This window comes from Lygodium microphyllum, chromosome 18 (genome assembly GCF_053477565.2).
Source record: "Lygodium microphyllum isolate KBCC chromosome 18, Lygodium_microphyllum_v1.1.10, whole genome shotgun sequence".
Classification (NCBI taxonomy): Eukaryota; Viridiplantae; Streptophyta; class Polypodiopsida; order Schizaeales; family Lygodiaceae; genus Lygodium; species Lygodium microphyllum.
The window spans coordinates 15,102,934-15,175,022 of record NC_141152.1 but is presented as its reverse complement, the minus strand read 5'-3'; the positions used below and the strand labels follow the sequence as shown (position 1 = coordinate 15,175,022).

Genomic DNA, 72,089 nt, shown 5'->3' with positions numbered 1-72,089 from the left:
TGGATTTACCCAAAATGTATGCAACTGATTCTGACTTCTCAACCATATGGAATCAACTTAGCTTAGGTCAGTCGATTACACCTTACTCAATTCAAGATGGTTATTTGTATCATCATCAACCAATTTGTGTAGCATTACCATTGCAACACAAGGTAATGGATGAAGCACATCATCTCCATATGCTACACACAAGGTAATGGATGAAGCACATCATCTCCATATGCTAGACACAAGGTAATGGATGAAGCACATCATCTCCATATGCTAGACATAGGGGTATTCTACCCACTACTCAAGCATTGGAAATATATTTCTTTTGGCCCACTCTTAGAGTTGACATTGAAAGATATGTCCGCGAGTGCAAGATATGCTAAGACAGGCATAAACTACCTGGTCTACTGAAGCCCTTACCTATTCCCAATGAGCCTTGGGAAAGTATAGCCATGGACTTTATCATGGAGCTTCCTCATGCACAAGTAGGCAATGATGCAATCTGGACTATCATTGATAGATTCAGTAAGCAAGCTCACTTTATACCTGTGTGAAAGACAATCAAAGCCGATCATATGGTTAAGCTATTCATTGCTCATATTTTCAAGCATCATGGTATGCCTAAGTCCATTATAAGTGATCGAGATCCCCACATGACTAGCCTCTTTTGGCAAGCTCTCTTCGAGAACCTTGGGACAAAGTTAAAGTTTTCATCCTCTTATCATCCTCAAACGGATGGGCTGAGTAAAAGTGCTAATTCTACTGTTTTGGACCTTTTGAAATCCTATGTCTCTAATAATCAAAGAGAATGGGAAAAGTATTTGCCTTTAGTAGAGTTTTCATACAATAATCGGTGCACTCTAGTACTGGTAAGGCACCCTTTGAGATCATCTATGGTAAGCCTCATTTACCACCCATTCCTCTTACGAATGATAAGATCTTTGCACAGCAGATGAGTTTGTTAGAGACATTGATACAACTTTTACTCAAGTAAAAGTTGCTATCCAAAGGACACAAGAGAAGCATAAACGAGAAGCAAATAAGCATCGTTGTAAGTTAGATCTCAAGCTAGGACAGTATGTTCTTCTTAAGTTTGAGAAAGCTTGCTTGAAGAAGCAGAAAGGTAAAAAGGGTAAAGTGGTTAAGCTTTCTAATCACTATTATGGCCCTTTCAAGATCACAGATAAGATAAACGATGTGACTTTTGTTTGGATCTACCAGGTCATTGGAACATTCATAATGCTTTCCATATAAGTTTGCTACGTCCCTATATTGGAGAACCTCCAATGGAACCAATCAAGGAAGATTTACCTGACATAGAAGAAACAAAAGAGTTTCTTGTGCCTGAAATAATTTTACACGATCAGGACAATACTCTAAGGTCAGGTAAGGTATTATGGAAGTATCTAGTTAAGTTTAAGAATTATCCCCCATTGGACGCTCAATTTATGACTAAGAGAGAACTACAAGAATTTCCAGATCTTCTTAAGGACTATGTATCCCCTCTACAGTTGAGGTCAACTGTTTAGAAGCCAGAGGGATGTCACTAAATTGATTGCTTATTACACATTCTCTATTTAATAAATTCATGTCAATAAATTAATGGCTCGCTTTTCTTTAAGTGTTGATGATGATCTAGCATGGCTATGAGACCATTTAGAGACCAGTATTCCTAGTGCATCACTTAATGGGGTGATCGGAGCACTGTGACGGGGATATCTAGTACACGCAATACAAGTTATGAAGGGGAAAAGAAGTATTTGCCAAGTGTAAGAGTGTACACAAGAACCAAGGAGTTACACATAAATGAAGATGGATTGAGTTCTAAGAAGAGGAAGTGCATTAGCATTGTGTATATGTATTTATGTGTTAATCTAGGGACGCCTAGGAATGTTTACTTGTGTGTAATGAGCATTGCATTCATTTGGGGTCATCCTCTCCCCTACAAGTCAAAGTTTAAGGTCTTTTCTTTCATTAAGAAAGGTGAGAGAGGGAATTCTCTCACTAAGAAAGACGAGAGATGTGATCCTCTGGAAGTGAGGAGAGAAATGATTTTCTCTTTCTAAGGTCTAAATTGACACAAGCTTTTGTGTTGAATTCAATCTTAAGGTTGAGGCCCAAGGCAATCTAATGAACTCTCCTTATCTATGACTCAAGGTGGTTGCATAAACCACAAGTTAAGAGTACAGTTTAAAAAGCTGTTTTTTGGAAAATCCATTTTTAAAATATCTCGCAATAGAAAAACGATCTCTAAAAATGGGCCGCTTGGGTTATCAGAAACAGCGAGATCTACAACTTTTGTGTTGGATGTTTTTTCATCCAAACAACTCACAAAGAGATATCTCGAAATTAGTGCTACAGAGTGGAACAACCACATCTTGCATGAAGATCAACTCAACTCTCTCTCCAAGAAGAGAAGCTCTTGAAAGCCTATAAAAGAGGAGGCTCTCCTTGGGTGTAAGGGGGAGGTAAAGGAAGCATCACTTTGCATGTATCCAAGAGGAGAAGAGAAGGTGCAAGTGCTGCAGAAGCTCTACTGAAATCAAGTTCCAAGAGGAGAAGAGAAGGTGCAAGTACTGCGGAAGCTCTACTGAAATCAAGTGCCAAGAGGAGAGCCCTACACATATTGTGTAGGAGAGAAGGAGACTCAAGAAGGATCAAAAGATGCCAACTTCCAAGTTGTGAAAGTGTTAGTCGGTTGTATACCGTGCAAGGAACTGTGATCTTGCTTCCAAGATCTGCAAGTAAGAACTGGATTATGTGTAACGGAGGAGCTTGCTCCTTGCCAATAATATAACTCCACAAGGGGGGGGACTGGCCCATCTTTTAGTCCCTAGTGTGTTGCCAATTTCTCTACCTCTCTCTCTACATCTTTCTTTTCTCTCATCTATTCTCCCTCTGTACCAACATAATATTCGCCATATATATTTTAAGTACATAAGAAAGTCAAGCGTGTATCTCGGATTCTATAACATTCTCTCTCTCCCCCCATCTTGGGTATCCTTCAAAGGGAAATTTGTTACAGCTCTTTAGGATTTGAGTCACCCAGTCTTTTTATTCATGCTAGAAGGTTTGGACAACCTATTTGGCTATCGTTTTTTCTAATAGTTTGAGTAGGTTGGGTAATCTTAGGCCACCCTTTTGTTTGTTCTATGTAGTCCTCCAAAGCTACCTTGGCAAGTTTTAATGTTTCATTGTTCCATGACTAGAGAAAATTTGTAGCCAGCTGTTATAGTTTTTTAAGTTCTGTAAACAAACTCCTTCACTAAGTTTAGTGTATGATCTTTGAAAGGGTAATCAACATGATACATCAATGAAAGCATGTGTGTATGTGTGTGTGTGTGTGCCCGACGCCCGCCCACCCGTCTGCGTCTTAACCCTGCCCGCACCCCATCCACGACTGCATTAGTCTTCTCCCCGCCCACGTCCATTTCGTCTTCTTCTTCTTCTTCTTCTTCTTCTCCTTCTTCTTCTTCTTCTCTCTCTCTCCCTCTCCCTCTCCCTCTCCCTCTCCCTCTCCCTCTCCCTCTCCCTCTCCCTCTCCCTCTCCCTCTCCCTCTCCCTCTCTCTCTCTCTCTCTCTCTCTCTCTCTCTCTCTCTCTCTCTCTCTCTCTCTCTCTCTCTCTCTCTCTCTCTCTCTCATGTATATATACACATAACAAAAACTAAAAAGCACTTTTCCCTCTCCTAAATTAAGTAATTAATTAATTCACTAATTAATTAATTGACTAATTAATTAATTAACTTAATAATTAATCTAACTAATTAATAGTGCAATCTTAATTAGTTAGTTAGTTACATTGATTAATTAATTACTAATTAATAATGACTATATAATTAATAGTTAATTAGTAATTAGTAATTAACTAATACTAATTAAAATTAGCTAATTAACAAATAGTAATTACTATTCATTAATAATTAACTAATAGTATTTACTAAATAGTTAATTACTAATTTTAATTAATTAACTAGTTAATTATTAATTAATAGTGATTAGTTACTTAATTAGTTAATTAATTAATTACTAATTTATCTACATAGTTAACTTAATTAGTAAATTAACTTACTAACTAATTAAATTATCAATTAATAAATTAATTATACTAAAAAACTAATTACTTTAATAACTATTGAGTCAAATAATAAGCAAATAAAATTAACTATTAACTAACTAATTAATTATCAATAAATTAATTATTAATTATTAATTAATTATTAACAAAATTCACTTACTAATCAATCTATTGATTAATAAAGTAAGTAATAAAATTATGTAATAACTTTTTTAATTAACTACACAATTAATAACTTTTTAATTTTACTTAGTAATTGACTATTTAATTAACTAATTCACCAATAAATTAATAAATAGTTGATAATTGATTATCTAAATAAAACCAAGTAACGAATTAAGTAATCACTTAACCAATTAAGTAATTAACTATTAATTAAAAAATGAAATTATATATTATTTAATTAGTTAAAATTAATAACAAAGTGCTAAAAATTAGTTAATCTTTAGTTACATAATTAATTACTTAAAATTAATCATTAATAAATAAATAATTGGTTTAATAACTATTAAGTCAATTACTTAACCAACAAAATTATATATTGATCGATTAGTTAAAATTAATAACTAATTACTTAGAATTAATAACTAATAAATCAAAACCAATTAGGAATAACCAATAACTAGTGACTTGAAATTAATAAGAAATTAGTTAAAATTAATAGCTAATAACTAGTAATTGATTATTTATTAATTAGTTATAAATTACTTAAATATCTTTAATTAGTTATGAATGAGTTACTAACAACTAATGAATACCTTTAATTTAAGTAGTAATTATTATTTGTAATTTTATGTCCTTATTTTATTAAAAATATTAAATAATTTTATTACATAGTTATTTAGTAATTAAAACTATTTATTACTCAATTTATTAATATTAATGTATTAATTAAAATATTAATGATTTAATATAAAATAAATAATATTAACCAAGATAATATCAACTAGTTCATTGATTAGTTAATTAAAGTATCGATCAAATTATATCAATTAAATTATTAATTAATTTCTTAATTGATGATAGTTAAGTTATTTTTTAGTTCATGTATATCAACTAGTTTATTAATTAATTAGTTATTATAGTAATCAATTAGTGAACCATTGGTATATTAATATTACTTAAATTTTTTATTAATTTATATATTAGTATTAATTATTTCATATAAATCAATCTATTAGTATATTAATACTAATTAATTTGTTAATATGATTGTACATTAATAGGTTAGTTGTACAAGATTTGTTTGGAAGGAATGAAGAGAGAGTGCAAGTGCATGTGGATTAGAATCTTTCTGCTCTGCTGAGAAAGGGGTCGTCAGTGCTCGCATCTATCTTAGTTATTTGGGTTTAAGGTCCATGATACAAGAGTGTGTGTGTGTGTCTATGTGTGTGTGTGGGCCAAGATGGCGATGAGAGAGAGTGCATGTGGAATGGGATCATTTTGTCACCAAAGAAGGGGTCGTCGTCGGTGGCCCAATATTTAGTGTAGAAAAATATAATTAGCACCCCTCCTCCCCTCTCGCATCTCTCTCTTCGTATACAACACATCTCTCTCTCTCTCTCTCTCTCTCTCTCTCTCTCTCTCTCTCTCTCTCTCTCTCTCTCTCTCTCTCTCTCTCTCTCTCTCTCTCTCTCTCTCTCTCTCTCTCTCTCTCTCTCTCTCTCTCTCTCTCTCTCTCTCTCTCTCTCTCTCTCTCTCTCTCTCATGCACTTAATGCCCCACTATCTCAAAGTGGTTATATAAGACCACACACCCCCTATGACACAATGCCTCCCTCCCCCTCAAGTTGTGGAATACTTTCTTAATCTCACATGTATGTACCTCTCTCTCTCTCTCTCTCTCTCTCTCTCTCTCTCTCTCTCTCCTCTTCACTCTATCCATCACCCCCAGTCTCTTTCCATGGCTCCCTCTTGGTGCTCTCCAAACCCCTCTCTCTCTCTCTCTCTCTCTCTCTCTCTCTCTCTCTCTCTCTCTCTCTCTCTCTCTCTCTCTCTCTCTCTCTCTCTCTCTCTCTCTCTCTCTCTCTCTCTCATGTTATACACATAACAAAAACTAAAAAGCATTTTTCCTTCTCCTCCTCCTCACTCTATCCATCACCCCCCGGTCTCTTTCCATGGCTCCCTCTTGGTGCTCTCCAACCCCCCCCCCTCTCTCTCTCTCTCTCTCTCTCTCTCTCTCTCTCTCTCTCTCTCTCTCTCTCATGTTATACACATAATAAAAACTAAAAAGCATTTTTCCTTCTCCTCCTCCTCACTCTATCCATCACCCCCTGGTCTCTTTCCATGGCTTCCTCTTGGTGCTCTCCAACCCTCTCTCTCTCTCTCTCTCTCTCTCTCTCTCTCTCTCTCTCTCTCTCTCTCTCTCTCTCTCTCTCTCTCTCTCTCTCTCTCTCTCTCTCTCTCTCTCTCTCTCTCTCTCGTGTATATATACACATAACAAAAACTAAAAAGCACTTTTTTCTCCTAAATTAAGTAATTAATTAATTCACTAATTAATTAATTGACTAATTAATTAGTTAACTTAAAAATTAATCTAACTAATTAATAGTACAATCTTAATTAGTTAATTAGTTACATTGACTAATTAATTACTAATTAATAATGACTATATAATTAATGGTTAATTAGTAATCAGTAATTAACTAATAGTAATTAAAATTAGCTAATTAACAAATAGTAATTACTATTCATTAATAATTAACTAACAGTAATTACTAAATAGTTAATTACTAATTTTAACTAATTAATTACTAATTAATAGTGATTAGATAACTAATTAGTTAATTAATTAATTATTAATTAACTTACTAATTTATCTATCTAATTAACTTAATTAGTAAACTAACTTACTAATTAATTAACTTATCGATTAATGAATTAATTATACTAAAAAACTAATTACTTTAATAACTAATGAGTTAGATAATAAGAAAACAAAATTAACTATTAACCAATTAATTAATTATCAATAAATAAATTATTAAGTATTTAATTAATTATTAATAAAATTTACTTATTAATCAATCTATTGATTAATAAAGTAACTAATAAAATTAAGTAATAAATTTTTAAATTAACTATACAATTAATAAAATTTTCACTTTAATTATTTAATAAGTAATCAACTATTTAATTAACTAATTAACCAATAAATTAATAACTATTCGATAATTGATTATCTAAATAAAACCAAGTAATGAATTAAGTAATCACTTAACCAATTAAGTAATTAACTATTAATTAATAAATAAAATTATATATTAGTTAATTAGTTAAAATTAATAACAAAGTGCTAAAAATTAATTAATATTTAGTTATATAATTAATTACTTAAATTAATAATTAATAAATAACTAATTGGTTTAATAATTATTAAGTCAATTACTTAACCAACAAAATTGTATATTGATCGATTAGTTGAAATTAATAACTAATAAATCAAAACCAATTAGTAATAACCAATAGCTAGTGACTTGAAATTAATAAAAAATTAGTTAAAATTGATAACTAATAACTAGTAATTGATTATATATTAATTAGCTATAAATTACTTAAATATCTTTAATTAGTTATGAACGAGTTACTAACAACCAATAAATACCTTTAATTCAAGTAGTAATTATTATTTGTTCAATAGAATTACACAGAAGATGTATCATTGTTCTAAGGGACCACTAGTTGGTTATCAATGAGTCCAATCTTTTTTTTGCCCCCCATCAACATCAAATTGTATGCTTAGGGAAAACAGAGAAATATTATTTCAAAGATTTTTGTACTGAAAACAAAACAATGTATGTAGAACACGAAATTTCATATATATAGATGAAACGTTTTTACATGATGAGTTCTAGTACTTGTGACCTCAAGCATGGTCATGGTCTCGCAAGCACTAGCTGAAAGTAATACATATCAAAAATGAAAATTACAAGCCAAGGGGAGGCATGCATGCATGGGGCTCCTCTACATCTCCTCAGAAGAGGCATCATCATCGCTACCACCACCACTGCCTGTGCCACTGCCGTTGCTGCCACCGCTACTGCTAATCCCCCCTTCGCTATCCTCAACTGCATCAGGGTTTGCCTACACAAAGGATTAAGGTATATAAATACCATTACAAACAATAAATTAGAGTTATCTATACTTTTCATATAAAAAATAAAACATACCTCTTCCGGTGGTGGAATCCTCATGGCATGATTATATTGCTCCTCCGTGATGAGTCCCTCCTCGTAGAAATGCTGCCACAAGTGGACGCCCGACTATGACCTCGATGGTAGCCTACCTCTCTAGGAGTAGGCATCCTACCAACGATATAATACTACAAAACAATTTGAACATACAATGTATTAGAATACACTACATAATGAAGCGAAACAAATTACAAAATTTAATTTTTAAAAAAATCAAATAATACTTACAAACTCAGCCTCCCATGACTCCCTGCCACCCGATCCATAATGCGATGATCCCATGGTTGCCATCTGGATACGTCGCGCCTCTACATGCTGGCGACTTGTCATTTTCTCTGTTGCTCTCTTCTTGGCCTCTTTCCACTCCCTGTGGTGGCAATTGGGTGGTTGGCCATATCCAAGGCGCCCCTGCTCTTGTCTCCGCAGTGACTCCTTGGCGCACGTCATAAGGTGAGACCTCTTATTATGAAGCGCATCTCTCACCTTTGACCATCCCCAATCATCTGAGAATCGTGAATTCTCGGGATTAGGGTACCTTCTATGTACTGCCCGCAGCACCTCTTGCCACAAACCATTTTTTTTGTGCTTGAAGGGAATCATGCAATCTTTGTATGTGGCATGCACGACACTCCTCAAGTAGGCTATCACTTCCCTCCCCTCAGAGTCATGCAAGATACCACCAACATTAGTGACAGAGTAGTACATTTGTGGAGGCTCACCTCTCTCATTTTCCGGTGAGGGTGATCGAGAGCCACCTCCTAGGCAACCCCCACAAAGCCCTCGACCTCCTCATCCTCCTGCACGACTCTCCCTCCTCCCTCGACGGGCACTACCCTCTACCTCACTCAATGCACATGCTTCTGCAGATGCACATGCTTCGGCCGATCCATGTACCTCAGCTGATCCCTGTGCATCAACTGATCTATGTGTATGCATAGTGTATGGAGTACCTGTTAGTAGAGGTGTGCCAAGGTTTGGTGTTTGTGCAGCACTGCTAAGCAAAGATGTGATAGGTGTCCCAGACATCACACTGAAAACCTCCTCTGCAGTGGGAGGGTGACCAAGATAATTGATCATCTCCCCCATGAATTGCTCCTTGTTTGGAAAACCTCCAAAAAAGCTACTAACACCTCTAGAAAACTCTACTAAGGTGTTGTTCATGCGTTCCAACTCAGGATCAGTGCTGGAGGATCCAGGATTCCACATCTACACAAGAAAAATCATATTACCCTGTGCAGATAAAACATATTACATGCTGCATCTATATCTACGTCTCTGTGTGCGTCTGTCAGCGCGTCTATTTCCGCGTCTATACCTACGTCTACACTGTCATCTAGACGCGCTGTGACAGATGCGCACAGTCGAACCATTTCTTTTCAAACTTGGTTTAAAAATGTACAAAAAAACCTCCATAGATAACAGATTATAGCATGTAAAGAGAGAGAAGAGAGAGACAAACAGACAGAGAAAGCAAACAAGATTGAGAGAGAAGAAGAACTCACCTTCTTTGCTTGTTCCGACGGGTGGCGGCTAGGTTGCAAGCTCCTTGTCCTCCTTCTCCCTTCCCTTGGTAAGTTGCTTGAATCTTCTTCTCTTCCTTGCTGTTTGGCTCTTGTTCTTTACTCTTTGGCTCTTCTTTCCTCCTGTCCTCTCTTTACTCTTATTTCCTTGCCTCATTATCTTCACGAAGTGATAGATAGACATGAGTCGTAATGTCGAGCTCGAACTGTAGAAAACACGCAGAAAACTCAGGAAAGCACAGGTTTGAAAAGAAAGCCACAACTTTTTTATAAAAAAATTTATATTTGCATAGCGCGTCTGTAAGCACATGTAATTGCGCGTGTATATGTGTAGATAATACCTATTACATGCGCTGACAGACGCGCAGGAACAGTTAAACTAATTAGATGCTAGCTTTTGGTTGTTTTTGAATCAACATGACATGACTTTCCTAGTCTTTCAATATCAAAATGTTGCCTCCATGTTGTAAGTATCAATTCATGCATTTAGGGAATATGACATATATAGATTGTATGTGCATAGTGGTCCAACAAATCAAGCCTCTTTCTTATTTGCAGGCATTATATATTATAGTTAAACTCTAACAATTTATATTGTGCAAAAAGGTGTCATTGATTTAAGCTAAGATCTTGATCTACATTGCTATTCATACAATTTCATTTATGTTGGGTTGGCCAATCTGCTTGATTAATGCAAGATATGCTTGATATGATGTTTTTGATTGAGAATACTGGTGAAATATATAGAAAATCTTGAGATAAGAGATGGTACACTAGCAAATCAATTGACCTATGTGGTGACATATATAACAGAGCTTGAGAATAAGAGATAACACATTGGCAAGTCAATTGGCACATATGTGGTGACTTACTAGACCATCCCACTTACAATTGCATGCAAGTATCAATAGGTGGATAAAGCACGAATGGTTTTTAGCTAGAGAGAGATAATGCAATGAAAGGCCTTATAAGCCTAAATTCGGTGGACTACATGCCTAGAGGTCATAGAGACCTCGACTTAGACTAAAGTGACCGATTTCAAATCCAAAGGCCACATAGGCCTTGTGTTGTCTTGAAGCAGCCACATTATAAGCCACAAGGCTTATTAAGCATAGCACTGATTCCTCGCATAAAGGCTTTATAAACCTAAGATTGGATGTAAAGTAGCCAATACAAGGTTAAAGACTTTACAAGCCCTAAAATCGATTGCATAATAGTCAAAGGCCTTATAAGCCTTAAAATCGGCTATATAGCAATCAATACTTGGGTTGATAGATGGCTTAAAAAGCCAATTGGCCTCAAATTAGGCCATGGTGGCCATTGAACTTGGAATTAGTTGTTTGGCTTGCACACAAGTTTAAGTGACCTTTGAGAAAGGTAATGCCATTCTGGCATCATGAGCTAGTGCCAAGGTGTAGTGGGCTTGCATAGAAGAGGTAGCAATCGCATTCATTTGGTAGCTACAATGTTTTGAGACCATATGGATGACGAAGGCACCCAGGGAATTCACAATATGTATACCCATATTACGTGCATTCAATGCCTATTATAAATATCCTTACCTATGAATTTTTCCTCAATAAAACATAACCTTTTTGGATTCAATTTGTAAGTAACCCCTTTATATGTGACCCTTTTATTACGTAAAAGGAGTATAAAAATGGTATTTTAAAAATCCCTTATGTTGAACCCACGTGATACATACATATATTTATAATTGATCTCCTCGGGCGAAGGCAAGCATTTAGAGCTAGTGTGCTTTGAGATGGCAAGTGCAATAAAGGTCCCAAAAAAACACATTAAACTAGGATTACTCTAACATTAATACCCTTTTTTCATCAAATTTTCTTTTTCATAATGATACCTTTTGGTGGGCTTTCAATTTAGAATAAGAAAATATAAATTTATGACAAGCTTTTATGTGGGTTGTATATTTTAATTATGTTGTGAAGCTATAAACATTGGAATATTGTTGTGACAAGAAGTTTAATATGTAGAGGAAATTTGAATGTCTGTTCATGAGGGTTTCAGTGAATGTGTGGATCTTAACTTTCCTATGTGGTGCTGCTTTGTGAGAGCATGTGCTAGCTAATGGGTAATAATTAAAGAGAGGGATATTGACTAATTGAATACTTAATTATACTTGAGCTCGTAGGTATATCTATTGACATAGTAAGAAGGAGGTATGTGTGATTTTTTGTAGTTATTCATGTGGTGCTTCAATTGGGTGTCCTTCTCACTATAAGGCCATTTGCTTTAAATTTGGCCTATAAGGTTATACGTTTCCATGATTGTTCATTAAGCCGCATCACAAAATTAGGTCATTAAGGCCTTGTCACAAAATTAGGCCAATAAGGCCTCGTCATAAAATTGACCTCCATTGGGCACTAATGCGGTCATTCGGCCCACAATGTTAGGCCTTAAAGGCCATAGTGTCATAAATTCGAACAAAAGGACACAATGTTTCAAACTCGGTCAAAATGGCCCTAAATTAGGCCAAAATGGCTTTATGACGGACCTTAGAGGACATTGGCCCCAATTGGTCTACATCTTAGTGTCCAATAAACATCAAAACTGGCTTCATTCACTTGCATTGAGGCCTTAGAGGCCATTACATTGTCTAATCGGTTGAAGGGCCTTAAATATAACATAGCATAATTAGAAGGCCTTGAGCACCTATCATCCACCCCACATTCTCTTTTAGTTTCTCCACATCACAAGGCCTCTCTCACTCAATAGGCACCTCCTTTCACCACATGAGCTAGATTGCATTCATGTGTTCGAGGAACCCTTAATGTGCTTGAGTTTGTGAAGAGATGGTGTGCTTAAGAGAACTAAGGGTCAATGCACACAACAACTTGTGCTCAAGCCATGTCCATGATGTGGCATACATGACTACTAGGGACTCTGCATGTAGGAATGTTGAAATGGGTGCTATTATCATGTGCTAAATCATGTGCCCATGTTTGTGCTCAAGCATCATTCAACCAACGAGTTGAATTTGCTAACTGCATACCTCCTAGAACAAAATCAAATACATTGAACCTCTCATGGGCACCGAGAGTCATTTGAGTTGCACCCCTACACTTTAGCATGACAATAGGCACAAGAGCATCACACTTCATCTTGCTAGGATACAACTCATTGACTTGGCCCGAATTTCCTAAATCCTTGCCCTTGCACCATCTAACAAGATGTGTGCTGGTAGAACTCATCATGATAACACCTGAAGAGTACCTCCTTGTGCAAGAAGGAACCTCCATGACCCTCAAGTAAGTATCCCATAACTTTTAAAAAGTACAAATGCCATTGACATGACTAAGATAAACAAGAGAGAGACTCTAGGAAGTGTGACCTTAGCAAGAGCAAACCAAGGGCTATGTGACAATGTAAGACAAGTGAGAGAGAGAGAGATTGTGTCTCAACAAGGGAGACTGAATTTAGGGGTTTGAAAAGGCTTGCGAACACCTAGCATATTAAGAACCTATTCTCATTGACTTTATGAGATCATTTCTCATTGGTTAAGATTAATTAGTGGAAACCTTAGTGCTTGAAACCCTTGTAACTCAAAGTAGAGTAAAACATGCAACAATGAGGGATCACAAGAAATACCTTCTACAAGGTTGGGATTTTATAAGAGACTCAAGGAACAATGCAAGGGCATATTGTGCATCACTAAACCCAATTTCAAGAGAGAATTGTTGGAACAATGAGAATTGTAAAGGCATAAGCAACAAATTAATGAGCTACCACTTGACATATAGACCTAATTGTCTAAATCAACAAGAGAGCAACAAGTTTGAACCATGTAGCTAGCTCAAGTGTTTAAACCATTGAAATTGAAGTCAAGTCTCTAAGGAATGTATTGTGCTTTTGAGGATTACTACTTGTCCATAATGTGTTGAAATAAGTAAAAAGGTTTGTTGAAGCACCATTATTTGTGAAACTAAAAGCTTGGTCGTGCACTGTGCACTATCAATTGCACAAAGTGGTAAGGATATCATTTACCACTAACGAGAATATGGAATACCTAACTAGTTAATTTGAAAAGAATCACAAGATGGAATTTGGACCACATGAGAAAGACCAAGTAAGGAGAAAATGTAACTCTAAAGCTAGAAGGTTAACTCAACAAATACCCTTTTAGTGGGAAAATGAAAAGACAAGGAAACACAAGCTAACTCTTGAAAGCCATTCAGGAGAAACAAATGACGAAAACCCTAACCATCAATGTGCCTTGCCACTAATGAGGGTGAAATAGGTAATAGCCATCTCAATCCTAAGTGAGCACACAATAATTGAGTAGCACAATCTAGCAAGGAAAGGTGCCTTCCTTAGGAGCACCTGCCACTCTATCTAATATTATCCACATAATTGAAAGCTTAGTTGTGCAAGAAGAGGAGACAACCATGTCAACTTTGACCAGACATTGACCCTAAGGAGTTTGCAATAGAAATCTAGGAGATAGTAGCGCAATACAATTAAAAAATGGGAATAGTACATGTAGGTAGATCTGTGCATGAGATCTCAATAGACTCAAAAGAAGAAAGGAGGCTAAGAAAAGACTTATTGTCGCAAGTTGTCTGGTCCATGCAAGCACAAAGAGTCAATAGGCAAAGAAAAGACACTAAGCTAAATTAAGTTTAGTGTATCTTGGTGTTTGCTAGTCGAATTGGGCCAAGAGACAACATAGATAAAGAAAGAGCCATATAGGTAGATCTCACTCCAATTGAGCTATTGACCAAGTGGTAATTTGGCCAAAAAGTGAAGTAGCATTGCATTAGCTACCTCAATTACTAGCTGGATTAGAAATATTATCAAATACTAGGAGCCAAGTGAATGTCCCTATTGTTACAAAACAACTCAAGAAGTACAAGGCAGAAGATGACCCTTATAGCTTCGTGGAGTAGTTTGAATAGGTCTATGAGAGGCAAAGAACCTCCAAAGAAACTAGCCAATGTGCACAAGCTTTCGTATTGTGTTTGGGGAAAAAGGGCTAATTTGGTTTACCAACCTCGACAATGTTGAACATAATGACTTTGACACACTTAAGGAGCTATTCTTCAAAGGGATTCTTGGAAGTGAGGTATGCAGACAACTTGATTGTCAAACTAATGAATGTCAATTGAAAAGACAAGGAGGAGTCTATGACTACATCACCCATGTATGAATTCTGTACATGAGGATTCCAACAATCGAATGACCCATCCAAAAAGCAGCTTTCATTGTGTTCATTAACAAGATAAAAAACTAGGAACTCTAAAATGCACAAGCAATAATTCAAGTCTACAAGGAGACATGTAAGCCAAAGTTTTTGAAGAAGTTATCCATGTTGCTGATTTGCAAAAGGAGAGAAACACAAAAGATATTCAACCCATATGCATCATTACCATCCATAGTGAGAGATCCACAATACACAATGAGTATCCTATCTTAGGTGCTCAGGATAAGGGGAAGGGTGTGGACATCACACAACAAATGACAAAACTTAAGTTGAAGCTCTATAAAATTTAGGATGCATTATGACGGCCGATAATACTGCACATTTAGTGTGTCCATTGCAATGGCAATCATCTCCCATCATAATATCCTAATCCACCACCTCATGCCTACACAAACTATGGAAGGGTGTTAACAAACACGAATCTAGAGCTAGATTAGCTATGGTGGATGCAGATCATAGACACGATACATAAGTGGGATAAGAGATTGTAACTCAAGTGAATTAGGTTCCAAGATTGATTAACTTGGACTCATAAACATTGACTTGAGCAACACAAAAGAAGAGTACTATATTTCATTGAAATGAGAGCCACAAGTACATGCTTGTTTTATCTTCCAACAACCCCCCTCAAATGATGATTTTTTACGCTTGCTGGTATTTGCCCTCCCTTCATGAAGACATGGTCTAGAGAACTAGCTCATAGGTAGCCTAGTCAAGTTATCACTTGAAACTTTACATTTGAGAGAAAGGATTTTACAAGAGCAAGATCCACTGTGAAAAATATAATGGGAAATTTTTCAAAACAGTCTATCTGAGTTGTTGTCAATAGTGAAAACATATTCTTCATCTTCTTCTTGCATGAATTGATTTTGATGGTTCCCATTATACACCTGTTGTGCCCTTTTGCAATGGTAGCATTCACTCGCTATGTGGCTAGACTTGCCACAATAGTGACAAATGACACGATCTTTGTTGTTGTCGATGTTATTCCCTTTGCCTCTTCCTTTGGCTCCATAAATTTTATGGTTAACAAGAGATTATCTCTCTTTGTTGAGATAGTGTCCTTTGTGTCCTTGTTTTTGTGCTTGTTTTCCTCATCAAGTAAGGAGTTTTCAATATCTTTTAGTGACAGAGGTTTGGAACATTGCTTAGAGTTTATACAAGATTTTCATATGGTTCATGGTTTGGTTTTCAACCATTTAAATTTGTTGATGGGCATAATCATGGAGGAGCTAGAGTCCCAAATATTTTGTCAAGCTCATTCCATGCAACTTTGGCATCCCAAATTCCTGAAATGTGGTGTAGCACATCATCTGTCAGCCCCCAAGCAATAATGCACCTAGAGCATTGTTGTTCATTCTCTTCCAAGCTTTGGTCTTTGGTTGGACTTCTTCAAGCGTCCTGCCATCTGCATCTTCTTTCCTACCATCTACATCTCCTGCATCATGTTCAAACAAATCCCATAGGTCCTTGCGCATGAGATGATACATAGTTTTTTCTTTCCATGCATGAAAACCTTTGCCATTAAATTTGGCTATTTGCTCTAAATTAGACATTTTGAGATAAGGAGGTCTTACCATGAGTTTATTATACATTGGGCAGTGTCTATCCTTTTACAATGAGGTTTTATAAAGAGTGTGAATACAAATTGGCAATTCGATTTAAGACATTGATATGGCAATAGTACAATATGTGCAAGTTTTCACCAATGCGAATAGATTCCAACCTTCAAGTGTGAAAGAGAAGGTGTGAGTGACTTTAAAATTATCCAATTCAAGAAAACTCAAGGTGTAAATGAGGGTTTATGAGAGGGAGCTAGTATGAATGGGCTTTATAAGGGATAACCTTTAACCTTAGGTTTTAGTGGCTAGAGATTAAAAAAAGTGATGAAGCATGAGCAGCAGGGCACAAGGCGCAATTTTTCAATACCTCTTAGAATGCATCCGTTTGTGATGTCTATGAAGAGAAGAATCATGTATTGTTTGATTAGATATAGAGCCTTGAGCTCTACTCCATAAGCCACAAAAAGTGACCTCTTCTTTAGAGAGAAGCAGACCCTGTGCTTAAGCAGACCCTAAGATTTTGGGAAAGAAGTAAACCCTTTGCTTGTGACTAGAAGCATGCCCCCATCTTCACCTCAAGCAAGGCCCTAAGATTCAAGCAAGCCCCTTTGCTAAACCAAGCCTCTTGAGGAGATAGACATCACCACATGTAGCATGAGAGATTGAGATGGAAAGTACCTTTGATGAGACAAAGAAAAGGATTGAGAGATTGAGATGGAAGGTAGACCTTTGATGACAAAAAAAAAGGATGAGATAGTGAAGGTTGAAGAGTATGTAAGGAAGAAGGAGAAAGCATCTAATCCTAACTAGCTAACTAGCTTAGCTAGCTCTGATACCATGTTAATAAACACAGATCTAGAGCTAGATTAGCTATGGTGGATGCAGATCTAAATCTAGATTAGCTATGGCGGATGCAGATCATAGATACAATACATAAATGAGATGAGAGATTGTAACTCGAGTGAATTATGTTTCAAGATTGATTAACTTGTACTCATATACACGAACTTGAGTTACACAAAAGAAGAGTACTATATTGCATTGAAATGAGAACCAAGTACATGCTTTTATAGCCTTTGGGTAGTTCCATCTTCTCCCTTGTGCTTATGGGATTTTGAGCATCTCTTCCTAGAGCATACATCATTTATCTATTTTCCAACACATAATTTGTTCTATCTTCCAACAAAGGGTGGGCATGAGGCCATACATTACCAACTACTAAGAAGGCTACCATGTTCTCAGCCCTCTCCTCGAGTGTTCTATCTCGTGATCACACAATTCAACTATGGGATAGGTGCACTAATTGCACTACTAGCACACAACGAACAAAGACCTATAGCTCATAGGGTGGATATCAATACCAAGACCACAAAGATGCATCATCACTCATCCACCTAATGACACTCCGGTGCATTTCATGGAAGAGCCATTGGAAATGGATCCATACATGAATCTTTACATCACTTATGAAGAAGAGAGATATTTTATCTTAATGGATTTTAGGCAAGCTCCAAGTATGGCTTTGGGCAAGGCTTTGGGCAAGGGACGAGGTTAAGGCATGGCAAGGAACCAACCACAAGGAACTCTTTTTTGTTGGACTTGTAGCCACTCATGGCATAGTTCATCAAGTTGCCTAGAGAAGGAATAATCCAACAATGACACAGCCAACTTAAGATCTCCAAAATGTAGTGTCTTACACTTGTATGCCAATTCTCTTAAACAAAAACCCTCAACTAGCTCAACAATTGTACCATCAATACTAATTGGACTCTTACTGCATCAAAACACTTAATGATACCACCTTTGATTCCTTTGAATGTTATGACTAGAGCCCAAGCAAAACATGATGACATTTCAGTGCCTGGACCTAGTAACTTGGATGCCTCATCCATAGACAAAAAGAACCAAAGAAAGAGAAATAAAATTGCCAAAGCAAAACTTATGCTCAAAACCAGTAGTGCCGGAATGAAGAAAAAAGGAAAGCAAGTTTCCAATGTAGAGGTAGAAACATCTACTCCAAAAACAAAAGAGAAGGGAAGTGTAAATGTTGGAGAATTATCATAATGGACAAGTATTATCAATGTCATATGGACTCTTCATCTTCACTTTAAGAATCATACTCTCTTCAGACTCTATTTTTGCTTCTAAAGGGACTCTAAAAGAGAAGAACAAGCCTTTTGTTTTGAAATATTCTTTTGTCTCTAGCTCCAAGATAGCCGTGCAAGAGGGGGAAACGGTCATGGATTACTCATGGATCTAGTAGGGGATATTCACCCATGGTGAGGGCCTTTAGCTCTTTTGGTAAATTGACTTGCAATTCCAATTGTTAGTGACTATGCTTCTATCTTCCTTGAGAAAAAATATTTTACAGCTTTTTCTTCAGCCAAAGTCCCTTCCAGGGTTTCTTTGGAAGAGTCAAAAGAGACTTCCAAGGAGGTGGATCAATTTCCCTTTTAATAGTCATAAAACTTCAAGACTAGTTTATTTGATCTCTTGTTGAGGGTGAGCGTTTCTTTGAATCAATCAATTCTTGATCTTTCTTCAAACACCACATTATCCCTAACAATAGTGGGTAAGAGGTTCCACAGATGTTAGGTTTTACCACAAAGTAGTTCATACAATAATCTCTTCCAGCCAAAGTTGTTTTGACATGAGGGAGGATGCCCAAGGCCTTTATTCTACTTTGATCCACCAGTTGGATGAGCCATTGGATAGGTCACATGCCTTTCCCTAAGTCTTTCATCGTCATATCTATCATTATGTTCACTAAGGAACCTCCATCTAGTAATGTATTAATGATGAAACACCCTTCAATCCATACACTAGCCTTTGGTTGCCAAGATCTAGCAATATCCACTTCCTTCATAGGCTCTACAACTATATCGATCTTTGGTTTTAGTTGTTGGGTTATCAATCCTCAATCCACATCTACTTGTCAAAATGCTATTGAATATTTTTTAACAAATGGGAGACAACACCAACAACGAACAAAACATCAAGTTAGGTTGGAATGTATCCAAGTCCTTGATCAAGTCATACTCCTTAATGGGTTCCACTAGCTTTTCCATGTGGCTTAGGAATGGAGCAACACTCATTTTCATCTTTCCTCAAAAGTAGGATGCATTTTTGCTTCATTGGAATGTAGAGGCGTTTTGACCTCTTTTGTCTCCTAGACCTCAAAGTCCACTTCCTAGACCATATTTGGGATCTTCTCATGTATTGGAGTGCTAGGCACTATACTATTTTGTGGCTTGATTGGAAGTCTGAACTTCACCATATTTGTTGATGGGATGCTCTCTTCTAGAACTATTGCTTCTTTCTTCTTAATGTGGCCCTCTGATTTGCATTTGTCACACAAAGGCTTGTAACCCATGGATCTTCTAGGATTAGGGAAAAATGAGAAAATATGACATTTTTCTCCATATCTATAACATTGTACTTCTGACCTCTGATCACCACTAGACTATAATCCTTTATAACTCTAAGATGGGAGCTTTCTAGGACCAAAGTTGACCCAAACTTTCTAAGATTTGGCCCATTGTCATTTTTGAGAACCCAAGGTCTACATAAATTCTCATCAACATGCTCAAAAGGAAATTGGGAGTTAATCAAGGGTACCATTGTGTTGGTTATTGTTCAATGTGTTGGTTAGGAGTAGTAGCACAAGGCGGCTATTGGTGTGGTATCCACATTTATTATGTCTTGGGTGTTGATGTTTTCTTTGCAACTTTAGGCTGTTTTTGAAAAACAACTTTGCAATTAGTGTTGGTATATTTTGGGATCTAGAGATAACGATTACCTTGGTAATATCATATTTTGTAGGAAAGATGAGGTCTTAAATGATGCTCCTTCTTCTAGATTGGCTTTCTATCCATGGATTTGGTAGCCTTAGGAAGCTATGGCTTTGTGTGTGCCTTGGTCTTAGGTTGCCATTAAAGGTGTGTATGGTTCTTTGGTTGAGAAGGGTAGTGACTAGCTAACAAGTTGGAGATTTTAGTCTTAAATAGTCAACAATTATTATTTAAGTAGATTGCCATCCTTCTTACCAACTAGAGGCTTAGCTGGTGGGGTAGGAGTGTTAGTTGGAGTGTACACTATAGCAAGGTCCTTTGAGCTAAAAGAAACATTTATTCTGATACTTGGGCACTTTGGGAAATGCACTCATCAACATAGTCGACATTGCATTGAACTTGATCCTTGAAAGGTTGCCCTAAGAGAAATTTGGTCCTCGCATCCTTCTAATTCGAAAGTACATTAGAAGAGAAGTGGGATGCTTTAAATTTCCACTATGATCATGAGCTTGCATTTTCCTAACAAGGATAAGGTTCTATTTCCATATATGGATTCAATTCAGTGTTGGTGGAAATCAAGGATAGTTGACCAAGTTTGTTCCAAAAGTAAGAAGGTAGAGTATTGAAATATAAAGCTTCATCAATCAAATCATCGGCGACTATCTCCTATGATGTAGTCAACTGATTTAAGGTAAGCAAGAGGAATGAGAGGCTCATCCTCAAAGTCCAAACATTTGAGGGAAACAACCTTTACATTAAAGCAAAAGTGGAGTCTTGAAGAGCCTAGTTGAGACATCAAATCAAGTGTTGCTTGTTGTTCAAGTTACTCATACAAGTCTATTTTGTACCATGATAGCACTAATGGGGATGTTGAACTCCTTCATGGGGATTCGCATAGGTGATGCCTTGGAGGATAATACTTCTTAATACAACGCCTATTGAAATGTCCAATGCTCTCTCCTACCAAAATTTTTGAGTTTCATATTATTGGACTACTAATCATACCAATGTGATAGGGCCCATAACCTCTGAGTTTGAGTTTCTACTTATGACCTTTGATGGAATACAAGAGTGCTAGATCTCCTTTGTTAAAGGACTTTTGTTGCACATGCATATCAAACCATCCTTTACATTGGGCTTTCTCAATAAGAAGAACATGTGTAACTAAGAGGTGGGTTTCTATCATAACCATTCTAGTTTAGTTAGGCATTCGGTCCAAGCTTCCAATATTTTGACATTGTAATGTGAAGACTAGGGATGAGAAACTTAACTTGCATGATATCATCAATTTATAAGTGAGCCTAAAGGGTGTTTGAATTATAATTATTTTGTAAGCTATGCAATAGGCCCATAAATCTACCATGAGCTTATTATCCCAATCCGATCGTGAAAGAAGCAAAAACAATATTGGTTACTACATTACACAAGATTTTATTTGTGAATTCTTCTTGGTCATTCGCTTGAGGACAATAACGAGAGGTTCCTATAGAATCAAGAAGGTAAGCAGAAGACATTCAATGATTTCATTAATGGAATGAGTTCCTTGGTCACTAATAATCTCAATGGGATAGCCAATTCGAAAGAACTTGGTCATAGTCCCAACATCATTCTGGTGAGTGGCCCTAGCCTCTCTATCCTCTTTGTCATGTAGTTCATTGCTACAATGATGCAATGAGCCTAGGAATATTAGGCAACTAGGCTAATGGATCTCACAAAATCAATTATCCACTTTTCAAAGGGTTTAAGTGTGGAGAGAGTTCGTCTTATCCTTTCTAAGTAGAAGTTTTGTACTTTATCACTCATCATAGTGTTTAACAAAACATGTTGCATCCTTGAACTAGGTTAGCCACCACAATTGAGAATGTAACACCTTTCTGGCTTTGGTAGTAGTAGTGGTATTGTCATGGAATTATGGTATTTTACTAAAACTCACTATGAAAATAAGATGATTTTTACTTTATTAATTTTTGGGTGGATTTTATCTATTTGCCGCATGATCCATGACTTTTATATGAAATGTTATCGAATTATGGTATTTTACTAGAATTCACTATGAAAATAAGATGACTTTTACTTTATTTAGTTGTGTGTGGATTTTGTCTATTTACTGCATGATTCATGACTTGTTATGTGCATAGCACTACATGTGACACCAGTTTCCTTATACACTTGGTACATAGATAGAAGGATATTAATGTGCTTTGTGTTATGGTGAGTAGATTATTAGACAAAATTATGGGGACTAAATATTTTGTGGAAGCGTATTTTGATGCATAGGAATTAATTATGGTTGAGTGCTTCATAGCATGGAGTTACGGTACTTTTGTGCACCTCTTAGCATAAGGAAATTATAGGTGCTCATGCACAATTGACCTATTTGGATGTTATTATTTGGTAAGTCCTAGAGGGCTTGATTATTATTTTATAAACCTTATTTAGTTTAGGCATATTTGACAAGAGTTAGAAATATTGGAGCAAAAGCAGAGCATTCATATAGCAAAAGCAAAGGACCAAAAAGGACATGCTTTTCAATGTTATTTTTAACCACAAAAGCTAAATACAATTCATAAATGCATGCATGCGTAGGTGCTCATCCATGCATGGGGGGGAATTGCACCTAATGATCTTGTGTCATGCAAGTCTTTTCTATTCTCTTCTCTCTTGCAGTTTGTCTTCTCTTAATGTTCTATCAATATTTGGTTATTTTGTGATGAAGGCTAGCAATAATGCTAGCATCAAAGTGACCATCTACTATCCCTCTATATGCTTCTTATATAGAATATCAATAATCTTATACTCACATATGCATCTTTGAAAAATATCCTTCTTCTTTAGTTATTGAATAATTCATCTTAGTCTTTGTGAGTTGTCCAATAGTAAAACTCATTGAGAAATCTCATAGAACAATGTGCTTATAATAGCTAGTATCACCTAGGAAGCATTGAACTCCTTTGTGATTGTTTGGTAGGAGGTGGGAAACCACTATCACTTTGAGATTGGTAGTGTTAATTGTGATGCCACTTTTGGATACATCAAAGGTTAAGGTGCTCCTCCCAAGTAGACTGGACACACTGATCATTCACAAACACCTTGAGCCATTTCCTTAGCATGTCTTTCAAGCTAGTACACAACATGAGGTGTTGGAAAGTGGCCAAAGCATTGGTCAACCCAAATGGCATGATTGTTATGCAGACACTCCTTATTTGTAATATTTCCACATAGTAAAAGTTAGTTGGTTAGTTTGAAAGTTAGTTGGTCAATTAATAAGTTAGTAAGATTACTAACTAAAGACTAACTAAAAGAAAAAACTAACTAACGTTAATAATTAAGAATTTTTATTTAATTAAAAATATGTGTTAAAAATTAAAAGTCATAAATCTGATATTTTTCTTGGATTGACAAGGACTGTAGCCACCCTTCACGTAAGTTACAACGTGAACGAGACTTATGAGCTATATTAGTCACTAGTATTAATGTGTATAGTTTGGACGGTCCAAAAATATTAGATTTTGGGAAAAACTAGTATATTTTAGATAATTTAGATATTATCCTAAAAAGATATGGAGATTTCTAGAATTGGATGTCATTTAAAAGAAAAGACAAGTGATGTTTTAGTTAGTTTTGGAGATTTTATCAAAAGAAGAAATAAAGAGAGGGATTTGCGAAATCGCACGCGCCGCGATCGCAATCTACAGACAGAAAACAACACTTCTAACAGAGAAAAGAAGGAGGAGTAAACTAAAAGCTTTCTAAGCAAGTGTTTTGGAGTTTTACCCCCCTTTCAGAGCTAATGGAACCATCATATTTATGATCTGAGTATCAGTTCATTGATCTTTCCAAGATCCCCCTCCACAAAGAGATCCACTTCTCAGCCACAAGCCCTCTTCTCTAATTCACTATAAATATGAGGCACAGGGAGGCACAAGAGAGCATAGGGAGACCCCGAGAGACTGGAGAGAGAGGTAGAGAGAAGGATAGCCCTCCAAGAGATTGTGAGAGAGAGATTGAAAGAGAGAGAGAGAGAGAGAGAGTAGTTACCCCGAAAGTCTGCACAATTCTCTCTATCTCGATCCTCGACTTAACCATCTTCTCTTACACTCTCCAATCTCGAATCTATTCTGCCTTCTTTATCTCTCGAATCTACTTGTGGATAATGGCCTCCAAGCAAAGAATGTTGTATGCGGATGGCAATCCCACAACTAGAAATGAAACTTCGGGCAAAGGCATCATTGTCAATCCAACTACTGTTCTGGTCGTAAGTAATGTATTTCCAAATTGATAGATGCTTGTTTTGATTCTCGTATGAGATACACTAGGCCCCATACTATGATGCACAAGTATAGGTCATCGGAAGGGATAAATTTTATCTCATGTATTCAAAAGATCGAGCTTGCAAAGTGCATGTATTGAGGAAGGTTAATTGCACCTAGTTGCATATGGTTTGTTCGTTGATAGAGCAATTACAAGGAGGAATCGATCAAGGGTTATGAATGGCATAATCATGACATTAAAAATTATGCATACAAGTGTTAAGTAAATTTTACATAGAATTGCTCTTTGATCCCAAGGGGAAGAACATATATGTGATGGTAATGTTATCGCGACTATTCTTGCATTGTTTGGCAAGAATGCAATTGGTTTTTTGTTGGTTGATCTAACAACATCCTAAATGCTTTTGCATTCAGCTGATTGTTAGTTTGTTGTTTGGATGATTGTTCCAAGTGCTTGTGATTTATGCTAAATGCATGTCAATGGTTTGTGATGACAAGTTGCCATGGGGATAAATGAATGTTTCCTAGAAAATGATATTATGGTTGAATGCCTTGTTGTGATGGATTCCTAAAGGATTTAATTAAGGAAGGATATATTGCACGGGTGGATCACCTCCATGATCGCATCACGGATTAACCCAAAGAGGGCACTCCTCGATTCATGGGCCGAAGGTCGAGTGGTGAAAAGGCCAACCACGGGAATGATGTTTCGCTCCTAGAAAGCTTGGGGGTCAGGTGGAGCTCTAGACACTCCTTGCTAGGTCTAGAACGGAGTTGAAGACCTCCATGGCCCCCAACATCTAGGCATGTTGGGAGATCCTATTCTAGATAAAGGATTGAGTTTGTGGTGCCACGTGATTTGGAGCAGTTACTTCTACAGGGCAGAAGGGATACTTCTGTTGGACAGAATGGATACACAATTTCTCCTGTATGGGCAGGAGACAAAAATTAACTTGAAGATAAGTTAAGAAACTTTTTTGAACTTGTGTGTCAATAGATTGCTTTGCTTTTTTTTCGTGTCTATGCTGTAAGTTATGCAAAGGAACCCTGTTCTCTAAAAGGCTTAATTAATGAAGCTAACTTTAAGTGTCACACATAAATGTGGTAGGACTTAATTAGAAAACTAAAGCTATTAAGGGAAGTGGGTGGGTGGAACCCCCGATGGGTCTGTCCTACGGCAGGGTAGTCCTAGAGAACTGGGAGGCTTCTCACAAGATTTTACCATTGTTTGACCTTTAGGTATTGTTAGGTTACAACTCGACTCATGCCGTTTTAGGAGACTGGAATGGGACTATGCCCTACGGGCACAGAGGTTGAGTGGTGCATCCCTCTCATTTCCCATTCTCTTTGAACCAAGTGCGGCATGGGTCTGCTTCAGCTTGGGTATCTTTGTGTAAATTAGGATGTCTAGGATCCAACGCCAGAATGCTATTAGGAGACCTTGGCCACTAGGAGCCCAAATTTCAGGTCGATCCTAGTGGGTTCGGCCGTGAACGTTCCGTTGCGAGGCAGATTCGAGAAACCCTAGGTGACAAAACTCGGAACATTCCATGGGAGTGCCGGGCAGCGACACTTAGATTTGTTTCTCGATAGACCGCTAAAAGCATGCCTGGACAACGGATGGGGCGGGCACCTCACGTTATTCTATGGCAATAGTAGTTTTGTGCCTATCCTATGGATAGATTTGCACTTGATTGTAACTTGAGAATCTATCAACTAGAAGCTTATTTTCCCATCACATGTTCAATCATATAGTTAGTTTAGGGAAATTTTTGGTTGAGGTGGCTACAGTTCCACATGTATCTCTTTGGCATCGTTGTGTTAGGCACATGTCTTTGAAAGAAATGAAAATGCTTACCAGTTTGCAGTATCTTCTGCCCCTAGACTGTAAGTGTTATGAGTCTTGTGATCTTTGTTTATATGGCTGGCAGACACATCATACACATAACAAGTATGGCAAAAGCAAATGGGTGAGCCTTTGGATCTTGTTTATTTGGATGTATGTGGTCCCATGCCTTGTCACTTGCTAGGTGGTGCGAAGTACTTTGTCACATGTATTGATGATTACTCACATAATGTTTGGTCTTACCCTATTAAGCAAAAATCTAATGTCTTGTCTACCTTTCAACATTAGTTTACTCTTATTGAGAACTAGTCTAGGTATAGGCTGAAATGCCTAATATTTGATAATGGGGATGAGTACGTCTCGAAAGCTTTTGAACAATTTTTCAATGAGTGGGGTATTAAGTATTAGTTGATCACCCACTATAGCCCTCCCCATAATGGTATTGCCAAAAATATGAACAGGATGATTTAGGCGAGAGTTTGAAATATGCTTAGCTAAGTAGGCTTACCCTAGCACTTTTGGGTCGAGGCAATTACTATTGCTATAAACTTGATTAATAGGTCCCCTTACACTACGATTGATTATCATATTGCATAGGAGGTATGGACTAGAAAACCTCCATCATATGCTCATTTTTGTGTGTCTTTGGTTGCGAGGCATTCTGCCATGTTTCCAAGGGCAAGAGCAATAAGCTAGATACTAAGTTTGTGAAATGCATCTTTCTTGATCATGGGGATGTAGCTAAGATGGGCTATCACCTATGGGATCCACAAACTCACAAGTTGTATGTAGCCATGATGTCATTTTCCATGAGGAAAATATGCATAAGCAGCCTAAGTAGGTGGTTGAGGTATGCAGGGTGATCTTTCAAGAGGAGCCTCCTGCTTTCGTATAGCTAACTAGGCAACTTGTAGTAGTAGCTGATGCTCTAGTGGCCCAAGCCCCACCTATTATATAGGATCAGCTTGCTTTGAGACGATCTACTAGAGCTACATGTCAATCTAAGCGCTTTATGCCCTCAGATTATGTTATAGTGACATATTTAGGTGAGCCTCTCTCTCTTAAGATGAGGCCATGCATAGAGATGATAGTTACTCATGGGATAGGGCTACATAATCGGATTTTGATTCCATACACACTAAGTATGTGTGGATTTGGTTCCTTTGCCTAGTGGCAAGAGGGCACTACCATGCAAGTGGGTATTCAAGGTCAAAAGTATCCCAAGGCATCTCAAGCCTGCTTATAAGGCCAGATTGGTAGTTAAGGGTTTCAAGTAGGAATATGGTGTTGACTTTGATGAAGTCTTTTCTCTTGTGCATTGGTTGCTCAGCTAGATCTGGGGACCTATATACAAATGGATGTAAAGACAGCTTTTTTACATGGAGACTTGCATGATGAGATCTATATACAACAACCTGAGGGTTTTGAAGAAAAAGGTAGGGAACATCTAATTTGCAAGTTCAAAAAGAGCCTTTATGGCCTTAAGTAGGCACCTAGGGAATGGTACCACATGTTTGATGCTTTTATGTGTTTGCATGGATATAGCCATAGTGTTATGGATGCGTCTTTATATAGAAAAAGGCTCATGATGGTAGCCTTATGATTTTGGTTCTCTATGTGGACAATATGCTCATTATTGGGAGAGCTCTTGATGAGCTGGATGCCTTGAAAAATCAGCTCAAGAAGAGCTTTGAGATGAAGGACATGGGGCAAGCCTCACATATTCTTGGGATGTGCATCACACATGATCACTCTAAGGGGCTCCTCTATTTGTCACTTTAGGAGTATATCCAGAAAGTTGTTAAGTAGTTTCATATGTAGGATGGTAAGCCTATTGGTTGTCCTCTACCTTCTCATGTGAGAATTAGTCAAGACGATTGTTTCCAGTCTGATGAGCATAAGGCTGAGATGGCCAAGATCCCTTATGCATCCATTGTGGGCAGCTTGATGCATGCCCCATGATAGCCACTTGTCCTAACACAACACTTTGTAGTGGAAGTTGTGGCACCTTATATGGCTACACCTAGTAGATAGCATTGGGATGCCATCAAGGGTATTGTGACGTATCTAAAGGGCACAACAACTATGTGCATATGTTATGGTGGTCATGATATAGGAGACATGGGGTACATTAACTCTGATTATGTAGGGCATGCAGATAGTAGGAAGTCCACCTCTTGCTATGTCTTCACCTTTGCTAGAGGTGTTGTTTCTTGGATATCCAAGGTGCTGAAATGCATAGCTCTCTCTACTATAGAGGCCGAGTATATTGCAGCCATTGAGGCTTGCAAGGAGGTTCTCTAGTTAGACTGTCTAGTGTTGATGTGACAAACCTAGGTATTACTGATGTGGTTTCTACATTGCGTTTAGATTCGATGAGTATTATCCAATGAGCCCAGAATCTGGTCTCTCATGCGAAGACAAAACACATTGAGATGCATTGCCACTTCATCATAGAGGTCATTGAGGACAAGTCTATTGACCTTATCAAGATCTCAACTGACCAAAATCCTATAGATCTGCTCACAAAAGTCTCTCAGCTAAGCATTTTTAGAATTCTTGTGTGATGAAGTCTTTCCTCTCATTGTTAGGGCACCAAGCTCTTACTAGCATCAACATTGTTGTAGTTTATCTCTTTCGTATGCAAGTTAATCTCAATATCTACACTTGACAATCCATCTAGTGGTGCTAAGTTACTTATGGAAATACAAAACATATCCCAAATCTCAAGGAATGTAATAAGCAAGAGCATAGCCTTTATTGAATCATGGAACTCAATCTCCTAAGTTGTCAACTGATTCAGAATAACGTTAAACTTGTCGAGATAACTAGACATAAGGGTGCCTTCTCTCATCCTTGAATTAATGAGCTTGTTGAGCCAATTTGATTTGTAACACTCTTTTTCTCATAGAGATTGCATAGTCTCTTCCCTTTCATATCCTTAACATTGAAGCATACATTCTTTGATAAGATAAGCATACTCATAGTTATGGCAAGCATATCTAGCTCTAACCAATCATATGTATCCAAATTTTGAGGCTTTATTCCTTTAAGATGAATGGGCTTTGATATACTTCTTCTGCACTAAGACATTGTAACTATGCTCTTTCTAGTAGGCAACTCCTTAAAGAATGAATGGGCTTGTTCTAATTTTTTTGCACAAAGCTATTGTAAATATATTGAGGGATTCTCGTAGAGTTTTATACACCCATTTGGGAGGCTTGTGGAAGGGATTCACTAAGTCTTTGTACTATTATTCTAAAGAAGGAACAATTCCCCAATAGGTCAATTATGGTCTAATGAAGTTGATCCCTAAGTCCATGAATATGCTAAAGATCTCTCAATGGAGTCCTTTGACTATGCTTGACCTCTTCTATAATGTTTTAAGTGTTTGTTCTTAGGATTACGATGATGCTACCCCAAATTTCTCACCCTTGACAATATAGATTTGCTATGGAAGGAGAATCCAAGATGTAATTCTTAATCTTGTGATGGCTATTGATTTGGCATTAATTAGTGGTAAAACATCAATTCTTGTGAATATGAGTTTTGACAAGGGGTACGATTGCATAAGCTAGGAGTTTATTATCTTAATCTTGGAGGCCCACATATTTGGCAAAACCTTTATAGTAATGATCAAAGCTCTATTGTGAATGCTTAAACTCATGAATACATGAATGGTGTAGTGTGTAGGTCTTTTACTCAAAAGAGTTCTATTAGGCAAGGCTCTCATGGCCATGTTGTTATTTAATGTTGCTATCGATCCATAGTTGAAATTTTTGGATTGGCTTGTTTAGTAAAAGGTCTTGAGCTTCTTGAGGGAGGGTATTTGGCCTTAGTTTTTTGTTGATGATAATTCTAACATTTTAAGACTTTAGTAGGGTGAACTTGATGCCCTAATGAGCACTTTCTAGACCTTCTCAAAGCTAACCAACTCATCGATCAGCATTGATCAATCGTAGCAAAACAAAGATTTTATATATTTGGCACACGCTGAACCTCTTAATCGAATATATAGTTTTGGCTATGAAGTTCTTAAGAAGGTAGAGGTTTTCCACTACTGAGATTGTCCTCTTGGCTTGGGTCTTTCGGATTGGAGTGGCTTGTAGTGCTTAACTCTAGGCTTTGCTTTCCACTATAGCCTTTTGTGGGTGTCTTATATTGCCTTTAGTGTGGCTTTCTAGAATGAGTTGGAAGGATCTGTAAGAGATTCTTAATGGTCATGGAGAGGCACACTAGGGGAATAATATTCCTTATGATGTAGTTACTTTAAGTTCCTCAAAGGAGGCTTGAGCGTTTAATCCCTCAAATACAATGTAGATAGGCTCATCTTCAATCTAGTTATTAGGAGTGTAATTGTTGATAAGCTTTGGCTATGTTATTAAGATGTTGGATGGACAATTGCACAATACTAGGGGGTATTGGTTTGTGATCTTAGCTGGGTGGATACTCTACTCAACAATGTAGTTGCTTCAAAGATACCTAAATTCAAAGTAGTGCAAAAATTAGTACTTATGTGAAAAGCTAGATTGAAAGACTATATGTGGTGTGGAAGGAATTATGGAAAAAGTTCTTTGCAACAAGTGGTTTGGCTATTTAATGGAGCATTCTTAATTAATTTTGTGACCATTCTGGTGAAGTCCAAACTCTCTAAGGCACTTCATGTTAGAGGTGTAAGAAGATGGGAGGATATATGGCATGGTACTATTCTCTAATGTTTGGCAAAGGATGAAATTGCATTAAAATGGATTTTGTCTTAGAAGGAGAAACTTTGAGGGTCGTTATATGTTTAGAGCATGTGAATGTTGGAAGAAGAAGTATCCATGCACCAAATTGAAGGCATGGAGAAGGAGGTGAGGAGGATTTGGGTAAGAACTTCTTTTAGAAGATTGAATAAATTTTTATGGAACATCTTAACAAATAATTTCCCTAAAAGAGAGAAGCTATGCAAAATAAAATATGCATCCCCCCATGCTCAAAAGACATGATGAGACACTTCAACATTTGATGTTGGAGTGTCAAGAAGTAAGAGGTCTTTGATATTTCTTGAAGAAGTGGGTAGAGTGTGCTAGTTTTCATGGCAAAATAAAGGTTAAGAATATCACGTATGGTGATCATGGACAACTAAATGAAGACTTGGTCAAGTTGTGGGATGTTCTTCATGCAGTTAACATAAGCTTCATATGGACCTTTTTCAAATAATAAGGCCATTGGCATAGATTCAATTGTCTTCTATGATATTTGTGGGTGTAAAGAGGAGATTTTGGTAGCATTGAATGGACTACTGAAAAATAATTCTATGTTTAGAGTTGATTATAACACTCTTAGTGCTTATTAGACTCTTCAGACTAGAGATGATATCTTAATATTATTGAATGGATTATGGAAGAAGAGTTCTATGTTGAGAGTTGCTTATAAGACTCTCAGGCAATATAGATATGTCCTTTTGGTCGTTAGCTATGTAGTGTCCCCATGATTTATGTGGGTTGATGTAAACATTTCTTTTAGTAACATACACTCACATTCCCAAAAAAAAACCCATATAAGTTTGTGCCTACAACATACATAGATAGGAATAGACCAGGGCTCTTCTTGGCTTCCACAACTACTCTACAATTACCCAATGTAGGGCCATCAAAATAGACCCTAAGGCCCTTTTATGATATGGTGGGGGATAAGATTAATGTAGTGTGTAGTTTCCATGTAGGTAGGGTAAAGGGGCTAATAAAGTGACTCCCCAAAAAGGAAAATGCACCCCACCCTAATTGAGTGACAATGTTACAAAGAAGATGCAACTTTTTTGGCTACTTTACATTATGATATAATTTTTTAAAAATCATAGATGAGCTTAACGTGAGTCATGCAAATTTTTTTAAAAAAAGTTTGGATTTTGTAAAATCTTGAAACAATACATCCTTAGTGTGATTCTATTGCCCCCTCATTTTCACTCGTTTTAGAACCGTCCCAATGTTTTTTCTTTGAGCTCCATATGATATGAATAGTTTGACCATTGCAAAGTATTTGTAAAGCTTACTTAGGGAAAAATAAAGATTAGACGACACTCTATTGACCCCTTTAAAATGAAGGATTGTTAGACGACACTCTATTGACCCCTTTACCTTTAAAGCTTTGAAAATGAAAGGTAATTCAAATGTTTTGATGTTTTGATTGGTGGAAAAAAATAGATAGATAGAGAGAGAGAGAGAGAGAGAGAGAGGGAGAGGGAGAGGTCCCGCTAATTTCCTTAACTGCTACCTGCACTGGGGTCGGAGCTCGTGTGCTCCGACTGCTTGTTAATTATCAGAGCGTCTTCCTCTCTTATGGACTTTCTTTTGCACACCAGATTGCCCGATGCTCAACTCTACCATCAGCTTACTATACCCCAAAGGATCACAGATCACTCTTGAAGCAGAGCTCATACTCGACCTGAAATAATGTCTGGCATGGGATGTCTTTCGATCTCATTCCCCACCATGCACCTCCAGACTGCGTGGCATCGCATGCCTGTCCGAATTTCCAGGTACAACTGCTTGCGTTTTGATCTGCGCTACACTTGATTTGCAATCGTGCATCCCTGTCTAATAGAATACTTGTTGAACAAGTAATATCTGCTAGCTATTATGTTTTCCTGGGTATATGTATGTATGTATTGGGTGTATGTGGATGAGCGCGCCTGCATTCTGTGCTTTTCACCTTGGGTGCCTACACACATGTCGGCAAGGCTTGCAGGATCTTGAAAAACATGATAATGAAAGCAGATCATTTTGATAGGGATCCACATACCTTCTGAAATCATCTGTGCTGAGAGCAGCTAAATTTGACTAGCATCCTGACACCTTCTGAAATCATTTGTTTTATTGGAGTTTATGATCAGAGTGATTGTTGACTTACTGGCGTTATGATCAGAAGGGTGGATTGTTGACGTTCTTCTAGTATCGTTTTCCAAATACTAGCAGAGTCACAGACAATGGGGTGGATTTTTTTTGGCAGGTCAAATGCCCCTTTGCATCTGTTGTAAGGGCTTGGTTGCAGAATATATTTCAAGATTTATTGTCGTCCAGTGAGTTTATTCTTCAGGAGTGCTGCTGACAAAGCAGCCTTTGTATATGCAGAGTGCATATTCTTCCTTAGGTGATGAAGAAGGATTATTTAACATCCTTGGTATGTGGGTGCCTTACACAGGTGGAAATTGAGATTGTGGATTCCCACTTGCATATGTGGCTTTGCATGCTGAGACAGCCTTTTATCTTTTTGCATTGTTACTCCCTACCTACCTACTACAACAACTCCAATGAAGTTTGCAAGTTTTGGGGTGTGACAATTTGAGGATGGAGATTATAAATCCATTTATTCGTACAGCATTGTATTAAGATAGTGCAATGGAGAAGTATGCCATTAAGGCAAGATTGGGCAGATGGTACTGCATGCTAGCCAGTCTTGGTTCCATGTAAGTATTCGGTTTGGTATGGATGGAGGCACTTAGATCATATAACTTTGACCTTTACTTTTTTATTATAACCAAGATGATGATCAGACTCTCCCACATATGAGATTGTGTACAATCAATAGTATGCATAGTTACGTGGGGATTGTGGGAGATCTAATAAGCAAGCAAAGATATGAAGTATATGCTGGATATGGACACTGTATGGAATAATTTTGTGGGTGAGAGTGCACTATTCACTATGAAATGAAGGAAACTTGGGCCACCCATAAAAGGAATTGGGCATTGTGCTAAGAAGGATGCCAAAGCTTATGTGTGTGGATGATTGTAAGAAGTTATTTTTTTAGGTGGTGTAGAATATCAAGAACATGGTGCACTTGAATCTGACATGTTGATCGTCTTTGTTAACTATATGAACCTTGCAAGACTCATGTGAACCGATGATTTGCAAGCCAATCACATCAATGTGGGAAAACATTGATCGAGTTGCAAGTTCAGTCAATAGGTGGTCCAAGTTCCAATGTTCCTTTTCTTGGCTCACATACCCCTGTATGGACATGAGGGCCATCTCAACAAATAGATTATAGTCCAGTGAAAACAAAAGCGGCTTTACTTATCGAACGAAGCAAAGAATAGGCCATTTGTGCATAGTTTTATGTTTTTGAGACTTAATCTAGTCAAATCAATTGATATCATACAATAAAAACACATGTATTTCACACAAAAAGGTATCAATTGAATGTTGCATATACCCTTTTGCTTCTAAGAGTAGAGAGGGAGGTATAAAATGTGCTCTTAATGGCATATTAGAAACTAGTATACTTGTGGAAACATGCCAATCCTCCTTCCCATGGATACAAATGAAGTAAATGACTTGTCATCTGTTTAAAAGTGACAAAGTTAGGATAACCCCAAGAGATGAGACTAGATATACATTGCATAAGGTGGTTCAAAGAGGATAGCTAGATCTCAACCACATGAATGTATTGTCTAGGTAGATGCAAGGATTTAGCAAAGTAAAAGACATGTTCTGAACGGCATTGGCTTGATCTACACTTTGTGTTAGAAGTTCAAGATCATATTGTGAAGTGATGCTAGGGTTTGCATGGAGAAAAAAGAGAATGTACAAACATGACTAGAACACATGGTGTGGGGAGCAAAGGTTGAAGTTGACAGTCTTCGGTGGTATGATTGTTCTTGCCATAGTAGGACCACCCAATAGAGTGTTTGTCGAGGGAATCCATATCACTAGAGTGTCAATCTATAAAAGGGAGGGTGGGAGGGAGAAAAAGATAATGATAATTTTCGATGATGTAGCAGAAATGAGGGGCAATCAGAAGATGTTGCCACTCTCATAGGTATACTTTGATACCATGTCAAAATATGACTACTTTGAAAGTAAACTAGAGAGATAATAGGGTTTTCAAGGAGAAACAATGTGTATGGCAAACATTGAGAGAGAAGAGAAACTTAGAAACACGGAAGAAGAATGATGATGAATCATTGAATTATGCTAAGTGAATCAAGGTGATACAGTGGAGCCGAAGCTCTGAAGATAATTGGAAGCTCAGGATCATATTGTGAAGTAAGGCTAGGGTTTGCATTGAGAAAATAGAGAATGTACAAACATGACGAAACACGTGGTGTGGGGAGCAAAGGTCGAAGCCGACAGTCTTCGGTGATATGGCTTTCTTGCCTCAGTAGGAGCACCTAGTAGAGTGTCCATTAGGATAATCCATAGCACCAGAGTGTCAACTTGTAAAAGGGAGGGTAGGAGGGAGAAGAAGATGAAGATAACTCTCGATGATGTAGCAGAAATGGGGGGTAATCAGAAGATATTACTGCTCTCGCATGTATGCTTCGATACCATGTCAAAATATGACTGCCGTGAAAGCAAACTAGAGAGACAGTAGGGTTTTCAGGGAGAAACATAGTGTGTATGGCAAACACTGAGAAAGGTATTGGAGTTGAAGCTTTGAAGAGAACTGTGTTGAGAAACCCTTCACCCTTCGCGTTTTTGCGTTTTTGCATTTTGCATTTAGGGTTTGTAGCCCCAAAAAGGGGCGCCATTCCAGACTGACTATGCCTATTTATAGGCCACTCTCTCATTCATTCCTCACGGCTGATTCATTCAGTTCGTCACCTCTTCTCTCCAGCCTCTCCACTGCCCTCACACCCCTTTAGGAGGACATTGCGGTTCGTGGTTTGTGGCTATCATCATCATCTTTCTTGTGCTACGGCACCCTTGTTCCCTTGCATCACATTCACTCCATGATTTAGGACTTCATCATTCCATTCATTAGAGTTTCTTCTCTCTTCTCTTCTCTTCTTCATGTTTGGCAAGTTCACTTCGTGTTCCTCCTCGCAAACCGTACTGTCTAGCTGGTATGTCATCTTTTGACATGGTATCAGAGCTGGATTTGCTTAAACAAGGGCAAAGATCCTCCACTCCAGTGATGGCAAAGACCGGTGGGGGGTTCGGCATCCACTTCTTTTCTTCGTCTACTGCATCAAAATCTCGTTTTTGCAGGTTTCAGTTGTTTTTAGCTTGCTGTCCACACCCCTTTCGCGGAGGACATCGCAGTCTTAGCTATCCCTTGCTGTCATCTATAGTCGGGCGACTGTTTCCAGCCTTCCACCTGTAATTTGTAGCCGTTTACAGTAGAGCGACTGTTTCTTATCACTCTCCATTCAAAAAACAATCTCGTTTTTGCAGATTTCAAGTATTTCAGCTTGTTGCCCACACCCTGGACGTGAAGGACATCGCAGTCAAAGCTGGCCATTGCTGTGTACAACAGTTTGGCGCCTGTTTCCAGCCTACCATACACTGTTTAGAGCCGATTTCAGCAGACTGACTACTACTGCTGGTTTTTCCTGCGTTTTTAGTCTTTCTCTCTCCTCACCTGCGTTTTTAGTATTTCTCTCTCCTGCACTATTATCTACATTAGATTCAGTCTTGGTTGCGTTTTTCCACAAAGATCCTCCTCACATCAGAGAAGACAAAGACCGGTGGCGGGTTCGGCATCAACATTTGATTTCTCTATCATTTTTGCTGTGCATTGGGAGATATCCTTTTTCTCCCTTACACCCTCCCTTCTCCAGTTTGCCACATTGGTACCATGGTGTGTCCACTGACAGATTGCCATTCTATTGGGTGTTCCTATTGTGGCAAGAACGGTCATTCCACTGATGACTGTCGACATCGACCTTTGCTTCCCACCCCTTGGAGTACATGTCTTCCACCAGGCACTCCTGGCGCCACATCTCCTTTTTGGGTCATAGAGATCATTTTGTATGGGCTATTAGAGTATTATGCTCAAGGCAATAAGCTGGATCTGACGCGCTCTAAGTCCTTTTGAGCACACGGAGGCTCTAAGACCTTACGAGGCGATAAGCCCTCCTGGAGATCACCCCACATGGCAGAGGTTTCCCCCACCTACTTTCAAGTACAGTGGCTTCCACGGCCCACATCTCCTCCATAGTCCACTCTCCTAAGAGCTCGCGACTATTCCCCACCCTTGGCTCGTCATCTTGAGCCTTTTTCTTTTCCACCCTCTTCCACTTAGGTTCGGGAGGCCACTTCTGGATGCTTTTCAGCTTCTTCTTTTGAGCCCCAAATACCTTCTTCGGCACGACCGACAGTACTTTCTTCGTCTCATCAGATGCTTCGTAGTCGGTGAGCCATGAGTGGTTGGATTTCCTTTCTCTCTCAGACTGAGATTCAGAGGGGGATTTTCTTACTTCGCCCTCAGAGGGGGCTTCCAATTCTTCTTTGGCTTCAGAGGGGGACTCCTATTTCTACTCCTTCCACTTCAGAGAGGGACCCTATGTGCCATGAAGTTCTTTACACACCATCTTTCACTTTCGAGGAGTGGCTCTCCTTTGAGCAGTCATTTCCTCTACTCATACCCAGGATCTAGAGGACCTACCTAGATTGGGGCCCTTGGATCTTCAGCAACGACTTGGTGACTAGGCCTTCGTATTCCTTCCAGCATGGAGTCACAGAGCTAGTGGCTTTTCTCCCGAGGTTGAGTTTTGGTTTCTATAGCTCATCCTGTCTCCCGAATATCTTCAAAGGTCTCCTTTCAGGTGGTATTCTCAGATTATAGGGTGGATCTTCTTCATCCCTTGGTTAGCATGGAGCCATCTCCCGAGATCGAGTACATGCATATCCTTGTGGTTCTTGGTACCACATAAAGTCCAACATTCCTCCTATGCATTGTATGTTTTCATCGTCTTTTTACTAGGGCGCTTGGGCAAGTGAACAATTTCTCCACGAGGGACACTGTCCAAGTGGCACCTGTTGCATGAGCATTCTTTAGCATGCAGCATTCCATCTCCACCTCACTCTTCTCTTTTTCCTCTTTTTGGGCCTGAGAGGGGGTGTTGAGAAACCCTTCACCCTTCACCCACAGTTTGCTTTTTTGTGTTTTGCGTTTAGGGTTTGCAACCCTAAAAAGGGGCACCATCCTAGATTGACTATGCCTATTTATAGGCCACTCTCTCATTCATTCCTCACGGCTGATTCATTCAGTGCGTCACCTCCTCTCCAACCTCTCTACTGCCCTCACACCCCTTTAGGAGGACATTGCGGTTCGTGATTCGTGGCTGTCATCATCATCTTCCTTGTGCTACAACACCCTTGTTCCCTTGTATCACATTCACTCCATGATTTAGAACTTCATCATTCCATTCATTAGAGTTTCTTCTCTCTTCTCTTCTCTTCTCCATGTTTGCCGAGTTCACTTCGTGTTCCTCCCCGGAAACCCTACTGTCTTGTTGGTACGTCATCTTTTGACAAACTGCACTATCTTGTTTGAATCAGGCAATAACATTTGTAGGAAATTTGCATAGTGAAGGGAGCGAAACACAATCCTCTAGTAGTAGGATATCGAAGATAAATGCTGAAGGGTAAGGGAAAGGACAACCAGCTATAGGGGGAGTGGAACACAGTCCTCAAGAGTTGTTAGAGATGAAGGATATGTTGAAATCTCTCCCATATGATGGTTGCTAACAAGGAAATTGTTGGGCAGCTAGGTGGAGAAGAAAACACAAGAATATGGGATGAACATCTTTCCGTGTAAGTCATTGTAGATAGATGACTACTGGGCAGTCCTTCAAGAGTGAAGAAAACACAAAAACACAAGTATTTGATGTAGGGTGTAACCTGTTGTAAACGGCTTGAATCTACTGCAAAGGAAGCCTGATGAGATGATGTTGGGTGGGGAGGGTTGTTGCTAGGTAATGTAGAGCGCAAAATGCTAGTTGGAGATGGACGCAGAATCCGTGAACCATAATGTGCTCATCGTGGGGTGCGAATGGCAATAGAGAGGATGGTGAAAGGAGAGAAGAATATGGAAGAGAGTGAGAGTGTTAGAAGGAATGAAAGTGTGGGATGTATGGAATGGGTGAAGTTGGTGCCATATTTATAGGCACAGATTGTTTGGAGTGGTGCCCCAACTTTCTTGAGTGGTGGTGGGTGGTGTCCCTACATCAAATAATGATTCAGATAAAGCCTTTTTGGGGTTCTAAATGGAAAGCAGAATAGGAATAAAATAGGGAAAATGTACTGAATGACTTGGTTTCTCAACAACTTGCACATCCATTTTGTTGTTCCGTTTCCACTATATCTTCAAGTATTGACAATGACATTACTCCATAAAGGAGTGCCCTTCCTTGGCATGATGATAATCTGAGTTGTTTAACAAATGGAAAAGTAGTTAATAAACCATATTCTATGGATATTGGAACTTGGCATTATCGATTATGGTTATGTCCAATCTCCAACCCAATAGAAGAGGAAAGGAAGAGAGAATGGGAAAAAAAGAATGTGAGTAGGAAAATAAAAAACAGATAATCCTTGAATCCTTACTGTATCTATAAGGTTCTCAAAGTTGGGTTTCAGGATGGTGTGATTCCTTAAATAGATTGGGTTCAACTATGAGCGCGGGCAGCAATCACAAATCTGAAATTAGATTGCTTTTGTTGGCTGTAGCCTGTCATGGTTCATGGATAGTAGTTACACAATTGTTGTTTGAATATGAGAAGAAGAAAGAGTAATCATTCATGAGTCGTGACTTACCACATGCAGGAGCAAGCCAAACAACAAACACATGGTGGAGCAGGTCACAATTGGACTCAAGGGCAATCATGATTGACAAACGCAGCTGCTGCAATTCCCCACGAAATAAATCATCAATTTGTCCACACCACAATTGGATACAATTAGATAGTGACCTGTTGGCAAGGCTTTAAATAGGCTAGAGATCATCGTTTGTTCAAACCATAAAAAAGCGTTAATTAAAAAAATGAATTGTCCAAAAAAAAGAAGAAATGGATGAATGAATGTTTGGGGGCTGAAAGATGAATTCAGCCATTTCTAACATTTCAGAAATGGGCCGACGTTTCCAATGTTTCCTACAGTTAGGAAACACGTTTCCTGGCAACTATGTTAGCATGATGACTCTAGAGGTGTACCCCAAAGGAGGTGACTGACCAATGTGTATGGTCTTGATGTCAAAAAGGTGTAGGTTGGCCCCATGGTAGCTAGGAGTTTCGAAAATGACAAGGTAGGAAATGGGTTTCAAACAAGTTTCCTATAGCATAAATTTTTAGGAAACGTTGAAAAACGTTTCTTATCTATATAGGAAAAAAATATAGGTTATAGAATCCATATATATAAAATATTGAACGAAATAAACCACCTATCCATTATCTACATGACCAATGATCAAAATGTACACTATAAACATGCTAACAATGGCAAAACGTTTAAAAAATACGTGTTACTAGCCATTTCTAAAGCATACTTTACTTTACAACTACTAACATCATTATAAATGATAGCTAACATTATATTTAAAAGAAAACATAAAATACCATTTTGAAGCAAAAATAAAAGTAGCAAACATTTAACATAGAATAAGAGAAGTAACAAAGTGTGAAACAAGTCCCAAGCCTCACGAACCTTGTCAAATATTCAATACATAAATGGATTATGGAAACTACTAAACGTCAATCCTTACTCCTGACTCCTAGAGAATGTATCATGAGTCATGACTCTTATTGAACATTCTCCTCACTATCGTCAACGTCCTTATCCTCCTCCTCATCACTCTTACTGCTAGAGTCAGAGCTCTCAAGTAGATCCTCGTCAGTAGCTGCAATGGTGCTTGTGCTAGTTGCACTATAAGTACGAGCTATTGATCTTGTAGCTCGAAGAGGCATCATAAGCTCCTCATACAACATGAAGTAAATATCCCTCTCCTCTTGAGGGATTGTAGGGATATCTTTTGTCTTTGTAATGTCAATTTTGTCGATATTCACTTGCCTTGTTTCTATTGGATTTCCCTTCTGTTTCATTGGCTTTAGGTTACAATGGCAAAACACAAGCCGCTCCAACCATGCAATAGAGGGCTTGTTTCTCTTCTCGTTGTGAAACAAAGCCCATGTACTCCAGTTCCTCTCACAAGGGCCAGAACTACAATCTTGTGAGAGAACCCTAATAGCAATACGTCTTTGCAGTATCATTAGTATAAGCATTAGAATAGTATAAATTCAATATTCAATGCAAAAGTAAGTATATTATGTATCTCAAATTCATGATAATGAAATTACCAAGTTAGGAGTTGAAGTCCCATATTTTTCCCACCACAATATAGGCTGCAATTGTGTCTCCCTGAGTAATGTAGTTGGCCTTTGACTGCCATTGTGAAAAAGTAGTAGCTCATCTTCAAGCTTTGCCATGAGTTGTAAGTCATCACTTAAAACCTTTTAATGTACTCTATCCACCGTATTTCTAGCTCTCGATTCACATATTGTTCTTTACTTCTCCACAATGGATGCAATAAGTGGACAATTGCATGAATGGGCTTGTGGAATCAATCCAACGATTGTTCCATATTTACCTTATTGCTTTAACTCTACAAAAACTCCAAAAGCATTACAAGTTAAAACATGTAATATACACATACTTTAATTTATAAAATTGTATTAACAAGTACCTGTTAGAGCAAAACATGTGCATGTATTAAGGGTTTCATCTATATTGTCCATAAACTCATGTGGAAGTCCAAGTGTGCTGCCCTCCATATCTGTAATACAAAGGACACTATAGGTAAGTTGTAAAGCCTTCACAAGTGCTTTTGCATCAACCCACCAATCATTCCCTAATACCATGTGTGCAAATACAAGAGACTTTGGCTTTTCCCTATCTTCCCATTCAGCCCATCCTTGACCAACCATAACACATAGGAGTCCTTGGCGTACTCTGATTAGCCTCTCCACAACAATGAACATACTGGCAAATTGAGTTTGGGATGGCTTTAGGAGCTCCAAGTCATTGTTTGCCCTATATATGCTTAGGACCATTGGCCTTTTCATGACAAAATTAACCATGTTTGTTGCAATCCGAAAAATCCTGGATACCCAAGGCAAGTTCCCAATGTCCTCAATCATGAAATCCAAGCAATGTGCTACACAAGGAGTCCAAACAAGAATGCCCGTTGAGACATAGTTTGAGCCATTGTCAGTCACCTCTTGCACAACATTCTGTGGACCTATCTCTTGAATAGCTTTACGAATGTGACGCATAATGAATTCCCTTGTTACCATTGTCCTTGTGATTGATACATCAATGGCCCAAATAAACACAGTTCCTTTGCAATAAGAGACGAGAATGTTGTAGACATATATTCTACGTACATCGGACCATCCATCACATAATATGATGCTTCCATATTTTACCCATGTGGCCTTAAGAGGCTCCAACTCTGTAGTCAGAGCCACCTTTCCTTTTGAAGCTCAGTAGTGCGAAGAGCTTCATAGGAAGGCCCATCCCATTCACATCTTATAAGAGAGACTGCTCGCATAACTCTTTCAACGAGTTGTGCATACAATGTTGAAAGACAAGGCACATTGAATGAACAACTTGGTCAACTCCCTTGGGGCCTCCTTCATTACTTGCTTTTGTAACCCAGCTTTTACACTTTGCCTCCTCAACAAAGGAAGGGCTGTTCTTTTCTCTTGTGGTGCATTACCCGAACTCTCACCTGCAACATAATTGTGACTACCTTCACCTACTCCAAAGCTAGAGCCTTGGCTTTGCATTTCAGCCGGCTCCATTCTAATGTCAAGGGAAGTCTCCTTGAGATGTTCAGGGTCCTCCACTGCATCCAAATCAAGGCCTAGCTGCTCAGCCTTCCAAGCCTTCAGTGACTCATAGACATGTTTAGGAACTGCTGAGCATTTGTCTATTCCAAAGCCTTTTGTGTGGGTGAGATGTGCCTTCAGTCTAGTCAATGGCCCACCATACTCATTGGCACAATACTTGCACAGCCACTTTGATGTGCTGGAGCCTGCAAACTTTCCCAAGAAGGTCACATGGCTCCAAAGATTATCCAACTTTTGAGGCGTGGTGATTCCTGAACTTGTAAGCTGGCAAGTTGCTGCTGTAATCTGCAGCAAGCTGCAAAACACATCATATTATCAGAAAGAGAGACAACGCCTTGCTATCTACAGCGATATTTACTATAGAGTTCAAAGTCCAGACTTCTGACTGCAGACTGTGGTCAATATCAGATTGCAGTATTTACTGCAGAATTCAGACCAGTCAATTCAGACCACAGAGAGAGAGAGAGAGAGAGAGAGAGAGAGAGAGAGAGTCCTGGAAGGTTTGCTGTCACAGTCGTATTCAGGTCAGAGGTCACTTGTCACGGACAAATTGGTATGGCTGCAGCAGCAATTCACAAATCCCAAGGCTGAAGGCATGATTGCAGAAGAGAGAGTGTCACTTTCAGCCGCTTTTCCAAGGAAAAAAGGTGTTTCATGATAGGGCATGCTTTTTGGGGTCAAAACGTAACTTTCCAGCCAACAACTTTTTTTTAATGTATAAGAAACTCCTAAAAAAGGTAGAAAATGTTTCTTACCCGTTTCGTACATTTCCTACCTTGGAAAACACGTTTCCATGCAACTATGGTTGGCCCACTTGGTATTGGCATATTGGCATACTGTGTGGCCAATTGGGAGATGGGAGAGAAGGTTGGGGCTTCAGATGTGCAGATAGGATACCCTTGCATATAGGTCCCCATGAATTTGGTTTGGGGATAAACCCCCACCATCGGTGCACCTCCACGATTGGGATGTGCAAAATAGAGGACCTAAAGGGATGGGATGTGCATATGTTTGAAGACCCCCCTAGTGGTGTGTGACCTTGGACAAGTGTAATGATAAATGGTGATGTGAATAATGGTGCGAATGAACCTCTTCTTGTGTTTAGATTGTTATGAATGGAGTGAAGAGTATATTCTTCTTGGATATCACCAACATCTTGCAAGGAAGTAGAAATGTAAGGAATGAAAACAAAAAGCAAACAATTGTGTACTTGACATCAAAGTAAAAGGAGGAGAAATAAATGAAGGCTAGTACTCCACATCTATCTCTCCAATAGGATGGCTAGTCCCAAGTGGAGGTTCCATTCTACTTGCAAAATCATTAGACCTGTGTGCAAAATCTAAGGGTGAACAATGTTATCTTCTAGTTGTTGTTGGGCTCGATGCATGAGATCGGACTTGACCCGTGAGATCTCATTGGGTTTGTAGACTCTATGATAGTCAAGCATCTCTCTTCTAGCGATGGAACCTTGTTGGGCAAGTTGTGAAGCCCACTATTGCTCGATTTTCAATGTAGGATGCTCTAGAGACTTAAGTGGTAAAGCAATGTTTGAATTCATCTTCTCTTTGATAGTTCATGTTTCTAATGTTGGCTTTCTAATCAAGGGCCTAGGTTTCTTCAAAGAGTATCTAGCTCTGATACAATGTAAAGAACTACTCCAACATAGAGTACAAACACAATCATATGACAAAGCATAGATTGATAAAGGAACTCAATATGGTTAGGGTAACTCAAAAACAATGAACACAAAAGATGAATGAATAAATACAATGCTCAATGCAGCAAACACACTATGTAAGGTAAATATTGAATCTTGAACTCTTGTGTCTTTGAAGGACAAGGTAGAGAGTATGAGCTAGAGAGTGTGTCTTACTTCGTACGGATCCCGAAATGCAGCAGATCGTCTTTGAATGTGTATGACAACAACAAACACAGATCTGGAGAGTTTGGATCAGGCGGAACGAGTTTGGGAGAGCTCGAACAATGCGTAGCAGCTGGAGAAGTGCAAGAAGGAAGTAGCTGATAGGCTGGAAACTGTAAATGCAACATTGAATTGTCCCAATGATGATGGCGACTAACTATAAGCTCAAAACACAGATTGAAACGGATTAAACAGCAAAAAACGCAGCTTGAGAAGGGTATTTGATAGTGGGCGAAGGTTGGAAATAAGTTGTCAGCAGCTGGAGAGTGAGGTTGATCAGTAGATGCAAGGATGGCGGGCTGCAAATTGTTGCCAGTAGAGTTGGAGGAGGGCTGGTATGGCTGATGAATAGCAAGCTCGAACAGAGATATCAAGTGCGAAGGGCTGTGGGTAGCAAGGAAGAGGGTGGCAACAATTTGCAAGCAAGATTAAGGCTAAGTAATGAGCAACATGGCATGAGACATATGGGCTGAAAGTACTTAATAAGATCATAGGGAGTGTTATTGGATGGCATATTTGGAAGGTGTGGTGTCAAGAGGTTTTTGGTGGGGAGAGACTTTCAGTACAGGCGACTTTAGCAGAGCTCTGGACCTCTATCATCCACTCCCTCTGCGGCTGATGGGACCAAGTGTAGGGTGAGTCTCAAGCTCGTCAGAAGCTCCATTTCCATTTCATGCGCACTTGGGGCGGCCAGGACTTGTCTTTCGTGATGCAGGCAGGCAGCCCTAGATGGCGATATATCCCCCCTTCCATGGATTCTTGGCCCCATCCCCCCTAGACCGCCTAAGAGGCTTGTATACTTGATATATTAGTAACTCTGCATCAACTCCAACTAGTCTATTGAGCATGAGCACTTCCTTGTATTCAGGTTTTTTCTGAAGTAATATAATTAGCCACACTTTACTTGCAAAAAATAGGTTGTGCTGAGTAACAAATAATGATTTGTGGGACAGATATTTGATACCTTTATTTTTCTTAATCAATGGCACATGTAGTTGGGAGGGGAATAGAGGCACGAAAAAAAAGTGAAGTGAGTGATGCGCTGCGGAGATGCAATGTCCGGCGATGAAATGTCAGGTAAAGAGCAAACACGTGAGCAACAGCAGCGAGTGAGAACGAGAGATGCAAGATGTTCTTGGGTACAATTCGAGTGTGTACCACTTTAGGTTTTTAGATAGATATATATGAAAGTACAAGTGTGCTAAGGGTGCGTTCACACCCGTGCACATATAAAAGGCACGATGGCCCTTTATTCCCAACAACCTCCCACCTAAAGGCAATGTGCCTTAAGAGGAGAAAAGAATCAGCTAAGCCTAAGTATGTACAAAGCTGAAATACATATATCTATCCAACTCCCATCATCTGTCGGCAATGAGCAAACCGCTATGCTGGAAGACCCTTCGTGAGAAGATCTGCAGGATTATCATCTGTATGCACTTTGACAAGCTCAATGCTCTTGCTGTCAAGTACATCTCTGATGAAGTGATACTTCACCTGTATGTGCTTCGTCTTTGCATGAAAGACGGGATTCCGTGCTAGCATGATAGCACTCTGACTATCACAATGAAGAACGGATAACTCTGTAATGCCAAGATCTCCCACCAGACGTGAAAGCCATAAAGCCTCCTTGCATGCCTCAGTAGCAGCCACATACTCTGCCTCTGTAGTAGACAATACAACACACTTCTGTAGCCTGGAGATCCAAGAGACTGCTCCTCCTGTGAAGGTAAACACATACCCAGAAGTGGACTTTCTACAGTCCGCATGACCAGCATAGTCTGCATCCGTAAAGCCAACGACAGATGCCTTCTGCTTTCCAAAGCAGATGCACAAATCACTTGTGCCTTTGAGGTATCTCATAATACCTTTCACTGCTTTCCAATGCTTTTTGCCAGGGTTTGCCATATATCTGCTAACCACTCCCACTGCAAAGGCAATGTCAGGACGTGTAGCAACCATAGCATACATCAAGCTGCCAACAGCTGAAGTACATGGAATCTTGGCCATTTCAGCCTTCTCATCATCAGATGTAGGGCTGTCCTTTGCACTGAGTTTCACATATGGAGGCAATGGAACACCAATTGGTTTCCCCCCCTCCATATTGAAACGCTGCAAAACCTTAGAGACATACTCCTGTTGAGATAGAAAGAGTAATCCTTTGGACCTATCTCTGAGTATTCGCATGCCAAGAATGTGATTTGCATCACCAAGATCCTTCATGTCAAAGCTGCCATGAAGACTTTGCTTCAACGAATCCAAGGCATGAGTATCCCTGCCAGCAATCAGCATGTCATCAACATACAGAACCAAGATAATTAGGCTGCCATCTGCGGCCTTCTTGGTGTACAAGCAGTGATCCACTTGACTTCTTTGAAAACCTTGAGACTGCATAAATGTATCAAACTTATGATACCATTCTCTTGGTGCTTGCTTCAGCCCATACAAACTCCGTTGGAGCTTACATACCATATTCTCTTTGCCTTTAGCCACAAACCCTTCAGGCTGCTGCATATATATGTCTTCATGCAGATCACCATGTAAAAATGCAGTCTTTACATCCATCTGTATGAGCTCCATATCTTCAGCTGCAACCAAGCCCAAAATGGTTCTCAATGTAGTCATTTTGACTACAGGAGAGAAGATCTCATCAAAATCAGCTCCATGTTCGTGCTTGTACCCCTTAGCAACCAATCTGGCTTTGTACTTTGGCGAGGAACCAGAAGTGACCTTCATCTTATAAACCCATTTGCATGGAAGCGTTTTCTGCCCTTTAGGCAACTGCACCAAGTCCCAAGTGCCGTTTTTCTCAAGAGATTCCATCTCTGACAGCATGGCTTTATACCATTTCTTGCTGTCCTGTCTGTCCATTGCTTCCTTGAAGCATGACGGCTCACCACAGTCAGTGATCATGACATAATCAGCCACATTATTTGCACCAGGAACGTATCTGTCGGGCTGTCTAGTAGCCCTAGACGATCTCCTAACCCAATGATCATTGTTTGCTGGCTGTTCAGCCTGCATATTATCATTTACAGCTTGCTGTCCTGGCATTTCAGCCTGCAAATCAACATTAACAGCTTGCTGTCCTGGCTGTTCCTGCACATTTAGTGGCTCATCATTATGGGCAATGGCTGGCTGATCATTTCCAGCATCATTTTCTGCATTCGCAGGTTCATTTACAGCAGGTATTTGCTGCTGTACAGCGGGCACATTTTGCTGTCCAAAAGGTACTTCTTCCCGGAATACAACCCTACGAACCTCCTCAGTCTTTTCGGGCTGTTTATGCATGCGACCTTCCCGGAAGATAACATCATTGCTGCGCACTGTTTTCCTTTTCACGGGATCCCACAATCTATACCCATTTCACCCTCGTCACCATATCCTAGGAATATGCATTTACAGGACTTTGGCTCAAGTTTGCTGCGGTCTTCCTTACGAATGTGCATAAAAGCCTCGCAGCCAAACACTCGTAAATGAGCATAAGAAGGTGGCTTGCCCGACCACGCTTCCTAAGGGACTCCCCCCCCCCAAAGACCTGTTTGGTGACCGATTGATCAAGTGAACGGCTGTCACAACAGCCTCTGCCCAAAAACCATGGGGTAATGCAGCATGAGACAGCATAGTACGGACTTTATCCTGTATAGTCCTGTTCATACGCTCTGCAACTCCATTCTGGGGTGGATTATGAGGGGCAGTGAGCTCCCTTTTTATCCCTTTGCTGTCACAAAATGCCTGAAAGGCCTTGGACACATATTCCCCACCATTATCAGAGCGAAGACACTTAAGTGTCTTATCAGTCTGATTTTCAACCAATGCCAAGAAGTTTTTAAACTTGTCAAGTACTTCATCCTTGCTACGAATGGGGTAAACCCATACCTTCCGTGTAGCATCATCGACAAAGGTGACAAAGTACTTCTTCCCCCCCAAAGACAATCCTGGCATCTGACATACATCTGAATGTACTAACTCTAGAGGTGAAGATTTCAAAGAAAGAGATTTCTTATGAGATGTCTGCGCATGCTTACCATAGACACAATGATCACAATGCTCAAAATCAACATAACGGAGACAAGGCAAGTAACCCAAACGAGAAAGAACTTTCATTCCTGTTTGACTCATGTGTCCTAACCGGCCATGCCACAAAGAAACACTTGGCTGCTCGGTTACTGCGACAATATGGTCACGCACACTAGATACATGAAGAGGATACAGAGTATCACTCTTTGAACCCCTGGCAATGACTCTAGATCTTGTACTGATCTTCCATTTTCCATCGCCAAATGTGGTATGATAACCATCATCATCTAGCTGCCCAGTACTGATTAAGCTCTTCTTGAGCTCAGGTACATGACGAACATTCTGAAGAGTAAAGACAGAACCATGCTGAAACTGAAGCTGCACACTGCCAATGCCTGCAATATCACATGCTGAGTTGTCCCCGAGATGGACAACACCATGTCGACCGCCTGTATAATCGGAAAACCAATCTCTGTAAGGGGTGACATGAAAGGAGGCACCCGAATCTAAAATCCAGGTATGCATGTCATTAGCCGAATCGGCAACCAATGCATGGGCATCAAAACATGAAGACACGAAGAGTACATCGTTCCCACTGTCACTGTCCTGAGTGACTACATTCACCTCTTCGATCTTGATGCTGCTCTTCTTGGGCTGGCTCTCTTTCTTCTCTTCCTTGCTGTCCTCTGTCTTCTTGCCTTTCCCTTTCTCTTTCTTCCACTTGTAATAGTCACGTTTGAAGTGACCCTTCTTGCCACAGTGGTGGCATTCCACATTCTTGCCGCGAGACATGCTGCGACCCTTGCCATCAGATTTTCCCTTCTGCTGTGATCTGCCCCTGGTATGCAAGGCACTAGACGACTTACTTGATGCATTATTTTGCCTATTCATCTCTTCCATAAGCAAAGAGCTTTCCACGTCAGAATACATAAGCATAGCATTCGAGTTACTCAAGGCAGTCCTGAATGTATCCCAACTCTCTGGTAGAGTGCAAAGCAGAAAGGTAGCTTTAAACTCGTCATCAATGACAAACTTCAAAGCAACCAGCTGGCTGAAAATTGAGTTGAATTCACTCAGATGATTTGACATAGCAGTTCCTTCTTTCATCCGCAAATCCATAAGCTTTTTTAGCCAATACACCTTACTAACTGCACTCTTCTGAGCATACAATTCCTCCAGTCTAGTCCAAATGGCATAGGCAGTGTCCAAACCCTCTATGTTAAACAGCAGAGCATCAGAAACAAATAGCTCAATGGTCGAGCGTGCAAGCTCGTTCAACTCATCCCAGTCATCTTGTTCCACATCTGCGGGCTTTACCCCTTTGGCCTTGATCGGCTTAGCCTGCTTCCTCTGCAACAGGATATTGTAGCATTGCTTTTGCCACACTGCAAAATTATGTGCACCCTCAAGTTTCTTGATGTGCATAAGATGGCTGCTATCGCTGCTGCCAGCCATGATTTTCAGTCCAAAATATGACCACAAATTCAGCAAATGCAGGCCCAAACTGTCAAACAAGTGACCAAGGTACAAACAAGTACCAACCAGCAATAAGTACCAGTTAAAAAACAGAAATTTCAGATCTGCAAATCAATTTTCAGAAGCACCAAATGTTGTGCTACAGCACTCCACAACTGATGACAGCTGTTCCAAGGACAAATACATCACATTACATGAGAAGTCCCAAATTTTAGCTGCAATTTCTGCTGTACATGCACCCACGGGCATAAAATTTGACCCGCACGGTCAAAAGCCCCAAAGTTTTGTGCTCAAAACATCAACCATACATCTGCACTGTCTCTGACATGCATAGAGTAGACCAATTTTGCCAAAATGAAGCAATTTCAGCAAAACCCCCAAATTTTTCAAGTGTCGGGCGTCCAAATTGCATGAAATTAAACCCGCATGTACATAAAATGACCAATTTGCGCACAAATTTTGCTCAAACAGCAAAAGCCCCAAATTGCATGGGGTCCAATGTGCATCAATGTCAAGAAATTGGGTCAATTTCAGCCCAATTTTAACATGTACATGAAAAGCCCCAAATTTCGGAGGCAAAATGTCACAAATTCCTGCAATTTCTGAGACAGAATCTCACTGTGTGTCTTGCTCGTGTCAAATCCGGACAAATCCCCAAATTTGTGGCTCAAATCTGCCCAAAACACAGAACTGTGCTTACACGCGCGAACTCCCGTCAGTGGGCAAAGGGGGCAGCTTGCAGTAAACCTTTGAAAATTAAAAAATTTTGCAAGAGAAATTTGACGAAAACTGTCCCGTAACGTGACGACTGCTGCGTTTTGACCTGCCGCCAGCGTTTTGACCTGCCGCCAGCTGCACGTGGCCTGGAAAGTCACGAACTGACCTGGCGTGACCTGCGCCTGTGCAAAACACGTCACTTCTGACCTGCGCCTGACCTGCACGCTGCCTGGAACTGCACGCCTGACTGCACACTGTCCAAGAACAGTGACGAGCTGACCAGAAAATGACTGACTGACCTGCGCGCAACCTGGGAAATGTCGCCTGGCTGAAAAACGTGACCTGTGGACTGCGAGAAGCACGAACACCTTAACCGAAGCTCTGCACGGACTACGAGAAGCGCGAACACCTTAGCCGAAGCTCTGATACCAGTTTGAAGTGAGTGATGCGCTGCGGAGATGCAATGTCCGGCGATGAAATGTCAGGTAAAGAGCAAACACGTGAGCAACAGCAGCGAGTGAGAACGAGAGATGCAAGATGTTCTTGGGTACAATTCGAGTGTGTACCACTTTAGGTTTTTAGATAGATATATATGAAAGTACAAGTGTGCTAAGGGTGTGTTCACACCCGTGCACATATAAAAGGCACGATGGCCCTTTATTCCCAACAAAAAGTTGTCAAAAAAGAGACACTTATGTCCATTGATTGGTTTGCATGCTAGGCTGGCCCTAAATGCATGACAATTCTGTAAGAGACTAGAGTGAACCTGAATGTGTGGAATTATGGGTTCAAAAATTGGACTTGAGCCATGTGCATAGTCAAGATGCTGAAGGGGAATTTTCAACTTCATTTTGTTTTCATTCATATGAAAGATGCTTGATCTTTTTCGTAGTGTGTTGTCTTCAAGATGTGGACTTTTCCTACATGTGCAAAGTTTGAGTTTTTGTGGTTGATGCTTAAGCTTGGATTTGGACTACATTGCTTTGTCCAAGTGTTGCAGCTGTACTGTCTACTCAAGCATTTACTTTTGGTTTGTAAGGGAATTAGTTTAGGGCTCAGATATTTGGTTGTCTTAAATAGTGCACATTCAACAATTTCTGAAACTTATGATAAACTGCTTCAGTCCCAGGATCCCAAGTATCAATCCCTTTTTGAATCTCACTTTGGCCTTGATAGACATGTTGTAGTCCGAAGATCTCACTTCTAGATATGTGGTCATGTTTTGAATCGAATATCATTTGATGATGTGTAAAAAAAGAACTCTGCATACCTAATAAATGTTCAGCCCCTAGCTTTAGCTCACAATTCTATGAGGTTTCAAGAAAATGAGACAATGTCTACCAAAGAAGGGATGTTAAGCTGCATGCGTAAAACACTTAAGAGGCCAAAGGGAAAAGCCAGAAATAGTTTTCATACACTAGAGATGTCAAATGAATGCAGTGATCCTTCCTAGAGCTAGATTGGCTGTTACCTAAGATGAAAACAGCCATCTTCTTAGCCAGTCAAAGCGGGCCAAAGCTTTTCCAGCCTTGGTTGACATCCTTTGCCATTACCAAGAAGATTCCTGTGCAGCCTTCCTTTGGCAGTCAAAGATGCCCCCATCTCACTATTTCCAAAGGAACCATTTTCCAACCTTGTTTGAATACAGGCTTAACTTTTATTCAAGCAAAGCTATTCTAGACCATGTTCAGCTATTTCAGGCTGATAGTTGTGACAAAACTCTCCTTGGAGCTGCTGAGAGTGTGATCTCTACCATCTCAGCTCTTTGGAGTTGTATCTCAAGTCACTTTCCGCGGTCTAGGCTCATAAGGTGTCCTTAGAGGAGAGCATTGTTTTGTTGGAGACACAGGTAATCAGAGGAGGATTATCTTTATTGGGTCCTTTGGCTTTTCTCTTACTTTGCATTTTCGAGAAGTTTGGCAGAGAACTGCTCTTACTTGAGAGATTTGAGTGGGAGGTAGCTATATCTTTTTCTGTTGGGGTGGGCGCTTGCTAGCTTGATGCTGTGAGAAGCCTTAGCCCAGTTTATAGTGTCGTGGGGAGCCTCAAGGCTTGTAGAGGCAGGAGAAGCTGTGAAGACAAATAATGTGGGAGGGGCATAGGCTATGAGAGCATAGGAGGTTGAGGAGGCAATCTTGCAGTGTGGCCTCAGACTCTAAGTATAGTAGGGAATTCTAGGATTGATGGTTTATTTTACGGGAATGAATTCCCCATTGTGGCAACACAATCTAGGGAGATGGTGCTTGGAAGCTGACAAGTATCATTAGACTGTAGTTTGTGGCTTTTCATTACTTTGGAACTGCCTTGAAGAGAAGGAAAAAGCTGTGTCAAAATATCGTCTGTGGTTAAGGCATTCAAATATTTGCCTCAGCCCTCGGTGCATCTTCCACTTTTACTAGCCAATCAACTTCACTTTTTTAACACTTTCATGCCTCAGGGATGTCAAAGTCCAAGCAATGAAGTGACTGTAGGTTTAGCTGACACTTACTTCATGAACGATGAGTTGAATGGAGCAGCTTTGTAAGTATCAGTTTGAATAGTGCATAATCATAAACAATGAACAATGAACAATGAGTTGGATGGGCTTTTTCATGCTTTAAAATTGATTTCCTGAATTGGCATGCAGAAGCACATGTGCACGAGTTTGGCCTAACCGGAAGCATGTTTTCAAAAGCTGCTGCGCATTGCAACCTCTACCAAAAGAGTGTTCAGTAGATTCCCAAGCTTTATCCCTAGACAAAGTGGGAATTATGAGTTTGGAGTTGCAGAAATCATATGAATTGTCATTTGGCCAATACAGGATAGGAGAGGCTGTGCTAGATGAGGAATACTGGGTAGTCTCCAAATTTTTGTTTCATAAAAGGCATCACCTTTAGCTAGATAATGAAGGCTTTTTGCCCATTATGTTGTTGTTCCTTTGTTAAACATGATGTTCATTTTCAGGCAGCAGCATGGCTGCGTGCTGAGAGCTATTCAGAGGAACAACCTTATCTTCGGTAATATTGAGGTAACTCTTTTGGCATGCCGTATGTATGATACTACTCCTTCATTGATTGATCCTGAGTTGATTGTGACAGGTATATTGAGAGCTATCGAAAAAAATTTGCTGAGCAGGTATGGTGAGACTTTGATACTTGACACTTTAACAGGGCATGATATTCTTCAGGCTGTCTAGCGTAAGAAAGCATTCCTCACAGTTGTGTTTAGTCAATGTTCTTGATAGAATCTGTTCTGAAGGGGAATTGTTGTTTTCTGCTCTGAGTAACAGGAGTTCACTGCTCTAAAGCGGCGATGTTCAGGAAGGCAGGGCCAGTGCATTAAATGCGTCTGCTTGGTGGCGGTGAGGTTTAGCTCCAACATAATATGATTAGTTTATCAAGATGGTGTCCAGATTGTTAAGTGTTTTCCTTGCAGATTACATCAGATATAGCAAAAAGCAACCTGGGAGAGCTCTCCCAATTCACATTAAGAGACAGGGTAGTTGGAACGCTTGATATCAGCCTCCGACAATTACTACGGGGAGAAGTCTTTCCAAAGGTTAGTCTTGCTTGCATCAGATGACAAGAAGTGCTTCTATTGTGGAATAAATCTGAAATATGCTCTTTTTTGGGCATATCAGGAAATAATAACTGCCAATCAGCTCACCATTATTGAGCCAGAACGTAGGTGTGGCTATATAGCAAATGTCTGCGTTGCAAAAGCAGCCAGGCGACAAGGAATAGCATTGAGTCTTCTAGAGGTTGCAATCAGAGTAGCTAAGAGCTGGAGTAAGCAGCTGAAATATTGATATTATGTTGGTTAAGCTTAAAGCAAAGTTGTAGACTAAGCATAACTTGGTAGACTTCTTGTTTCAGAATTGCAGAACTTATATGTCCATGTCAATATTGGCAACAGTGCAGCCCGGAGGTTGTATTTGAAGGCAGGATTTAAGGTAATCTTTCTAAAAGAGTTTCTACACTGTTTCCTGTGTTTTAGGGTATCTTAACATTTTGTTTGGATTTATTCTCTCTTGTTGCATATTGAATGGCTAGGTGGTTGAAGAATTTTCGCAGTCATCTATAGGCGAGGCACAATTATTGTCCATGTGTATATAGGTTTTTAATACCGGTGCAGGTTGAAGGAAAGATTTGGAAGGAGCAGATGATCTAAATCAATGGTGGCAGAAGATCAGCAGTTCACGGAGTTACCTTTCCCATCTTTCAGTCATCAAACCCTAGAAAAGTTAGTGTGCATTTAGCTTTTTCCAATTGCCTGTTACCTCCACGACTAGCCAAGCTGTCCAGATCATCTCCTGCGTTTGTGCAGTTTGAAACATGCTATTTACCCTGTTCTAATAGTACTCACGTACATCACTGGGTAGAGTGGATCATCCACAGTGCTTGTGCAGTATGGGAGTTGCAATTCACGCTTTTCTAGTTGTATTTTACACACACTACAGCATTTTGTTGGTTGGTTCTCAGTGCAGCGAGAAATCCTCACATTTGCACAAATTCTGTTATATTCCTGTAAATAACAGTATTTAATTTCTCTGTAAGTGCTTATTTAGCAAATTGTCAGATATTTATGCATTCAATCTAAAGTTGTATCCACTACAAGCTTTGTCTGTGTCTCAAACTGAAGTTGGTTGAGATATTCAGGTGGACCGACTGATATAATTTAAAACAAATTGCTGCAATGATTCCAAGTTCTGATTGAATAATCAAGCATTGATTCTACAATACTAATTCTAAATATGAATGTATTTACAAAACAGCCGATTGATCACCTCTCAACTGGGATAAGGTTACAGCGTGTATATGTGCATCTCAGGATTAGATTGATCAGATGGAGCTGTGCTATCCTCACTGGATTGATATACTTGAGTGCAGACGTATTAGATTTAGCTGTGGATTAATTCTTCAAATCATATGGAGTTTGTATTGCAATTGACATCCAACCACTAGGAAAGCAATTTCTAGTGTTTGCTATCATATGGCTTTGTGAATTACAAATTACCTATATGAACCGTTATCTTCTGTTATTTGAGGTGTTTTGCAATCCATGTTCTTGTGTTAGCATCAACCATATGAACCATAATCTTAAACTATCTGAGTTGTTTTGTTGTCCATTTTCATGTGCTAGCATTACATACATGAATAATCCTTGTCCATAATCTTAAATTACGAGAGATGTTTTGTTGTCCATTTTCATGTGCTAGCATTACATATATGAATAATCATCCTCGTCTTATCTTGTCGATATCAAAGTAGACGTGCACATTGATGCACATCTATATGAGAGAGAGAGAGAGAGAGAGAGAGAGAGAGAGAGAGAGAGAGAGGTGTATATTAATGTCTACATAATGCCTTCGTCGAGATTGTAAGAAGTCCATCACCTTGAATCGTGGTTTGAATCCTTCTCGAGACAGAGAGTGGAAGCATGTTTTGATCTCTTCATATATATTTGTGGGATCACACAACCATTAGGGGATACTTGTAGAAGATGCTTTTGGTAGAAAACCATCTTCATGTTGGGTAGTCAACAACCAAATCTTGGCTATATGTAGTTGAATAATGTCCATCTTGATGATTTTGTTGAGCTCCTCTCAGTGCTCTAAGAAAGGGGACCTTAGATTGTACTATTGGGGTGGAAGGTGATCCATATATAGCACATGTAGTTGCAATGTGTTTATTTGGATATACCAACACTCAATACTCCATGTAGTGCCAAATGTTTGGATGACTTTAGAGTGAGTTTAGAGTATCATTGCCTTGGAGGGCTCCAAAGCTTGTGCATAAAATGACCATTTGGAAAAGGGCCTTAGCTATAATAGGTGGTGCTCCCATCTCTACTTTGGCTATCTCATGTGGCATTGAGGACTTACTCTTGATCATCTTGGAGATATCAACATTACAAGCCTCTCCATTAGCTTCCATACATCATAAACCTTCCCTTCATCTAGTAGTGACTACTTTTTTGTAGCTCTCTTATGGTAAAGGATCGATCCACAAATGGAGGTTCCATGTAAGAGTTCTAGTGTAACCAATGTATCAAAGAGCCAGAGCTTCATTTGAGGTTCATGGAATTGTATATTCGTGCATTGGTTCTCCATAGCTTCTAATATTGCATAGCCTTGGGTCAATCTATCATTGGTTGCTCTCCTCAGAGTGAATCATGGATGTTCGAAAGTAATTCCTAGGTAGATGTATCTCTAGACCTGCTTCACAATCTCCCCACCATATGTCAAGCGAGGTATTGGCCGTTTGATCCACTTGGTGGAGGTGTTAAAACACTTTAACCTTGGTCTTCGCAACATTTAGTGTGAGATCTCTTTGCTAGCAAAAGGTATGTAGTGTATCTTCCCCAAGGCTAGGTCCTCTCCTCCCAATCTATTTATATAGTTTGATATCTCATCAACGTATAGCCTAAAGAGTGGGTGAAAGGAGACAACCATGCTTCACTCTGATAGTGTTGATGATCTCCTTTGACATCCATCCTAGAGCTCGCATGTGTCCAACAATTGAATAATACAATGCTAGGACATCCTAGTGCATCTCAATAGGAACCCCCAATTCTTGCAATCTCTCATGAACTTGGCTTCTGGCATTGCATCAAAAGCATTAGGGGAGATTTGAGGTCTTGAAAATGCCTTGTAAGTGATCCTAGAGAGAGAAAATAATTTAGAAAATAAAATTATTTTTAGATTTTTTAAAAATTATATTTTTGGTAAGTACATATATAAAAAATCATTAATAAGTCATTGTCGTGATATTCTCATGGTCACGTTAAACCTAGAAATCTAGGCTGCCATAAAGGTGACAAAGGTGGTTATAATGAAGATCTTACTCATTCTCATAAAGTGAAAACTACGGGTTTTGCCTAACTGTATATTTTAGCGATTTACGATGGACTCTGAAAAAACACAAAGTAAGTTCTCGGCTAGAGGCTAGATGAGAGGAGTTTTCTTTTTGCGACCAGCTTGCAGAGAAATCAATCGAGCCCCATTTGATTCACCAAAAGTAGAGGCTGAACCAGTAGCTTGCTACAACGTGGAATAATGCCTATTGGCTTTTATGCAAATCTGAATGGCTTTATCGGTGGGTTTTCGAGTCTTTCTAGCTGGTCTTTGACAAAGAAGAATATTTCAACTTAAAATTGAAACGGGTTAATGAAAAAGGGTTGGGGCTCTCTTTCGTTTATTGCTTTGGAGGTTATGTTTTTTTAAAGCTTTTTTCTGGCCTTTCTATCTAATTTAGATTAGGTTTTGTTGTCTTACTCTACTTATTTACATGTGTTGGTTTAGGGTACGGTTAATTTTATATCTTAGATTTCAAATTGCTTTTCCAAATATTAAATTTGAATTTTGTTCAACATTTGATTACTTTTCTCCATTCCCACTCTCTTCTGTCTTTCCCCTCACTAGTTTTCTTCGTTTTCTTTCATTTTCCTCCTTGTTTCTAATTCACAAAGTTTTTTAATCCAATCTTCTAATCACATCCTTAGCTATGGATCAATCATCCAATGATCTCTGTAGCCCTAGTAAAATACCTCTTTATCATCTTCATATTGAGTTGGATAGAGAGTACGAACCAATAAGGAAGATAAAAAAATCCATTACTATTATAAAGTTTGTGAAACATATACTAACATATACTTGGTTGTGCAAAAAAGGATGTTCTTAGATTGGAGAACTATCTTTTATCAAAACATAACAATGAGTTATTGTAGAAGCTAGAGGGCTATCAATAGAGGATTCATTCGTTGGAGAAACACATCAAATCTTATTAATGAAAGTAAAATATTTTAAGCCTTCAAAATTGATAAAGGACCCTTAAGAGTCTCAAATGAGGAGGTGGTTATAGTAAAAGAATCCAAGCAATAATGTACAATTTTTTTCAGTTTAAATATATTAAATATGATTTTTAAATAATTAAATATATTAATTTATGATATTAATTTTATTTAGGCATCTTCTTCAATCGAATGCAAGCGAAAGAGATTCTTTAAAAGCATATTAGTTTTATTATCATCTTCTTTCTTCAATAGTTTCAAAATATGTTTTGGAGAAGAAGAAATATAAAAAGACAAAGAAACAATGCTTGGAGTCACTTATAAAGGATCATTTTTTGAATACTGAATTAGTGCAGAAGACACTAGATAGTATTGGTATCGGTTGAAATGCTTATATGCAACTTTTCTAGCTTTTACAATCAAATATGAAGAGCAGGTACACAATTACATATTTCCAAGGCCATATGTGGTTAGAACTATTAGACATAGAGAGTGAATAACAAAGTGATGGAGATTTTGGGCGAGCCTTTCCATATCAAGGTTAGGTTCAAGGGCAGGAAAAATGAAGTTGTATTCAATGAATTTAACAATACTTCCATTGACTTGGCCACCCTACAATGTTTAATGATCAGATTCTATAACTTGTTACTAGAAGAGGCACAAGGAGTGGCTACATTTATGGTTAAAACTTGATGAAAGTGAGATTCTGAAATGCACAAAATTAGAGAGGGTCTCTATTACCTTGATGAATAGAGCACTTTCATCAGGTCATTGCAATCACTCAATGTCATTTAGTATTCAATCTGAACACATGTGGTGGCTAAGAGCATTCAAAGTAGATATAGAGGATTTTGATGTACTGTATTGGGTTTTTCATCAAACACCAATACTTGATGTTATTAAGAGACGATAGGCACAAGAAGAGCTATTTGTTGAAGGATTTGGGAACTGTAAGATTGAGTGGCACCTAGCTGGTGACTTAAAGACACTCCAATATATGCACAATGTGTCAAAGGGAGCCAAACCTAGATCCCCTTGCCTATATTGTATGTCCCCAGCCATAGAGTTGAACTTAAGAAATGGGAATAGAGCTCCCTCTAGGCACAACAAGGATCATAATTTAAGCCAGTCCTAGATATTCCTTTAGTGAATGCTCATATCTCTACACTTCATGCGCTTTGTAGGATAATTGAAAAGCTTGTTCATCTTTATATAGGGTTTGCATGGAAGTTGAAGCCATTATAAACTAGAACATATGGTATAACAAAGAGTGAAAAAGTCTTATTTGCAATTGGTTTGAATGTTTGGGAAACATTGGACAAAGTATTCTTTTACTGTGATAAAACTGAATGGAATGATGATGATCTCAAAGACTTCAAAAACCAATTAAACCTTTTTAAAAAGATAATGATAGAAGCTTGGGGTGATTAACACTTCACTCACTATATGGTAAGAAGTTTGCATATGTATGTCTCTTCATTGTTAAAGGTTTTTTTATCAACTTTCTTTATTTGTTACCTATGCAACATATTTTATACAACCATGCTCCATATTTTATCAAGAAATATGGATCTCTATCTATCTGGTCAACCCAAGGTATGGAAAAATCACATTATGAACAAGCAAGAACAAAATACTTTAGATACACAATCCATGGAGGTGGAAGGTACAAAGCAAACAGTTTATTAGAGGTCTTCCAATGGTTCTATAGACAAATTTGGCACAAATTCAAGCTCAAAGACACAACCACATCATGTAATACATAATCTTTGGCAAGACTATACAAATTTTCACACCCAAAGAAGAAAAGAGGGATATTTAAACTCTTGTGCAAAGCACAAAGATTTTTTAGAATGTTCACAAACTAGAAAAAGAGATGGAAAAATATGGGTTTCAAGAAACCCTTGACATATTTTAGTTTGACTCTATTGTTGCAAAAGAGTCTCTAGTTTCAAGTAACTTACTAGGACCTCTAGAGGAATTTTTTGGTTTATCCCACCTAATAAGACCTCTACATTTCGAGAACTTTTGTTTCTTATGCCTAAAAGGAGCTTCAAATTCTTAGCATCTCCTACATGGAAGAGCAAATAAGAGCCAAGAACTCCAAATTATCCTACCCTAGATCCATATATCTAGGCATGAAGCCAAAAAACTTACAGCTTCTTTCTTCTACACCAAAATTATCTTATCTAATCCTCTATTGAAAACTTGGGATCCAATCACCTTGGAGATAGCTTTCAAAGCCATCATCGGCAGGCTTAGAGAGCTTGACAACCAGCTATGATAAATTGCACTGTTTGATTATTTATGCTTCCAATATAATGACCAAGGCTTTGACTTTTGCCAAAGCTTCAATGGTCTTGAGCCCTTGGATCTTCTAAGAAAGTTGTCTAGATCTTCAATTTCTATTTGCACAATAAACCACAATAGTGTAAGATGTCAATATATAAATATTCTATATTATTTATCTATAATGTATAACAAACTCTAATATAAACCTCAATGGATATCTAAAAATTGTCTTCAATATCTTAGGTTTTCATATTCTTTAAGAAGACTATCATCCTAAAGATTTATTGAACTTTTTGGTTTCTCCTCTAATGAAAACTTCAACGTATGACTTGCATGTGCCCTCACGAGTTGTCAAGCGGATACAAGACAACACAGGTCTCCATATGAAAGCGTTCAATGTCCAAGGCACCACAAGACCACTAACTCCACAAAGAGCCATGACGGAAGTCTCACTATCGAAAGCAAAAATCACCCTTGTAGACCGCCCACATCGCATGGCCCAAAGCATAGTCATTGGCTACTCTCTCCTTCTAGGTCAAACTCTACATTTGGCTCATGTCAATTGTTACCTCCATTGTATCGACATCGCACGTTACAAAGAGGTTTTACAAAATCTCAATTGTATCTCTCCATCTCAACAACTGTTCCCCCTAGTAGCAACGAGGCTAGTAACACAATCATCGTTGTAATATCCATTTTCATAGCCTTTGAATCTCGGCATTTTCCAATCCAAATGAACGACTGATAGCCTCAATGCATTGCAATGGTTGTATTCATGTTATTTAAAAAAAGCAATAAAGAAAGAAAGAAAGAAAGAAAAAAAGCACTCATTATCATAGCACAACACCTAGGTGTCCTCAAATTAGGTATGTCCAGTGACCTTGGTCGGCTGGCTCTGTCCCTAGTCCCCTAGCCCTTTACACATCCCCCACAATTATTTAGGGCGCATCCAGGGCAAGACATACCTAGGGAGCTTGTGTTGCCTATGGTTAGACCTGTCACTGTGACCTAATTGCACGATTCTTTTTTCGCACTCCATCTCAGTACCATCGTAATCAATAGTGGTAAGCAAGGCATGAAAGGCCATATGGAGGTACACTATACGCTTCGAACAATACAAGTAGCCACCAACTACCATAAGCTAAGGTGTCAATGAGCTCAATTATGCTACATCGTGTTGTCAAAATCACAAATGATGTCTCAAGAAGCCTTCGTGTATATTTCTTAACATCGATAATTTTTTCCACCCCATTGAACCCCTGCTTTATCCACACATTGCTATGAGGAACCAGACCAACACTCTTCTAACTACGTAACATCTAAGTATGCACAAGCACTCACATAATATGTGAGCCACAATCTATACACAGTTTGGGTCCTCAAGTGCAAGACATTACTCTCAGCTTGCTTAGAGTTCGTCGAACTGTCTCCTAAACTAATCAAACTATGTCTTGTGCACACAATAAGAAGACTAGCACTAACCCCTAGGGAGAGACCATGTGAGAGGTTTTCAATTGCAGGTATTGACAACTCCAACAAAAGTACCATCAGCTCTGCATCAACACTTAACTTTGAACTCTTGTCCTTTATCATCATGCAAGGCCACCAAAGAATCGTTATGTGCAGAATCCCCAACAAACCACACATGTGCTAGCCATCAATGCAATTCCAATAACAAACAGCCCTATCACCAACTCGAACAACCCTACCACCAGCCACCCAGGCCAACAACGTGCCCCCACAATGACCTTCATCCACACCACCACCAAAACTCCAAGGCAAACCACAGATGTCCCTTCCATCCACGTCCTCGGTGCATGCTAAAGCCTGCTACCTACGACAGTGAGTGCCATGGGATTGGCACTCGTCTAGGAGGGAGGTAATGTTAACTCTCAGATGAACAAGGTGGAAAATTAAAAAAATCTTAAGTGGAAGACAAGGCCAATGCAAAAGTGAAACGGAAGACAAAGGTGTGCCAATAAGAATCTTGATACACAAGATGTGCAAAACAATCCTAAATCGAGAAAGGCACACAAGAAAAAGCGCAAGTCAATGCTTTCATAAAAGAAGGAGCACCATGATTTATTTTAAGAATGACGAGTGCAAATTGTAAAGGTAGATGGGCGGTAGGAAGGAAGCTAGGAAGATAGGAGGATGATGGGAAAAGGGGTTTAAAAAAGGGGATAAGGGGATGACTGCCCAAAAGGGACTTAGGGGTTTGTATATAAAGTTGAAAAGTGAATGAGAAGCTCATTCTTGTGTGTGGCCAAAAGTGGCTCTCTTCTTCTTCTTCTTCTTCTTTTTCTTCTTACTTGCTTAAGCTTGTGCTTGAGAGAGGGAGTGTGAGAGTGTGTAAAGGTGAGGGATTGTGGTGGAGAAGCTCTCCATCTTCTCCTCTCTTCTTCTCTTCTCTTCTCTTCTCTTGTCTTGCTCGCAACGATGGAGAGCTTGGAGCGTGGAGCTTGAGGATGGAGCTTGCTTGAAGCTTGCACTTGGATCGTGGAGCTACCGGAGTGCTTGGGAGAGGAGGCAACTCGATCAGGCATGGATGCAAACTCACTACACTCGTAAGGATGGATAGCGCGTCGGCTATGTGAGAGGTAGCCATTATGCTCGGCTTGGAATGCTTGAAGAAATAAGCGGTTCGTGGGTCTCGGCGGTTGAGCACTGGCCCCTATCTTGGTGAATCTCTTCAATAGACAGTGTTGGTATGCACATATGAGCACGTGGTTGAACTTACATGGCATGAGTATAGACAGATTTCCACCATTGAATTACAGCCTTGATTGCCCTACTTTGAGTCTCAGTCGTGCAAAGCTGAATAGTGTGATCAGAGTAGATATCATTAAAGTGGAGACAGGAAGGACTTGGTCCAAGCCCCCTTTCCCATTAGGCATGAAAATGGCACAATACCAATGCCACTTCTTGCAACTATCTCATGATGGTTTCATAATGAGGTCGAAATACATGGACTCTCAACTCTCCCATGGACTCCGAGTTGCTATTAGTCAGATTCTCACCTCATCGCACCATTTTTTGATTGAGATAGGTTGATGGAGCCATATTGCAACCAATGAGAGGATGTGCTAGCTTTGTGGATGGGAGCCAGAAACAGAGGAGCACTACATCCTGTAGATGTACTGTATACTATGATATTTGAGGCCGCTATCATTGCCTCTTTAAGGAGGGCTTTGAAGCACTAAGATGGGTGATGGACTATGAGGACCAAAGATGTTTGGGTCTTTTCTTATTGGAACTCAAGCAGTGCAGAGTAGTGTTGTTACGAGATAGGAAGCAACCCCAGCCTCATCCAACCCTCCAGAGAGCACTTACAAACTTTTTCAGTGTAGTTGAACCCCCAGCAGCTGCCACCCCAAACACTACATTTCCTACCGATAGGTGTCATCGAGGGACATCATCAGGTGGCATCACAGTTGACAGAGCTACAACATTACACAGAGCATGACACCCTAGAGTACCTACTCGATGACATAGGCATGGCCGTATGAGTCACATTAACATCATGATTGCTCATCACAGATGCAAATTGGCACGCTGATGCAGTCGAAGGTAGCTTGCAGAGTCTTGGTGGATTCCATAGACTGAGGAGGAGATACTCTACAATCTTTTAATCTCTTTAAACGTAGTTTTTTCAAAATTTTCAAAATTTTCAGTTCTCCATACTTCTCATACCTCTCATCCAAGTCCACCATGTAGACCTACACATTTATCTCTATCTCTTCTTCTCTTATGAGAGATGATGATACTAGTTGTATTGGTTATGGTCTCATAGGCCATTCCAACCTTTTAGAGACATTAATATGTATATATATATATATCTAATTGGTATCAGGTGGTGAGTCCTAGGGTGTTCGATAGTATGTTGCAATGTTCTTGTGAGAAGACGTTTACCTGGAATGTCTCTGAGGTGCTTGTCGAGCGACTAGTGCGACGTATTTGGGGCGACGCTCATCGATGCAGGGCATGGCCAGAGCAAGAAGATCTCTCTCTCTCTCTCTCTCTCTCTCTCTCGGGCTAGGAACAGCCTATGAAGATATTAAAATTTATAGAGGGTTGCTTAATTGACACTATCCATATTGCAAATGTCACTTAACGCGTTGTAATTATGCGTCACTTAAGCAATTGCATTTGTGACGTAAAATTGTGTCGCTTATACAACACTTCGAATATCACTTAAGCGACGCCCACCAAAAATTAAAATTTAAAAAAAGGCTTTGCATAAGCGACACCGCCATTTTTTGCTGCGTCGCTAACACCCCCTCTTTCTTCTAGTGAAGTATAACAAGTAGCCTTCGTACAAATACTGCACACCTAAAGAGCTCCATATTGTTGAACTTCAAACACATGCTTATTGCTTCAAGTGTTTCAAGTGAGCATAAATGGCTATCTCTCACCTAGTTGATGCACCTTTGATCCTACAAGAGTGTGGTGAGCTTACCTTGATACTCGAATAAGTGGCCTCCTCCCTCAAGCACCCTGGTAGCTCCACGATTCGAGATGCAAGCTCAAGCAACCTCAAGCCTCCACCTTCAAGCTCCATCCTCCATAGCCGCACACGTGAGACAAGAGAAGAGAATAGAAAAGAAGAAGAAGAGAGGAGATGATGGAGAGTTTCTTCTCCAAGATCCTTCACATTCACACACTCACTCCCTCACACTCCCTCTCTCAAGCACACACAAGCAAGCAAGAAGGAGAGAAGAAGAGACCACTTTTGCCACACACCAAAGAATGAGCTCCTCGTTCACTTTTCAGGTTTATATACAAAACCCTAAATCCCTTGGGCATTCATCCCCTTTTTTACATGACTAGGCAACTTGCCAAGGTCCTCTTTCTCCATTGCCTTCTATTTGCCTTATCCCTTTACCCATATCCATTTAGAATTTACAACTTGCATAGGAGGGAGCCTGGTGCTCTTATAAAATGAATTACATTGCGTCCCACACTTTCCTTGAGAGAACCCTCAGCGATTCTGTTTCATCCTTGAGAGAGCATCCTTGATCCTTCAGGGGACCTCCTTCATCCTTGATAGGACGTCCTTCATCCTTAACACAGGACATCCTTCATCCTTAAGAGAGCCTTTCTAGAATATTCAGTGGTCTCCCACGTTTTTTCTGAGCTTGCCTTCTCCACTTTTTGTGATTGATGAGCTTCTTCATTCACTTTTTGACTTGGGCCTCATTGGTCTTGCTCTTATTCCTTTTGGTTGCGTGATCCTTGTCCATGTCATGTCTTGCAGCATTGTAACATTCTAGACAAGTGCCAATCTCATGGCACTTACAGGTTTGAGTTGAGGAAGATGAGGTGATGTGGTAGGTGGTTGTGGCCATTGATAATGATGGGGCCTTCGAAGTTGGTGGGTTGCATTATGGGGAGTTACCTATAAAGAAAAGAAGGTGCACAACCTGGGGGTGTGTCTACCTTACCATGTGGTGCATTGTGTTTGGGATAGTGAAACTGGGAGTTGGATCAAACCATAGGTAGGCTTGGGTGTTATCCCACACTTGAGGACCCAATTCATGCATAAGGGTGGTGCAGTGAGTGTGGCTTAGGGAGATAGGTCTAACCATAGGCGAGGGTGGCCTCGCTAGGTATGTCCTGCCCTTAATATGCCCTAAGGTCGATGGGGGGGATTCAAAATGGGCTAGGGGGTTAGGGATGGAGCCGGTCCAGTAGAGCTACCAGATGTTCCTGATTTGAGGACTCTAGGTGCAGTGACTGTGGCCTACATGTAGTGAGATGTTGCGATTGCTTTTCCTTGTGATTTCCTTCTAGTGTTCTCTTCTTCTTTACATGTTCTTTTTTTTTTTTGGTAAATATAAATAGACGAAGATCTAGTCCTTGTCATCAAAGATATGAGAGTGAGAGGTTGGGGACTGAAGAGATTTGTTAAGGAATCTCTAGCTTTGCATGTATCCCCTTTGAGGTTCATTCGTGCTTGGAGAGGAGTGGTGGAAAGAAATGGATGATTGCAGTGAGTGAAGCGGCTATCATTCATATCTTCTAAGAGGGCTAAGCAAAAAGAGGGGAGGAGTTTAGCTCGCATCATTAATCTAGTCATCGTGTAGCCATCTATGCCATTCAAATAAAAAAAGTGTGGTGGTAGGCGGTACTTCTGTGATGTAGGCTCCTGCTTTAATAGTACTCTAAAGTCATGTAGATCTTATAGTGTAAAGGTGAGGGCTTCTTCAGGATTTGTGGCATTGACATTGTATATTCTAGGGAAGTTGTATCAACCATGGTTGTCGAGGTCGTAATCTGCTCCTACCCTTCTTGGATATGGCATGAAAGTGGGGTTATTTCTTAAAATGATAGGGTGTTGCAAAATGACATCTAGGCATCATAATTACCTTCCCAAATGTGCCTCCTCAACTTCGGTTTGGCATTCATAGCCCTTCACTATTCTTGGCACTTCATAAACTTTATTTTTTGTAGTTTGGAGCCTCTATTCCCCATTGGGTAGGATTTCTCTTTCTCTTAGAGGTCCACCTATCTCCTAGTCTCCTTCCAACGTTGATCACCTCTTCCACCTCCTTGGTTGTACCCTGCTCAATGCAGTGGAGAATTGGAAATTAAAGTCGAAGGGCTCGTAGTTGTTCTCTCTCTACTCCCAAAATTTGAGTTCAGCATTATAGTTTACTGGAAAGCAATCTTCTCTCGATAGAATGGGCGTTGTTGGCATCACTGGTGGTTGCACGTTCAGCCTTCTTTGAGCGAGATCAAGCATTTTCTTTCTCTTCTTTTTGAGCTTGACCTTCCTAGTAGTAGGGGCATCTACTTGTTGTTGCTCCTCTGATCTAGGGGAAGGAGGTTGTGGGGCTAGCTTCTCCTCTTGCTTTTCCATTTCCAAGCTTGGTCATATCTCTTTCGCTAGCCTCTGCATTTGCTGTCTTTTGTGCTCTTGTGGCCCTACTTCCTTAGTGCTTGTTGCTTGTGCTTGGTTGTGTAGTCCCAGTCTCAGGGCCCTGTGAGCAATTTCCAAAATTTTCCTTAATGATTCAACGACCTCCTCCTCTTTCGATTGCGTGGTGTCTAAGAGCTTGTTGAGGAAGGCAAGTTGTTAGGCTTCCAAACTAGTTTGTGCAGCCTCTACCCTGCTTTCTGCCATCACCTTCTCTCCTTTGACAAGGGCTAGTCGACACGCTAAGTCCCTCACCCTTCCTTTGCACTTGTCCACCCATTTATTTGCCCTTTTCTTCATTTTTCCCAAGCTCTTATTATGCCTTTGGGCTAATGCCTTTAGCCTCCTCTTTTATTCCTTGATTTCTCTTTCCAACCATTTTTGCTCTTTGAGCTCCGAGGCTATTCTCTTTTCCAAATCTTCTATGTGCTTCTGGTGCCGTCTCCTTCTCTCTTCTTCTACTACTGCTAGCTACTCTCTATGGCATCCTAGATCTTTTCATTTTCATTTTGTAGGTCTTTATACAACACTACTAGCTCATCATAATGGTGTTGTAGGCTCATGAGATTCGGGAGCTTTGCTTGCCACCTTTCTTCCTTGCCTCCCTTGGCCTTGAGCTCCTCCTTTAGCTCATTTATTTCTCTTTGGTATATGGATACTTGGTGGGCCCTTTCTAGTTGAGAGGGTACCATCATCTCCTTTTTAGCTTCGAGTTCAGCCATGGCTAATTTCTTTTCTTCTTTCACCCTCTCCAATTGTGACAGAAGTTTGTTAACATAGGCATCATAATTTGTGGGCATCGTAGCATTGTAGAAGTGGTCGTTGTGGATGCTTCAATCTTCTGCCTTTTAGGGTCCTATTTGGACTCCGCATCCATTAATTTCCAGTCTTTTTGCTCTGGTTACAAGGGTTCCTCCACTTCCACCTTGAACTATTCTTTGTTAATTAGAAATTGCACCTAGGCCACAAAGTTGCTAGCATCCACCGTGGTAAAAGAGCCTTGGGTGGGTGCAAAGACTGGGGTGGCAGGTACTAGGGTAGGTGGGATGGGATCAATTAGACCCTTGCCCTTGCCCTCGACTACTGGGGGTGGCATATTCTTGGGTGCTTGGGAGCTCATACTAAGGCATTCCTCTGTGTGGGGCCTCATGGTGGCTACCAGCTCTTCTTCCCTTGAAGGCTGCCCCATTGAGAGGCCGATGGGGAGGGCTATGTCTTCTTCTTCCTTCTTCCTTCATCCTTAACTCCTTGGCCTCTCGCTTTGCTTTCCTCCTCCTCTCCTCTGCCGCTTTCCTAGATCCCTCTTTTATTCTTTTCATCTCCTCCTTTTCTCTTCTCTTTCTTCTTTCTTCGACACATTTGGACTCACTTTGGGCCCTTGTCATGTCTGCTTTTTCTTTCTTCCTACTCTCTTCTTTGGCCTTCTTCTATGGAATCTTTTTCTTTGACTTCTTGGCCCCTCATTGGCTAGATTGTGCTTGCTGCTTTCCTTCTTTGTCACTCACCATCCTCTCGCTGGATTGCTCTTGTTCTTGGCATGGAGTGGCGGACTTGTCTGGCGTCTCGTCGACTTCCTCATCTTCTTGTGTTTCCCCTAAGGTTTCTCTGATGATAGCTTTTGACGACAGCGACTTCCTAGCTTTGGAGACTAGGAATTCTCCACCCGTGGGTCATCCACCAGTGGGCCAATGTTTTTATCATCTTCTACACGAAGCGGTTCATGTTCACCTCAACCAGGGCTTTAGCTATTATGCTCTCAAGCATAGGTACATTAATTCGACTCATCAATTTATTATATCTATGATTGGAGAATAGTGCTTGGACCATCTTCACCTATAGTAGCTGGTGGACTTCTGGGTCTCGGATATCTGCAAGGCCGTCATTGGTGTGGACCAAGATCTTGTCCATCCCTATCTAGTGGGTTGCATTTTCTTTACGCACCATTACGGTATCACAATTCATGTGGAAAGTTCAGAGGAATTCTGTGCATTTCTCATAGCCCACATCAGCTTGGCCGACTTTATCCAGGTACTTCTACAGATTGCATTGCTTCACAATCTGCTTTACAACCAATTCCTAAACCTGAACTGGTTGAAGGCCCTCGTCTCCACTAAGAGGCTGTGCTTGCCTTCTCTTCCTTTGAGAATTGCAACTTACTGGTTTTTTCTTGTCCTGCCATTGTAGGTGCCTATCATGAAGCCATAGCCCACCATTAGTATTCTTCATATAATTTTTGCAAAAAGGAGCATAGAAGATGGAAGAAATGCCTATGGAGGCCGAGATGCTTTATAGAAAGAGAATTTTTATTTAAATAGTCCATGCATTTCACAAAGATTTCTAATACTTTTACTCAATCATGAGTTGATTTTTATACATTTTGGACGTAGATTGAGGTTTTATGTTTACACCATTTATCATTCACACCCTTTTTATCACCCTTACCCTCCCCCTTTAGAGATGAGAAGAACCCTTCATACGATTAAAGGTTGAAGGGTGAAGACCATTCGACGCATGCCTAGGTGTTTCATCTTCGCATGAGCCAAGCGCGTAGAGGTTCAAGTTCTACATCATTTGAGTGTAAAGGTCCATGTCAACATGTCGGATGCTTACATGGGTGAGGTAAGTGAGGACATCCATGAGAAAATCACCAGAGTCCATTCAGTTGGCAATGTGTGGCTCCTCCTCGGTCAGCATGCGATCCAAGTAGGGGTGAGTCATGATGTGCTCTTCGAGGGGCCCATTGTTGCGGATGGTGGTGGTCAACACCCTATAGGAGGTTGGGGCTACATAAGTTGGGTCATATTCTGAGGTCTTGATTGCACGTCTCTGCTCGGCATTGGTCATGATTTGGTAACATTCTTGCTCCCATTGGAGTCTGAGAGCATACCATTGGTGCAAGAAAGAGGAGTCGTTAGCCGCCAAAACTGTTTTAACTTTGCCATTTCATGATCGATGGTGGCAAGGACTGTGCCCTTGGTGTAAGATGTAATGAGGCATTGCTTACGTGCTTGTTTGCAGGAAATCTCGGTGTCTATGAGTTTCTCAACTACTTGGGGTGCCTTGATGAACACAAATTTTGATTCTTCCCATGAGCAAGGCAACATGCATACCTCTGTTGCTAAAGGTTCATCTAAGAGACCTAGTTCTAATTGGTCATACCTTTTGGCAAGTGTGGTAAACGTGGCATCCAAATGCCAAAGGCAACCAACTAAGTCATCCCCTATATTTTCGGCTAAGTCTACGAGTGGCCAAGGTAAGAATCGAACATCGTTCGTAAGAAGTTTTAAGGCCAACTAGGGGCTGTGGTTTGATTGGGCTCTATAGCTCGACGATTGACATCAGAGTTTTTAGCTACTCCAAAGTGTGCAGTTTGGTCTCATGTGTGCTAGGCTTGGTTTGGGATTCTGACTTTCTGCTGCCAAATGTCTAGGTAGGACTAATAGTGTCGGGTGGGATTGTATTGGAGTCATCAAGCTACGGTTTCAATCGATAGACTCATTGAGGGTTTGGGTGAATGGGGTTGGACTCTATAGGTTTCACAACTTGAGATTTTTGCGGCCTTAGTGCCTAATGTGTCATGCGGCTCTGCATAGGTGGGTTTTAGGGTGGCGTTTGAGAAGTGTTGTTGGCCAAGTTAGCTTTAGGCACCCATATCCAAGCATTGCCCTCATAATAGCCTTGCACTTGTAATAAGGTCTTGGGGACCCATCGCGACTTGACTGTTCGTCAATGCCTATGGTTTCTTCTTTGCCTTCTCGATCGCAAGTATGTGTTCCTAGACTTGCAGGGTCATGATTGCATACTCCTAGGCAGTAGTCCTTGATGTTTATGCATCCACTTGAACTATGGTTGAGGGGCCTTATCTTTGATCTTAGCAGTATATTGTCGA

General features: G+C 39.7%; 3 protein-coding genes across 7 annotated transcripts; 1 reads left to right on the top strand and 2 right to left on the bottom strand.

Moving 5' to 3' along the window:
- Nucleotides 1-32,654: 32,654 nt before the first annotated feature.
- Nucleotides 32,655-55,792, top strand: LOC148020617 (Acyl-CoA N-acyltransferases (NAT) superfamily protein). 5 transcript variants are annotated; one of them, XM_087698410.1, is made up of 10 exons: nt 32,655-32,993; nt 53,657-53,739; nt 53,846-54,053; nt 54,163-54,215; nt 54,297-54,333; nt 54,488-54,559; nt 54,634-54,756; nt 54,839-54,986; nt 55,074-55,150; nt 55,333-55,792. In XM_087698410.1, the coding sequence occupies exons 1-10, from the start codon at nt 32,922-32,924 to the stop codon at nt 55,366-55,368; spliced, it is 909 nt and encodes a 302-aa protein (XP_087554536.1). In that variant the 5' UTR covers nt 32,655-32,921; the 3' UTR covers nt 55,369-55,792. The 5 variants fall into 5 exon arrangements, with proteins under 5 accessions (XP_087554536.1, XP_087554535.1, XP_087554538.1 ...); XM_087698409.1 differs by having other exon boundaries at nt 55,251-55,792; XM_087698412.1 differs by having other exon boundaries at nt 55,060-55,150.
- Nucleotides 40,980-41,829, bottom strand: LOC148020619 (uncharacterized). Its single transcript, XM_087699364.1, has 2 exons — nt 41,536-41,829; nt 40,980-41,436 (listed from the first exon to the last, which is right to left on the bottom strand). Exons 1-2 carry the CDS (start codon nt 41,661-41,663, stop codon nt 40,980-40,982), a joined length of 585 nt encoding a protein of 194 aa, XP_087555490.1. The 5' UTR covers nt 41,664-41,829.
- On the bottom strand, nt 41,826-42,509 carry LOC148020618 (uncharacterized). The gene is made up of 2 exons (XM_087699363.1): nt 41,921-42,509; nt 41,826-41,839 (listed from the first exon to the last, which is right to left on the bottom strand). The coding sequence occupies exons 1-2, from the start codon at nt 42,507-42,509 to the stop codon at nt 41,826-41,828; spliced, it is 603 nt and encodes a 200-aa protein (XP_087555489.1).
- Nucleotides 55,793-72,089: the final 16,297 nt, after the last annotated feature.

Excerpts from the sequence above, each read along its gene's own strand:
- LOC148020617 (XM_087698409.1), top strand. The coding sequence starts at position 32,922 with ATGTCTTTCGATCTCATTCCCCACCATGCACCTCCAGACTGCGTGGCA. Across the intron at positions 32,994-53,656 it reads ATGCCTGTCCGAATTTCCAG|GGATGTCAAAGTCCAAGCAA; the intron begins GTACAACTGCTT and ends TTCATGCCTCAG. Across the intron at positions 54,216-54,296 it reads GAGGAACAACCTTATCTTCG|GTATATTGAGAGCTATCGAA; the intron begins GTAATATTGAGG and ends TGATTGTGACAG.
- LOC148020619 (XM_087699364.1), bottom strand. The coding sequence starts at position 41,663 with ATGGCAAAGCTTGAAGATGAGCTACTACTTTTTCACAATGGCAGTCAA. Across the intron at positions 41,437-41,535 it reads GGGACTTCAACTCCTAACTT|AAGACGTATTGCTATTAGGG; the intron begins GGTAATTTCATT and ends AATGATACTGCA.
- LOC148020618 (XM_087699363.1), bottom strand. The coding sequence starts at position 42,509 with ATGCGTCACATTCGTAAAGCTATTCAAGAGATAGGTCCACAGAATGTT.